General features: G+C 56.6%; 5 protein-coding genes across 8 annotated transcripts; 3 read left to right on the forward strand and 2 right to left on the reverse strand.

The window, feature by feature from the left end:
* The first annotated feature begins 1,887 nt into the window (after positions 1 to 1,887).
* On the forward strand, positions 1,888 to 13,800 carry LOC119103192 (mucin-5AC). The gene is made up of 8 exons (XM_037226637.1): positions 1,888 to 2,061; positions 8,558 to 8,634; positions 9,203 to 9,430; positions 9,683 to 11,456; positions 11,607 to 11,953; positions 12,287 to 12,401; positions 12,486 to 13,506; positions 13,793 to 13,800. Exons 1-8 carry the CDS (start codon positions 1,936 to 1,938, stop codon positions 13,798 to 13,800), a joined length of 3,696 nt encoding a protein of 1,231 aa, XP_037082532.1. The 5' UTR covers positions 1,888 to 1,935.
* Positions 13,801 to 21,795: 7,995 nt separating this feature from the next.
* Positions 21,796 to 27,719, reverse strand: LOC119103301 (endothelial differentiation-related factor 1 homolog). The gene is made up of 5 exons (XM_037226773.1): positions 27,612 to 27,719; positions 24,552 to 24,694; positions 23,474 to 23,634; positions 22,902 to 22,995; positions 21,796 to 22,380 (listed from the first exon to the last, which is right to left on the reverse strand). Exons 2-5 carry the CDS (start codon positions 24,676 to 24,678, stop codon positions 22,319 to 22,321), a joined length of 444 nt encoding a protein of 147 aa, XP_037082668.1. The 5' UTR covers positions 24,679 to 24,694; positions 27,612 to 27,719; the 3' UTR covers positions 21,796 to 22,318.
* Positions 27,720 to 27,811: 92 nt separating this feature from the next.
* LOC119103193 (GTPase-activating protein and VPS9 domain-containing protein 1) lies at positions 27,812 to 47,438 on the forward strand. The gene is made up of 23 exons (XM_037226638.1): positions 27,812 to 27,890; positions 29,433 to 29,552; positions 29,806 to 29,982; positions 30,253 to 30,429; positions 31,461 to 31,670; positions 32,259 to 32,495; positions 33,395 to 33,517; positions 34,267 to 34,353; positions 36,008 to 36,172; positions 36,582 to 36,623; positions 37,995 to 38,085; positions 38,692 to 38,817; positions 39,594 to 39,764; positions 40,137 to 40,258; positions 40,636 to 40,784; positions 41,225 to 41,280; positions 41,574 to 41,644; positions 41,681 to 41,760; positions 42,087 to 42,210; positions 43,065 to 43,244; positions 44,270 to 44,629; positions 45,173 to 45,337; positions 46,804 to 47,438. The coding sequence occupies exons 1-23, from the start codon at positions 27,846 to 27,848 to the stop codon at positions 47,260 to 47,262; spliced, it is 3,537 nt and encodes a 1,178-aa protein (XP_037082533.1). The 5' UTR covers positions 27,812 to 27,845; the 3' UTR covers positions 47,263 to 47,438.
* A 1,121-nt stretch (positions 47,439 to 48,559) lies between these two features.
* Positions 48,560 to 51,840, forward strand: LOC119102538 (Golgi SNAP receptor complex member 2). 4 transcript variants are annotated; one of them, XM_037225924.1, is made up of 5 exons: positions 48,560 to 48,624; positions 49,154 to 49,368; positions 49,925 to 50,030; positions 50,546 to 50,698; positions 51,148 to 51,840. In XM_037225924.1, the coding sequence occupies exons 2-5, from the start codon at positions 49,232 to 49,234 to the stop codon at positions 51,391 to 51,393; spliced, it is 642 nt and encodes a 213-aa protein (XP_037081819.1). In that variant the 5' UTR covers positions 48,560 to 48,624; positions 49,154 to 49,231; the 3' UTR covers positions 51,394 to 51,840. The 4 variants fall into 4 exon arrangements, with proteins under 4 accessions (XP_037081819.1, XP_037081817.1, XP_037081820.1 ...); XM_037225922.1 differs by having other exon boundaries at positions 48,591 to 48,659; XM_037225925.1 differs by lacking the exon at positions 48,560 to 48,624 and adding an exon at positions 48,676 to 48,787.
* Positions 51,841 to 53,277: 1,437 nt separating this feature from the next.
* Positions 53,278 to 54,373, reverse strand: LOC119102536 (S-formylglutathione hydrolase). Its single transcript, XM_037225920.1, has one exon. It carries the CDS (start codon positions 54,316 to 54,318, stop codon positions 53,476 to 53,478), a length of 843 nt encoding a protein of 280 aa, XP_037081815.1. The 5' UTR covers positions 54,319 to 54,373; the 3' UTR covers positions 53,278 to 53,475.
* Between the last annotated feature and the right edge of the window lie 14,138 nt (positions 54,374 to 68,511).

A 68,511-nucleotide genomic window follows, 5' to 3' on the forward strand; every position in this document is an offset into this window, starting at 1 on the left:
CTGCCAGCATCTCATCGCAGGCTGCTCTGATATCGCCGCATACGGCTAAAGAAGCGCTCTGAACCTTATTTTATCGAAATATGGAAGCCGTTTAACGTTGTGAGATGGGGTCCATATTTTCTATAAGTTTGGTCTGAGAAATGTTTTCTTTTCATACCCAGGAACGTCATATTTAACTAAGCATCAGGCTGCAACTACTCCGACCGTACTTGCCTGTCAACAAACTTCCGGAACACTTAAAACCACTGCCTAGCATTTTAGGTGGTAAAGTTTTACATGAAGGGTTTATTTTGCGGCGCCTAGCGTTCGGTCAGGAACGTGTGCCCCCGGCCAACTGCATTGATCGTCTCCCGACACGGGCCTAAACATGCTGAACTTAGTTTCCATGAGCCGGGAGACAGCCGGGGTGAGAAAAAGTCCTTTTTGAGGTTACCATGCACGTGCAGGTTTTTAAGGTTAAAGTGAAAAGCTAGCAGCTGACTTGGGCTGCTTTTAGCTCGTCGTTATCAAACGCCACAAGACCAGTTGACAATGGGATTGTACTTCTTAACTACGTTTCTCCAGTTGTCACGAAGGATTGTTGCGAGGAGTTATGCCTCTAAGCAGGTTGGAATGACGTTGGAAAAAACACTCACAACCGCTAATGAGGCTGTTAGGAGCGTAATCCTAAGATCTGGTTGACCTCAACTTGGACAAAACTGTGATCAAACGTTTTGCAGTTGTTTTCAAGATCTCAATACTTTCTAAACATAGCTTGTTGCGAGGACCATGACTAAATCACACCAGCGGGGCGGTTTCGGTTCGAAGAAAAAAGTTAACAGATATTGCAATATGCCCTGTAACGTCATGATAGTACATGACGCTCAATACCACGACGCAACCGCCCCGAGCCAGTCTTGGCTCTCTCGGTCACCTGCCAGCAGACCGCCAATAACGAATCAAATGAGCTGTCTCAGGGACGCGAATTCGTCCGTCTGCGGGCAGGGGCTAGACGCTCGCAGGGTCTGCCACACGGCGGTCACACGTGCACCGCTGTACCGGCCCAGTCACGGCTCCCGGCTCCCGGCTCCCGGCTCCCGGCTCCCGGCTCCCGGCTCCCGGCTCCCGGCTCCCGGCTCGGCCGTCTGGGGCTGCCGGCAGGGGCCCCGGCAGCGGCTCCCGGCTCGACCACCTGGGGCTGGCGACTCGGGACTCGGCAACGGCTCCCGGCTCGGCCGCTTGGGGCTGCCGGCAGGGGCCCAGGCAACGGTTGGGGTATCATCACGATGAATCTCGGCCCCAGTTGGGCCGAGAAAGTCGGGCATGAATATCGTGCTAACAAAAACGGAAGATGGGACGCGCAGTACTGGAGCCTGCACTCCTTCCGTAAGGGGTCCTTTGGTGATGGAGGACACACAGCTGATCACGCGCGATTCCAAACCAGCAACACGAACTCCGGCTGGGGTGGCACGCCAGACCAGCGGCCCCTCCATGGCGCTGTACGTTTTACCCGTGCCATCCACATGTCTACCAGCTGGGCGATCGTTTGCATGGCGCCGAACTGATCGGCAAATTCAGCATATAACAAACAAATCACCCTCACCAGTCGAGTCCAACGCTCAGCTGTCGTCCACGTCCCGGTTCATTCTGACCCCGTCATCACAGCCCTGACAAGTCACGCAAATACGCACGAGGTCCAGCCCAGGCTCGATCGGCGCTGGCCCGACGTACCCTCCCGCGCCTCCAGTCTCCAAGCCATCGCCCCCCGCTGCCGCAACGCTGCAGCCCAGCCGAGTTCGACGGGCTCGACGAGCGAGGCCGGACGGCGCCGTCGCCCGCCGCCGGCGAAAGTCGCCGCCGGCGGGCGAGTGCGGCCCCTCGCGGCCGGCGCCAGTCGCACCCCAGCGCCGTGTTAGCTCGGTTCGGCCCGCCCCGGTCCCCGCTGGAGGTAGAGATATGGCGACCGGCGCCCGCGCCCCGGCCGGACCCTCCCCGCTGATGGCGCCGCTGCTGCTGCTGCTGCTGCTGCTGCTGGCGCCGAGGGCGGCCTCAGAGAGCGACCCACTGGCGGTCGACAGGCAGGTGGGTGCAGACCAAGCTGGGGCAAGTTCGTGCAAGGTGGGGGAGAGGGGTTCAGGCGGTCCACTGGGGTTGATGCAGGGGGTACATCAGAGAGATGAAGGGGATCCAGGTGGGCGGACTGAGAGGAGAGCAATGTACGTGGATGGATTGGGAGTAGAGGGTCCAGTCACCCGAATGGACTGGAAGGAGAGGAATGCACGCGTATTGACTGAGGAGGGAGCGGCATTCGTGCCACTCCCTTCTATGAGTGTCACTCATGTGTGTCAGCTCCTCAAAGAGTCGAAGTCGCCTGGAAGGGCTGTGAGAAGGTAACCCGGCTGACCCCTCCAGGAAGGGCTGCAAGCTCGAAAAAATCGTGCTTCGTCCACTATTGTTCCGAGCTGACATTCCGTGGTAAATTTCATCTAATGTCATCCATTTCGACCTTTCATACGAGTGGCCGCTGTTTAAGGCGCACCCCGGTGGCCGGATAAATACCCTTCGCTGGGGTGGGGATCAATTTTAATTCGTTGATATTTTCCATGTTTTCCTGGCAGCGGCGAGGTCAGCCGATCATCCCGGGTGGGGATGGCCTCGGCCGCTTGCGGGCTCCTCCCCCACAAGTGTGCAACAGCATTTGTTGAGACAGTGAGTGAGCGACGGCCGAAATCGTACGCCGGCGACGGCGAAATCGGCGGAAATCGTGAATTTGTCATGGTCGCGGAGCCGTACCGTTTTGAGCAGCGGCCGAACAGAGTCGTCGGATAATGCAGGGTGGGGACTCACAGCTGATTTACTGCACTTCACGCCAGCATAATTCGACCGCGAGCTTATCTGGCATCGAATCTGAAGCACACGGAAACTTCGATAAACAGGGATGAACCCACGGAAAGTCGTCAGCCCGATCAAAATATCCGGTGATATTTTCCTCAGAAGTGTCCTTTTTTGTCATCATGTGCGTGTTCTTGGCTTCAGGTTTGTGGTGCGTTATGATTTGGACCAAAGGAACCAAATTCAAAAAGGTAAATTGTAATAGGTACGTGATGACGAAACAAAAACGTGTCGGTAATAAAATCTGTTGCCTATTTTGACAGCAATGACGGCCAGTTATGGGTTTCCCTCATATTCGTATGTTTTTGTGTGTTTTAGAACAAAATAACTTTGGACTAATAGGCGCCAGTTGACCCTCTGTCTTATAATTATAGTGTGAAAAGGACGATACAAGAAATCAAACTAAATGCTCACGACGCTAATTCGTGCAGCGAACGCAGTTGTCAATCTATAGGTAGATCCCCTGACGTGGAAGTCAGCGATACGTTAAGACTGAACCTACGGGTCGATCGCCAGAGTCCGAAAGTTGCATGGTATTTGTGTGTATTATGGAAGTAAGCGAGGAAAAGAAGTAAACATGAAGTAGGTGTTTTGTAGTTTTTACATGGGCGATGTAAATCTCGCATGATTCCGCAATGATTCTGTTGACCTATAGTTCGACGCGGTGCGTGTTGTGCTTAGAGACAAAAATCACGGAGAAATATTGCATTTCAAACCCTGAAGTTAACTAACCCACTCACCCACACTGCTGACCCATCTCATGCATCCTTTCACGATTGAACGAACTTAGTTCTGACCGTCCAGCCTTCCCCAGCTGTCGAACGCGCCTAAAGGGATGTTCAACTTTGATAGCTTTACTATTAACGTATCAAGCGGAGTGATGATATTTGATTCCGATAAATACAAACCAATGAGGTCACACAAAGGCCTATGACTGCCAAATATCACCTTATGGCATCCAACCAGCCCCCCCCCCCCTCCCCCCCCAGCACAAACACCATAAACAGTACCTACAGGAAGAGAATGTCCGTCCACGTGCCGCTCCGTTCGTATGGTTTAAATGGAGATTAGTACGTTGGGTTGTATCAGGTGTTAGTGATGCTTGGTTCAGATACGTTACTATTTTGAACAAAAAAACCAACCTTAACTATGTGAACCTTGCAAAACCTTAATGTGAACATATGTGGATCTCAAAAACACCTTAATGCGCACAAATGTGAGCCACATCCTTTCCACGAAGAATAAAATTGAAAAAGACAGAATATTTTTGGCCCCCGGCGGTCTTCGCCGCCCGTTGCCATATTGTCACTGGTATTCGTAGTTCTGATTAACCACCTTTGGCCAACGCAGGGGCATTGATTATGAGAAGCACTGTCAGAGACCCTGGCGCGCATCGGAGCAGCTCCAGTCAGAACCATCTGTGTACGACAGTATCTCAAAACAGCAACCAATCCGATCTAGCCCCGCATTTCTAAAATGACCAGGATTTAAACGAACGTTCATTTTCAAGTTTGGAAGGAAGCGGTTGCCCGTTGCATCCTCCGTGGCGACGCCATGGTCGTTCATCCATTCCATGGATGGAGGAAGTAGACTGCATGGGATCATAGATGTCAAAATGGCATGCTTAAGGATGCGGTGGGACCAGACCCCGCCCCCACCGCCCCCATGCCATGGGGACAGAGAATGTCCAGGTAATAGAACGCGTCGCTTAGACGTCAAACAAAGACTTTCAAGCATAAAATTCCTTGTCGCTGTGACACGAGAAGGACCTTTCCTCTTTACGATGCTGTCACACGTTTATTAAGGAACGGCATTTGGCGGGATTTTTTGTTTGAATTGTTGAGGTAAATTTCAAGCCTCGGTCGACCCCTTTAATCATTTAAAAATCATATGACCCCTTTGAACCCTCGTTGCGATGCTGTTATCTGTATATCACGGATTTGTTCGCCTGGTTGAACGTTTGCGTGCATTACGATGTCAGGCGTGGAGGCTTGTCGGACAAAAACAAATACGCAATGGGCAAGTTTTGAGGCAGATGCTCAGTATCAGCTTCACAAGCTATTTGCACATGAATTAAATGTAATTTGTTCCATCTCTCTGGTTTATTTTACGTGGAAAGCGTATCTTCGGGGCCTCTTTTTCAATTTGAATCAGTCACTACCCCATTGTTAACTTGCCGCGCACATTTGGGCTCTGGTACGCCGGGGGTGCAAAGTTTGTTTTGAAAGCTATTAAGACTTGGGGGGCCGGTGGCCCACCCAAAAGAACACCACTTGACACCTCTGGGGAGCGCAGTAGGGTGCGAGCCTGATAGGGAGAAATGTGCAGACGGCTGGACGCTGCAAACCGATGCGTGTCGTTGGTAGAACTGTGTGGACCGTGAATGGACGTGGCGGCCCTTGGTTTGATCATTGACCTGCATGCAGACTAAAGCTGTTGCGCGCTGGAACCACTGGAAATAAAAGCACCCAGGCGTGTGAAGACACCGCAAATAAGAGTGCCCAGGCATGTGAAGACACTGGAAATAAAAGTCTCCAGACATGTGAAGCCACGGAGGGTGTTCGGCGGACGCACGGCAGAGGAGACAGTGATGCATATGCTTGAGAGATGATCCTGTGCAGACAACATACCATTCTGAGCGGGTGAATGCTTAGGCGTATAGACGTTTATGCATGGGTGCGATTGGTGGGATGCAGACGGCCCAGGGAGACGCCGCGTTGCTGAAGAGAGGTTGGAGGAAGCGTGGCCAGCAAATGATGGAATTATTTGGGAGTGGGAGATCAAAAAAGGGAAGAGAATGCGGCATCGTAGCAACTCCCAGTTCCGCGCGGCTATTCGGTCCTCCGCTTGAAGGCAATGGGTGACGAACCCTCTTCCTGGGGGGGAGGGGTTCTCAGTGGACCGCGTGGAAATCTTGTACAGCCGAGATAACCCATGCGCTGCATTACAATGTCAGCACTGGAGCCGGTACAAACGTAGCATTTTCTAAGTCCACATTTGCCGTTTTTCTGATAGCTGTGCACATTCTGATCAGGAATGTTACGAGTGTTGATCTCATCTCTTTTTTATTTGCAGATTGTGAGGTTTTAGAGGACACCGGCAGGCCAGATCCCGTCCCTAGGGCGGGCACAACGGAGATATTTAGAGGACGACCGGCAGGCCAGATCCCGTCCCTAGGGCGGGCACAACGGAGATATTTAGAGGACACCGGCAGGCCAGATCCCGTCCCTAGGGCGGGCACAACGGAGATATTTAGAGGACACCGGCAGGCCGGATCCCGTCCCTAGGGCGGGCACAACGGAGATATTTAGAGGACGACCGGCAGGCCAGATCCCGTCCCTAGGGCGGGCACAACGGAGATATTTCACAGAACTATGGGGCCAACAGTAATAATGAAGGGAAATTCGTTTATGGCGGAGCATCCTCGTGGAACTGCGACCGTGCTTTCCGTGGGTGAAACCAAACCGACAGTATCTGTTTGGTTGCGGATGTAAGGAAAGCGTGTATCATGGAAACTGCCTTATGGACCAGCTAATAAGCTTAAATGACAGGAACGTGTCGAGATGAGCATACAACGGTCTTGCACCATAAATGGCGCCGGCAGTAGCGGCGTGATGAATGGGCACCACAATCCCGGTCTCTGCATCACGGTCTCGAGAACGAGGCATGGTAAATGTGCTTGTGGAGCTACGAGCGTTACGGCTTCAAGTGAGCGGAATGTAGAGGAGATGTTGCGTCAAGTTGCTGCAGCCAAGAGCAAAGCTGAATTTCAAATGGTTTACACGTAGCAGGATAGGACAGAGATTCCAAGTACTGTTGTATCTCAGGGACTGCTAAGCTAGCAAATCCCCCTCGAAGCAAAAAAGCGTGCCCTTGGCTTTAGATCCTATTGCGATCATGCATGGGAGGTTGATAGATTTCAGGTTCAGCTGTCTATCCACTAACTGCAGTGGATTGGCGACACCGGCCATTGATTTTTCAACGATATTTCGGGGGCACTGAAGGTTGTACGCGAGGAGTAACGGATGGAGCAGGCAGGAGCTGAGTATCCGTCGATATTTCTATTTCACATGGTCTTTGCGCCCATCCACCACTCGAATTGAGTTGAGTTTACCCCAATCGCTAGCTGGGTGGTTGTCTATGGTGTAAACAGGTGAAGATCTTGCAATTTTTCATTGGTTGGGTATCGCGGCCACCTCACGTTAATCACCGTGCTCTGATTCCGTTCCAGCCTAAACTTTAAAGACGTTGAATTAGAACCACGGTACACACACCACATTGGATACCTGTCACGCCTGTAAGCACAAATTACAGGAGCTACGCCTCAAGGCACCAAATGGCCGCGTAGCTTTCTTCAGGACTGGACAGTGGGCGGCATTGTTTGAATGCTAGTTTGAAAGAAAAGTCAGCCACATCCTGTCCTCCTCCGATTATCCGTGGCCGTAGTGAGGCTGACTGCGTTTACCGGAGAAAGTTCGGTGGCGCACCTCCGCGCGCACTGCCGACCCGCTGCTGCCGAACAGGGGACGGGGGCATTCGGCCATTATGGTGGAATATGATAGGACTGCGTTCAGAACGTACGAAGTAATTTCCTAAAACATTCAAGGCAACTGATTTCCGATACGTCATTGTTTGATAGGTTCACACAAATAGACTCAGATACACCCGATGGCCGCCGCCCAGTGGTAGCCGCCGAACCGACCTCGTGCGGCCTACGTAGACTTCAACGCCGAGCATCAGGGTCTGCGAGAATTTGTTGTATAATTCCTCTAATCGTGATTGTGATCGAATGTTGAACATTCCCCGACGAATATGAGCTGGCTGTGTTTAATTTGTGAACCCATTTCGATCTACGTTCTTGCGTTCGTCTGCGCTCATGGGGCACTCAATATCTCTGGAGAACTCATAAAACATGGCAAAACCCTCTGAGTTCTGTCGGATTGAGGAGAGACCACTGAACCATCGTAAACCATATAGCAGCGGCGGATCATTCCATGCAGTCATTTATCATCCGCCGCCTCCAGTTAACACGCGCAGGGGTGGTCGGAGAATGTCACGCGCTCGGATGAGGGGTCGATTTGACTCCTCCCTCTAAAATCCAAACGGGTTAGAGAGCTTGAGACGCAAAATTCACAAAATAAACTCACTGCTAAAGCTTGACGTCGCAGGGTTATGACCCTCAGGTCGTATATGGTTAAATAAGGTCAAACTTCAGATTGGTTCCCGAAGTACATCCTAACCTGGACATGTAACCTCCTCGAGCTAGGTACGCGAGGGCGCACCCAGCACATTACCACTCAATGTCGGACGATGAAGTCGAGTACGCCGAAAACGTGACCGCCCTAGTCGTCTATGTCTGTCTGACCAACACTCAATGTCAGATGATGAAGTCGAGCACGCCGAAAACGTGACCGCCCTAGTCGTCTATGTCCGTCTGACCGACACCCAATGTCAGATGATGAAGTCGAGTACGCTGGAAACGTGACCTCCCTAGTCGCCTATGCCCGTCTGACCGACACTCAATGTCAGATGATGAAGTCGAGTACGCCGGAAACGTGACTGCCCTAGTCGTCTAAGCCCGTCTGACCGACACTCAATGTCAGATGATGAAGTCGAGTACGCCGGAAACGTGACCGCCCTAGTCGTCTAAGCCCGTCTAACTGACACGACCCTACCTATCCTGCAGGAGTTTCAGACTCAACAAGAGGAACACCGCAGTCATATGAAGTTCGAGCGAGGAAGTGGTGTACGGAGTACAACCAGGTGAGGGAGGACGATGTCCGCAAATGTGGGGAGATGTGGATGTGTCGCAATGGCAGAGACACGTTACTTGAATTTCTGTGTTTCACTTATTGAAGGCAGTGGGCCTGTAAAGTGCTTTTTTCATCGAGCAATTAGGTCGTTAGTGTTACCACGAGCGCCTTTTCAGCGAGAAAAGTTACAGCGTCAGACACGTGAACACTTTTGTATTTAAACAAGCACTTTCGTACTATGACAGTAAAACGCCATCATGCACCATGGGGCGATTACCGTAACACACCGAACAAAACACATCAGAGTGTGCTGACCACAGACTTGCAGCTGACGTCAGCCATCACTCTCCACTGGCGTCAGCCATCACTCTCCACAGGCGTCAGCCATCACTCTCCACTGGCGTCAGCCATCACTCCCCACTGACGTCATCCATCCCTCTCCGCCGGCCAGCCACTCCCCTTTACCGACTCCAGTCACCACCTTCCACTGGCGTCAGTGGCCACCTCTCATTAATGTCAGCCACCACAATCCACTGCCGTTAGCCCCCCCTCCTGACGGCGACCGTCTCCGCCCGCAGCGCACCTGAGGCCCGGAGCGGAGGCGGCGGCGGGGAGCCGGCCGCGCCCGTGCCCAGCGACAACTATGCCACGGCAAGTCGGGGCCGTGTGGAACGTCTGCCGGCGCCGACGGCGCTGCGCCAGTTCCGCGGTAGCCCTCGGCTCAGCACTAAGCCGCCGTTCGTGGCCAGCCGGCGCACCAGCGCCAGCAGCGCCGCAGACGAGTTCCAGCCCGTCACCGGCGCGCCGCCGAGCCCGCTGCGAGCGCCGGCGCCGGCGGCGGGCTCGGCGCCGGCGCCGGCTGCGCGGCGCCGGGAGCCGTTCCGAGCGAGCGAGCGGCTACCAGCGCTGGAGGAGACGGCGGCGCCGGCGCGCCGGCCCCAGTTCGCCGGTCACGTTAGCACGTACAGGCCGGCGGTGAACGTGACGGCGCTGCTGGCGCAGGCGCGCCGCGCCGCCGCCGCCCCCGCCTGGGCCGACAACGACGAGGCGCCGGCCAGGATCGAGACCTACAAGAGCCGCGTCAACGCCATCAACGGGCTGTGGGCGCAGGAGCGCGCCACTGCGCAGCCGTCGCCCAGCGTCTCTCCCGTGCTGACACACCTGGCGGAGAGTGGCCGTGGCACCGCGCGACCCACGGCAGCCCCGCCGCGCCCGAGCGCGGGCGGAGCTACCAGAGCTGGGGTCCCCGCCGAGCCGACCCCGGCCGCCGCCGCTGCGCTGACGCCTGCTGACGAGCGGCACTACGACGCGGCCGGCGGGCGCGACCGACTGGTGTCGACCACGCGCCGGCCCGACACCCGCCGCCGACAACGCAACAGGAAGCGGCGGCCGCACAAGACCCCCAGCGGCGGCTACCTCAAGATTAGCTCAGGCGTGCCCTCGAAGACCTATGGGACGCCAACAAAGGCCTACGGGACGCCAACGAAGGCCTACGGGACACCAACGAAGAGCTACGGAGCACCTTCTCAGAGTTACGACGCTCCCTCGCATGCTTACGACGCTCCCTCGCAGGCTTCTGACGAGCCCTCGCAGACTTACGACGCCCCCTCGCCGAGTTACAACAGGCCGGCGGCTCATCCAAACGCCATACCTGCCGTCCATAAGCCGCTGGCGGCGCCGGCGACGACGCCGGCACCGGTCACGTACCCTAGCCCCACCTTCAAGCCGCAGTTGATCCCGACCTTTTCCCCCCAGACGTCCCCGGCCGGACCAGCGTACTCTACCGCCGCGCCAACCGCCGGGCAGACGTACGGAACGCCAACGACTCAGAACACAGCACCGCAAGCCGGGCAAACGTACGTAGCACCGCAAGCCGGGCAAACGTACGCAGCACCGCAAGCCGGGCAAACGTACGCAGCACCGCAGGCCGGACAAACTTACGCAGCACCGCAGGCCGGACAAACGTATGCAGCACCGCAAGCCGGGCAAACTTACACAGCACCCCAGGCCGGGCAAACTTACGCAGCACCGCAAGCCGGGCAAACGTACGCAGCACCGCAGGCCGGACAAACTTACGCAGCACCGCAGGCCGGACAAACTTATGCAGCACCGCAAGCCGGGCAAACTCACATAGCACCGCAGGCCGGGCAAACTTACGCAGCACCGCAGACCGGGCAAACTTACGCAGCACCGCAGGCCGGGCAAACGTACGCAGCGCCGCAACCCGCGAAAACTTACGTAGCACCGCAGGTTGTCAATACGTATTCACCCCAGCAGACTGGGAATAAGAACTCAGCACCACAGACTGGACAGACGTACATCGCCCCGGTTGCAGTGCAGCAGTCTTACTCAACCCCGGTCCCAGCCCAGCAGTCCTATTCAGCCCCAGCCCAGCAGTCCTACTCAACCCCGCCCCCAGCCCAGCAGTCCTATTCAGCCCCAGCCCAGCAGTCCTACTCAACCCCGGCCCCAGCCCAGCAGTCCTATTCAGCCCCAGCCCAGCAGTCCTACTCAACCCCGGCCCCAGCCCAGCAGTCTTATTCAGCCCCAGTCCAGCAACCCTACTCAACCCCTGCGCCGGCCCAGCAGTCGTACGCGTCTCCAGCGCCGGCCCAGCAGTCGTACGCGTCCCCAGCGCCGGCCCAGCAGTCGTACGCGTCCCCAGTGCCGGCCCAGCAGACGTACGCGTCCCTAGCACCGGCCGGCCAGTCTTACCTCAGCGTGACCCGCACCATCAGTCCGGCGGCGCACGGCGGCGGGCCCGACGTTACCATCTCCCACCACACTCTCCTGCCGAGCGGCGGCGGCCATGCCCCGCCCGCGCCCGCCACCTACACAGGCCGCCGGAGCGAGTCGGCACCGGCCAGCGCAGAGCCGCAGGTGGTGGCCACCGCGGCGTACGGCAGCGGGAGCGGTGTGCTCCCCGCGCCGCCCGGTACGGCGCTACCCGCCACGACGGCGGCGGCGACGCGCGCCGAGCAGCAGGCGTCGCAGCTGCAGACGGTAGTGACCAGCCCGGAGGGGCCGCAGACGACGGCCAACATCGGGCTCTGGACGCTAGAGACGACGGTGGACAGTCCGCACCACGCGGACGGTACGACGGCGCCGCCGGCCGCCGACGAGCCGCATCACCACCCGCACCACCCCGTCGGCGGGGACGGACGCGAGCCGCACCATCCGCACCATCCCGCCGCCGACGAGCCGCACCACCACCCGCACCACCCCGTCGGCAATGACAGACACGAGCACGGCAGCCACGGTGACGCCGAGGAGCACTTCGTCGTCGAGAACGAGATAGCCGACTACCAGCCGAGTTTCGAAGAGACGGAGTTGGCGCCGCGCCGCCCGGTGCCGGGGCGGGGGCGCCGGCGACGTCCTCGGGGCCAGCGCTGCTCCTGCCGGCGCCGGCACCGGAAGGCGTCCCCCGGCGGCCTCTGGCACTGGTCACAGCTGCCGTTCTCCCTGATGCCGTTCCAGTCGCTCCGCCGGTCGCAGGGAGCGGCGCGGCGCGCCCACCGGCGCCGCGTGCGCTCCGCCGACCTGTCCGCCTGGCTGCGGCGGCGCGGCCTGGTCAGCGACGAGCCCGCCAGCCGCACGTACCACGTGGGCGGCGACGGCCGCGGCGCGCGCCTGTTCGACGGTCCACTGAGCGTGCCTCTCAGCACGCACAGCCGGCCGTTCCTGCACACGCTGCGGCCGCAGGTGCTACCGCCGCCGGCGCGCAGCTTCGTGCCGCTGGAGGCGCCGACCGAACCCTCGCTGAGGGACGCCGTGCCGGTGGGAGTCAGCCAGCGGCGAGACGCGGGCCGGCTGCGGCCGGGGGCCGCTGCTGGCGCGGCCGGCGCCGCTACGGCGGACGCGACCACGACGGTTGCGGCTGGCGAGGAGGCCGCGGAGATCAGCACAGAGACGGCCCTCACCACGCCGCCCGTCACCCGCGGCGCGGTGTCAGAGACGACGGCGGTGAGCGGCACCACGCCACGAGCGCTGCACCTGTCCCTGACGCCTGGCGGCCACATACCGCGCCTGCCCCAGCCGCTGGCGCAGACGCAGGTGCCGCACGGGTTTCGGCAGTACTTCGCCTCGGGACTGTCCGCTGGCCGCAGTCGCGCCAAGACGTACTACGTGAACAGGAAGCCGACCGGTGCGGAGGAGACCGCGGACTCTGTGGAGGGGGCCACAGCTGTCCCGGCGCTCGGTGTGGAGACGTTCACCGTCTCTGGGGCTCTGTCTGTTGAAGATACGGCAGGAAGGGAATCGGGTGAAGACGAAATCACGGGGACCGGTGACGTCAATACACAGTCCCCGTTCGTGACTGCCGATTTCAGCACCGCCCCCGAGATCCCAGAGCAAGAAGTTTTCGCGGAAGTCACAACGACCAGGCCAACCACGCAGCCTGTGACACATAAACCCGAAGAAACCACGACCGAGCACCGCCTGCCGATCCCGACGGGGCCGACCACTGTCAACGAGTATGTGGCCACTCTGCAGCCGTATCGCATCACCACCGACCAGCCGCGGAAGCATACTATCACCACTGACCAGCCGCGGAAGCTGAGCATCACCACCGACCAGCTGCGGAAGCACACCATCACCACTGACCTGCCGCGGAAGCACACCATCACCACTGACCAACCGCGGAAGCACACCATCACCACTGACCAGCCGCGGAAGCACACCATCACCACTGACCAGCCGCAGAAGCTGAGCATCACCGCCGACCCGCTGCGGAAGCACACTATTACTACTGACCAGCCGCGGAAGCACACCACCCAGCTCGAGTCCCGGTTCGCCCCCGCCGCGCGCACCAAGCCCACATCGGCGCCACACCCCAAGCGGACTAAGAAGCCGCTTCTCAGCCGGCGCCGGCCTGTCATCCCCGACGGCGGCCGCCGCGAGCAGGCGGTGCCGCGGCCGGCGGTGGCCGGTCACCAGCAGGCGGCGGCCGGTCACCAGCAGGCGGCGGCCGGTCATCAGCACGTGGCGGCCGGTCACCAGCAGGCGGCGGCCGGTCACCAGCAGGCGGCGGCCGGTCATCAGCAGGCGGCGGCCGGCCATCAGCAGGCGGTGCCGCGGCCGGCGGCGGCCGGTCACCAGCAGGCGGCGCCGGCCGCCGGAAATGCCGACTTCCGGCCGGCACCCTGGTTCCGCGGTCTGGCCGACATCAGCACGTTAGGCGAACGCGTCATCACGCAGGTGGCGGCGCCCCAGCTGCTGGCCGGCGGTCGGCGCTCGTGAGGGCCCGGGCGGCGGCAGGGGCGCTGGCCAGGCCGGCAAGGCTGCCCGCGGCCGACGACGCGCGGTGCGGCTCACTCGGGCGACGCGTCCTCCGGAGCGCGGCACGCATATGCCACGAGGCGGCACGACGGGCGCCGCTGACGTCATGCCGTGCTAGCCGCGCCGCGCCGCGCTGTCGCCGTTGCCTGCGGCCGGCCGGCGGGCGCGTTTGACTGAGGTAATCGCGGAAGGGATCGGCGGCGGCGTGCTGCTCTTCTGGAAAATGATGCCGCGTGACGTCATGCGGGCAGCGCCGACGGGAAAAAGCACCGCGTTGCGCGTGGACCGATATCGCTCACGAGCGCGCCTCTGCCGTGACACAACGACTGGGCAAGTCCCAGGAACATGAGGTGAAAGTGTATGAATATGAGCGAGAATGTGTTTTGTACGGGTCACCGAGGTCCATCGTCGGGCTCACATCGTCTGCATGAGTGCGTTCGGCTCGAGAAGGATGACTGTTGTCGCGCAGCTAGCGACAAATTCTAGAAGTGTCCTTTATTGCCGCAGTACATTTAAATCTAAGGTGCTGAGAGAATGTATTGTCGTTGATTCCAGTGACGTGTATTTTGTGTGCCCGCGCCAGTGACTGCCGAAGTTCGGGCGGATGGTGCGCGATGGCAGAGAATGCGCCTTGTCGCAAAGCTTTTCAACAATTGTGCCGCGGAGATATGCATGCTCCAGTAAGATTGCAACCATTGTAATGAGCCATTGTTCCGCTCTGAAATACAAAAAACGGCCTTCCGCATCGTTTTAGTCCGAACTCTCCACCCCTGCTGGCCCACCTATAGCCCACATAGGCCCTCGAGAACGTAAGATAAGCCCTCGATAAGATGCGATTATCACGACAGAACAATGCAGCGTCATGCTTCTGAAGACATCTTCCCCTTTTCCACGCGCCATCACAGTATGATCCAGCAGCGCCGCCGCGGGTCGGAGAGTCATGGAGGGGGGGGGGGGGGGGGGGCGCCGGGGGCAGCCGGGCGGCGCGCCGCCGGAACCAGTTACAGCGTCACCCTGGCTGCGCGGGCGGCGAAAGTGGCGCGGCCGCGTCGGCACGGATGGCCAGCAGAGGTGATCACGATGGCCCGCAGCCCGCACCACTGCTGGCACCGTCACGCGGCGCCGGCCGAGGTTGTCGGCACATCCGGAAGGTCGCCACTGCCCGACAGGCATTACGGACATGGTGGGCCACACTGGGTCACAGCGCTCAACAGCTCCATCAACCTGCCACTCGGCCAAACTCCGACAAAATCAATAGCTCTGGCAGCGAGCAACATTGTGTTTCAACAAGTCCGGACGCGAACAGACGAGAGCATCGCGCACGCCATTTTCTGTAACTGTCTCAAACCACTTGTCTTATATCCCCATTCATCTGAAACACAACTTTTGGGCGCCAAACGCCAAAGAAAGAAAAAATGAAACGATGCCAAACGCAGAGAGAAAGTAAAACTGCTGCCTAACGGTGACCCAGTTCATAATCATTTCACCAATATGGCTGCAAGGAATGTTGACGAGCAGGAAGGGGATATGTACATATATCATACGCATAGATCCCTTTTCAGCACTCGTGGGCGGAAATTGTCTCAGCTGGCGGAAACCGACCGGAAGGCCGAGACATGTTTGGACTGCATCATTCCCAACTGACCTGTACGCTGACAGGTGAAAGTCCGAGAGAGTTCTGTCTGATGAGAAGGAGAAGAAGTACGGTTTCGATGCGTTGGGCTTGAGACCGTGAATATGAAACTATGATGCCAGAGAGGACAGGGTGGTCTCCATGCGTTGGATGAGGGAATTGAGGTTGCGTTTGGCATGGAATATACGGATCTGGGCGTCGTCAACGTGCTGGGTCACATGAGCGTCTCGTGCGTGCAGGTCGAGGTCTTTGGCAAATATTTTAACTAAAAGAGGGCCGAGAGGTGATCTCTTAAAGACTCCCATAGTATTGGAACCATAGTATTGGAACCGTAGCATTGGCTTAGACTTCTTGTCACCAGAAGGAGAGGAGATGCAGACTAGCTGAGAAGGACCAAAAAGATAGGTGAACCCATCCGAGTCCATGTCATAGAGCTGGAGATTGAAAAGTAGTTTAGAATGAGGAATAACGTCGAAATATTTACTGAGACCCAAGAAGCATAGGAGTGAAAGATGGCCACGTTCCATGTTGGAAAAGATGTGATTGTTTACGGTGAGCAGAGCAGCCTCTGTGGAACGGCATGTTCGGAAACCATGTTGGGAGGAGGACAGAAAATGACTGCCGACATGTAGGGGAACACCTTGTGCTGCACCACACGCTCGACAAGCTTGGCTACGATAGGCACGTCAGAACTGGCATGGTTTTGGAAACCAGGGTTGGCTCTCCGGATTTGAAAAATAGGATGGGCCATGGAGTGCCTCTAGGAATAGGAAAATCACAGGTGGTCAGGCAGGTGTTGACAATATGGAGAAGGATGTGGCCGATGATGCCAAAACAGGGGAGCAGGACACGAATACATTAGGGCCACACGCTCTAGAACGCATCATGGGGAATATGGCCTCATGCAGCCCGCCAAGGGTCACACCAGTCATCCGGAAATCTCAATCACCCACTCTGGGCACCCACTCTGGGCACCCACTCTGGGCACCCAGTCTGGGCACCCACAAGCACCCACTCTGGGCAGGCGGCATGGGGCGTCAGGTGGCTGCCCGAGAACGACCAGGCTGACTGTAACACGGGGGCCGACATTGATAAAGTAGGCATTCATCTCATCCGGGGTGGAGGCAGGAAGATTGTGTGTACTGTTCCTCTTCCCGCTAACATCGGACGGATAACGCGGCACAGGGCACTGCTCCTCTGCTCATGCGGCCTCTCCTCGGCTTCCGCCCGGCAGTCACGCCTGATCGCCGACCTCACCACCCGGTCCAAGGCGCGGAAAGCCGGCGATCTCCCCTCACAATCTCAGACACGCCCCCCGCCCCGCGTGCCATGAGGTCAAGGACCACCGGGGGGACAGCTGGTGCGCCTGGGCTCCCCACTGACATAAGCTCGGTCGGGGCGTGTTTGTCAGTGATTGGTAGAACACAGTCAAGCAGGCGGGACCACATATCAGCGACTAATGGGATGCTCAAAACACCAGACCAGTCGGCGTAGTACAAATGACGAAGCAAATAAACATGAAAAATGTTTGTCAACGGTCGAGGGAGGATTTGGTTAGCCCTGACACGGTATTTTGGCAAAAGTAAGAGCGCGCGAACAAAATGGCGAGGGATGAGAGCGCATTTAATAGCTCCAATATGCTAAACGACGGCATCTGACTTACAAATGACCGCGTCTAAAAGTGGCCTAGAAGAAAGGTGGAGTCTCCAACAAACTGGTGGAGATGAAACGATCGGAACATCTCCTTCACCCGGTCCTTCAACCAGTGCCACTGGATCGGGTGTTCCCCCTGCGACGGGCGACCACGTGAGGCCAGCCTGGCGAGGCTCTGGCAGCTAAATAATCTCAGGTGCACCGGGACTGACGTCATGCTGGCGTCATCTTGGTCATAGACGTAGGAACGTTTCTAAAGTGAGGGGGGGTCAAGCTCAGGGTTATTGCAGGCACGTTTTCTGGAAAGCGAGCCCGATGACCGGCGGGGGGAAGGGATGGAGGTTGTTATCGCTCTTTATTCAAATGTAACGGCTGCTCTGCTAGATATGCATCTAGAGCTGTTTGGCACTGGTGTACAATCCTGCCTATTCGGCTCATCTGTCATTTAGCAAATCAGGCTATCCAGCTTCCCTATATTATGCGTCCATTTTAACATTGTCTTTCCTGGGGAGGCGAAATTCCACGAGCGGGTGGGCATTTTAGGTCATTAAGGAAGCATCTGCCTCCACAGTGTAGATGCCAAAATACGGTCTGGATATAGGCTGATGAGAATTTTGAAAGTGGATCAATGACTCACAGTGCGACAGATTATTCATGTTCCTTCATTTCGCTGGCTGCTTTTCAAGAGACAGGACTTGTCGCAGCATTTTAGGGGGAAACAAATTCGGCGATTGAAACTGCTAGCAACAATGTGACAAAAGTCATAAAACTGGAGATTCTCTGTTAAGAATCAAGCCACATAATGACGCCCATCTGTCATATGTTCCTTACCTAGGCCCTGCTCCCGTTCGCTGTCGGTGGCCACTGCCCTGGCCCGGATGTCTCCCGCATGACTGAATGCGATCTGATCGTATGGCTACTTTGTTGCATACTTCTGGACCAGCGTTACTACTACATGGTGTATGAAACACGTGTTGGACACCTGCAATAGTATCTTTTTCCGAACTATCTTCCCTCACACCACACCATCGCAGAAAAATAGCCTCCGGGAATTTGTCTGCCGTAGGGATGAATTAGCCCAACGGACACTTCATTGCCCATCATGTGTCATGTCATGTCATTAGGGCTTTACGACGCACCCAGCTGCTGAGGCTATATGGCGTCGCCTACCTCTCACCCTGGCAGGGAGGGCGGGAACCGCGGGGAATCGAACCTCGTACCTCTGGTTTCCCAGACGCGCAGCGGTTAACGCATTGTCCATCATGCAGCGTATACGACTTGATCTGTTTTTGTGTGTAGGCAGGGGCGTAGCCAGACCCTTGCCAAAGGGGAACACAAGTTTGACAAAAGCCCATCTAGTGGTGATCCCCCCAGAATCCCCGGATATAGCTGCCTTGTTGACGGTTGTCTTCGCTTTATTGCTATTTTTACCTTGTAACCAGAACAGAAACCAGGAGCTACCGTGAGCTCAATTCTGTTTGTATTTTGAGGTCAATAACCTGCAGAAATCAGGCGTTAAACGACTCCATGCAATAAATCGCCGGCGCTCTTAATTTACAATGGTTCGTTGAATCTTTCTAAATCGATAGAATTCAGAAGCTTTGTCAAAATTTTTTAGATGGGTACTCAAGACATTGAGGACATCGCGAAGGGAGATTGTAGATCAATGCGTTTGATCCAAATCTGAAGATGAAGAGTTGATTGCGGATCAGGTGGTCAACAATGTGTACTAACATGGTCAAGCCATGCTTGCCAGAGAATGTTCACCATTCAGTCAGAATCGATTAGTGACACAATCTAGGTAGCGTGTTTTTTAACATGCGCGCTCGCAAATCTTACCAACAAAAACTTCGACACCGGGCGTTGCAGTCTCCATAGTCCGCTCCGCGGACTATGGGGAGTCTCCAGTAGTTAATATTTAGCCGTGTCCCACCGGTGGACGAAAATAATGACGCTTCTGAAATGGTTACCTTTAAACACTTAAATCGACTAGTAATACAAGTTATGTGACGTAATTTTGAGCATGCGCACTCGAAAATTTTAGAAACGCAAGTCTCGACCCCAGGCGTTGCCGTTTCCGTATTTCTATTTTTCGTGTTTTCGCAGCTATTTGTCTATCCAGAAGACAGATTAACACAGCGTCCGCCGTCTGGTAACACTTGCAGTGGCTGAAGCGGTTCGGTTTTACGGAAGCTGTAGCCCATGCCGTCCTTGTCCTTGCTCTCGAGGTTTCGGGCGGGCATGTCCAACCCTTTCAATGTGATTTGTTTCACTAATCCATGCTGAAAAATAAATGTTCTCAGGCAAACATGGCATGACCTTGCTGATTTTTTAAAATTCATTTCAACCTACCCTATTCAACAATAGTGAGACCCCGGCACTACTCAACAATAATAAGACCCCTTATTTCCTTCCGGGACAGGGGCCTCTTGAGTAGAACACCAGGGAAACATTACCGTTCCCGGTCAAGGGCCGAAGGGCCATTCCGTCCCATCGCGAAGTGTCTTCTGGCTATCATTCTAGCGGCACGAGGCGGGATCTCCTGGTCGATCCGGGGGGCATTAACAGGGTATATCATATCACATTGTTCCCATCCCTGACACGGGACGCCTTCTGACCCGCACAGTTAGCCCAGGATCAGCACAGGAACCCTCATTGACGCAACAGCATCCCTGATCACCGCAGGTAGTCCGATAATTGTCACATAGATTCCAGTTCCGTGTTTTCCTGTGTTCTTCAGATATTTAGTTTTCCCTGACTAGATTATAAACGAAATGGGGTTCCTTGTGTTAACATGGTTAGCACATGTTCGTCTTAAAACGCTCAAGATCCTGTCAGAGATGATTACTGATAACAAAACTACGTAATATGGTGTTGAACATGCATGCTCGCAAGATATAGCAATAATAGCCTCGACGTCCGGCGTTGCAGTCTCCACGCCGTGCGGCCCGGGTCTTGCGGCTGTAATACTAAGCAATGGCAAATGAGCAAACGAAAAAGATGACGCACCTTAAGATAGATAGCTGGTAAACCATGTAAATCGGCATGCATGTTTAATGCAGTGCAAAAGTAAGCCAAATGTAACCTTAATCTGAAAAATGTGGTGGGGGACAGTTAACATTGCTGCCCCCCCCCCCCCACCTTGAAAAGTGGGGCGCCATGGCCTCCTTGCCCCCCCCCCCTCCCCTGTCCCTACGCCCATGATCACGGCGCTCCCCGTCGGGCGAGCAGCCACGCTAAACTGAACAACGGCCAATTGTTGCTTTTAGCGAAGATAGATTACTTCGCTGTTAAGTTAACTTGGAATACAAACAGAATTGGTTTTCACAGCTCACTCAATTAGCATTGCACTATTACAGGGTTTGGCTCCAGGTCCGCACCATGCGTTCTGTTTGGAAAGTTCATGCGTTGGTTGCACGTATCTGCGCGAAAGGCGTACTGAGACCAAACGTGGGGCCAGAGAGGCATATTGAGACCAAGCACAGGACCAGAGGTGCACTGAGACCAAGCGTGGGGCCAGAAAGGTGTACTGAGACCAAGTGTGGGGTCAGAGAGGTGCGCTGAGACCAAGCATGGGGCCAGAGAGGTGTACTGAGACCAAGTGTGGGGTCAGAGAGGTGTACTGAGACCAAGCGTGGGACCAGAGAAGAGAGGGGAGGAGCTAGTGGGATGTTTCGCTGCACTGTGTTAAAAATGGGCGTGTTTCCGCATATGGGTTCTACAGCATTTCCTCGCACCTTCCTATTTCGCAATTTGCGTGGGGCTGAGTGGAGGGCGAGTGGTAAGGATTGAGATCATAATATGCAGTGACTCGCTCTCGCTCTGCCTCTGCCCCTGCCCCTGCCCCTGCCCCTGCCCTGCCTCTGCCTCTGCCTCTGCCTCCTCTGCCTCTGCCTCTGCCTCTGCCTCTGCCTCTGCCTCTGCCTCTGCCTCTGCCTCTGCCTCTGCCTATGCTCATCTGCCCTCTGCCTCTGCCTCTGCCTCTGCCTCTGCCTCTGCCTCTGCCTCTGCCTCTGCCTCTGCCTCTGCCTCTCCTCTGCCTCTGCTCGCCTCTGCCTCTGCCTCTGCCTCTGCCTCTGCCTCTGCCCTCTGCCTCTGCCTCTGCCTCTGCCCTCTGCCTCTGCCTCTGCCTCTGCCTCTGCCTCTGGCCTCTGCCTCTGCCTCTGCCTCTGCCTCTGCCTCTGGCACGCTGCTCTGCCTCTGCCTCTGCCTCTGCCTCTGCCTCTGCCTCTGCCTCTGACCTGCCTCTGCCTCTGCCTCTGCCTTCTGCCTCTGCCTCTGCCTCTGCCTCTGCCTCTGCCTCTGCCTCTGCCTCTGCCTCTGCCTCTGCCTCTTGCCTCTGCCTCTGCCTCTGCCTCTGCTCTGCTCTGCCTCTGCCTCTGCCTCTGCCTCTGCCTCTGCCTCTGCCTCTGCTCTGCCTCTGCCTCTGCCTCTCTCTCTCTCTCTCTCTCTCCTCTCATTCTCTCTCTCTCTCTCTCTCTCTCTCTCTCTCTCTCTCTCTCTCTCTCTCTCTCTATCTCTCTCTCTCGAGGGTGCGCAGCAGCAGGGCTGTCAAGGTGCAACCCCCTGGCACAGACCGCCGCACAAAAGCCACAGCACCAAACAACACCAAGTCACTCAAGTTATATTCGGGTCATACCGAAAACGTAGTCCAAATATAGTCATTGATATACCGAAAACGCAGAACAGATCGGACGGAGCCAGATTCTCCTGCACACGTTCCGACCAACGAACCAAACACACGCAACGCTAAACAGCCAAAGTCTCCCGTCAGACGGCCGGCACGGCTAGCGCAGCAGCCAAACAGCACACCGCGAGAGGAAATTTTGGACCAGCGGGCTGACGTACGGCGCGGCCCCGGCCTGGCGCAGGGCCGGCGTGGCGTCACCCGACGCACTCGCCGGCGGCAGCGGCTCCCGGGGCGCACGGCGCTCCCCAAATCCCAGGCCGTAAGGCGAACGAAGCGGCGGCGACGGCGGCGGCGGCGGCGCGTCCCGCTGGGTGGGGCGCGCCGCCGTCGCCGCGGGCTGGCCGGGAAAACCAGCACCGAAGGGGCGTGTCAGCACCGGCGGCGGCCGGATCCGGGGGCGACTCCTCGCCGGAGGCCCACAGGGCGCAGCGAGGAGCAGGACTACTTCTTCTTGGGGCCGCCGAACAGCGGCTGACCCTTGTCCTTGCCACGCAGCTTCATACCTGCCGCCGGAGACGCCTTGGTGAGTGACGGACGGGCGACTCGAACCAGGTGCTGTACGTCTCCCCGAGACCTGGACCCGCCCGGAGAGCGGGGCCCCTCCACCCCCCACCTGGATCCCAGATGCCACGCAACCACACCACAGGCGAGACAGAGCGCCTCTGCTTTCTGACGATTTTTTGTGGTTGAAAGGAAAAGGATAAGGACCAAACCCAGAACCAATCATCTGTCGCCAGGCGCCCGGGGTACGTGCAGAGAAGGCGCAGCCGCCGGCCTCTGCCCTGGAGTGACGGGACAGACAGACGGAGCTCGACAGCCACAGTAGCACGGTGAGGGCGACTGCGCCGTGCTGCTGCTGCTGCCAGCGGCAGTTTCCATAGAGGCTGTGTCTGCACGTCTGCCTGTCCTACAACAGCTACACACCGCGACGTGGCAGGCGGAGGACACGGTGCGCCGGGACATCAGCACACTTCGCCAGGGCGATGGCTGCCTCGCGGAGCGGCGCCATATCAGGGACACTCACCGATCACCTTCTCCACCTTTCCGAGGACGACATTGTTGGGAATAGCTTTGCCTTGTTCATACTCCTGAATGATCTGCGGCTTTTCGTTGATTTTCTGAAACGTGTTGGAAGGATTTGTCACTGAGTTTTTAATCTCTTTTTTTTAAACACACCGGCCTGGTAAATAGCCTGTAAATAACATTTCTCATGGGTTCGAGCCATCTTACAACTGAGATCACCGAGATGACTCTGCACCAACTTGCCGGAACCAGGCCGACTGCTAAGGCCACAGCGGGGCCGATTACAGTTTACGGTGCGCACCTTGGCCCTACGTCAACCCTTGCCGCTTGCTACGTACCCGCTGCGCTGAGCGAGAATCCCCTGGCTGCGCTTTTAACACATAGTTCCGAGATCTGAACATGATATACAGCCACACCTGAGCGTAACGACACGCTGTTCCGACAACGCAAAAACCCACTACACAGCCTGAATAAACTTTCGGGGCACCTCCAATCCATGAAGAAAATCCATCCGGGAAACAGCACACGTCATGCGTCGCGGAAACGTCACACCTTACGGCGCCGGAAACTCACGGTGGCCAGCTCCTTCTGGGAGAGGTTTTTGGCCTGCCGGCCCTGCTGGATCAGCTTGCCAACGTCCAGCGACACCTTACTATGCTTCAGCTCGTCGTGCTCCTGGTCCAGCTTGGCTGTGTTCTTCGTCACAACATGCTGTTTGTTCGTGCCGGCGTTATCTGCGTCCAGAGATGCGCACACTGTCGTACACTCGTGCTGGGTCACACTGTCGTACACTCGTGCTGGGTCATACTGCCGTACACTTACACTAAGTCACACTGTCGTATGCTTACACCAGGTCACACTGCCGTATGCTCACGTTAGGTCACACTGTCGTAAGCTTGCGCTAGGTCACACTGCCGTATGCTCACGCTACGTGTACTGACAAAGAGTAAGTCTGTTTGGTTAACACGACTGGCGACGCTCTGAGCTCGTGGGTGGAACGATCCACCAGTCATCTGACGTTCTCTGCAAGCGTGAGCGGATGGCTGCAAGCGCGGAGGGAAAACGAAAGCGGCATGCAACTGGTGAAGACGCCGATGATCAATGATGTGAGGCTAAAGTGACGCGTCACTCACACCATGATCACACAACAGCCTTGATCACTCGCGCACCAAAATGAATCGTCACTGCTAGCCTCGAATGCTGACAGCTGTTTCGTAGCTGTACGATACGACATTTGTTGTGAGTGTACGTGGGCGCGTGGGCGTATAACTGTTGTCGGTTTCTGTCACAAACACCCTTGACAGTTTGCTGGTGGGGGGGAGGTCCGAGAGTCCGCCTGAGAAGGCAACCATCATTCACGTATAGCGCATACAGGATGACTTTAATGATTACCTACTTACATTCGCCAAGGTAAGATTATAATTACGTCCTAAAAACTATCGCAGAAATGACCAACAAAGCTAAACATACAAAAAAAAAACACCTGCACGTGCCACATCTTGGGAAAGGGAGATGCCAACATTCTACCTGAATGCTTTGTGGGCCGGTCATGTGCTGGGTCCAACAGAAAATAACACCCCCGGTCCCGACCCGACGGACTCTGAGCAGAACAATCACGGCCTTTTGGGGCGCTGCTTCAACCGCAGCTTACATTTCTGCTGCGTTTCCACGGCCATGCCGGACCGGATGGCCTGGTTCACAGCTCCCTCCGACTTCATCTGAGCTGCCTTGGGCGCCTTCTTCCGAAGCACCACCACCTTGTCCCAGTCGTCAGACATGGTGGCGGAAGATGTGCTGCAAATAGACAGTGGCCGGGTGACGCCATCGCACCGCGGACCGCACGCTGCTGTGCGCGCGGTGGTGACAGCGTTGTTGTTGATGTTGTGTTGTGTTGACACTGTTGTTGAGAATGTTTGGCACATAGTCCTTCATAATGCACATCCACATCTCAAGCCCAGCTGTTTCTGGTGGTGTTGAGTCTCAAACCCCTTACTGCGTAATTTATGCATCGACGATCTATGCACCACGCCACAGAGAGCAAGAAAGCGCAAAGCCTGTATCATGGGTGCAGCTTCTCTGAACTCTCAGACTTCCAGCATTCTGGGACAACTGGCATCTCTTTTAAAAAAAGATCTGCCTCAGCAGCAGCAGGGATGCTGTACCTGCAGCTGTCTGTATTCTCATTGGTGCCCATGATCTGACTTCAGCAATGGTCTGTCATGGCACCCAGCTGCCTCTGCAGATGACTCTTATACTGTGAAGTCCACAGATTCTCAACATCACCAGCCATGCCTCAGCTGTATTGGGATGGCATAACCACAAATGGTTTGCACTCAGGCTGCCCCTGGCTGGGGTATCTGTTGGTCCACAATATTTTTGTCTACATTTAAGGCAATTTTTTCAATGAATGGATTTCTGGGATCAGAGTGCATTATACACATTGCTTGATCCTGGCACCAACCATCCCATTGTGCAATTCCAGATCAACTACAGAATGTGGTGACACGAGTTTAATGTGCTGCAATGCCCGGCAGTCAGTTTGTCTTCCCTTTGATGTTACCTGACCATCAAGCTATTTCCCAATTGTTTTATCTCTCCTGAAATGACTAAAATGCAAATGAAACTTGCTAATGATTGTCTGGCCCTTAGACCATTCCTTCAGAATGCCTTAGCCAGGAGGCCCATCTGCCTCTTTCTGGCTGCACTGTTCTGCTGATAGTATCTGTGTGATGCTGCAGACCCACAATGTCTTTCAAGACATTGTTTGGATGGCAGAATGGTGGTTACTGCTGGTTTCCTTAACTGATGTATTAATTAGCTTCAGTCCTTGCCATTTGTATATTAGGGAATGGTAGCGCACCCTCTGAAAACAGGGCACTAGATCCATGCACCGGACTGTTGGACGGTTGAATAACTGCTAAACACATAGCTACATCAAAAGAAAAAATGTCATTACACCTGTGAAAACATTTGCATGATTGATACAAACTGCATGACACATTTCTTCAGTATATTATCAAGATTCCTTTAACCAAAACTGATGCATCTATGTACAATTAAATACTTCAGTGTCTCCTCTGATAGGGCATGGCATGGCAGACAGAACAAATGAAAAATGGTCAATTACAACATGGTAATTGAAAGAGGAAAAGTGGTGCTTGAAATATAGCTGACATAGCTGGCAAACTAGCAAGCCATATGAGCAAAAATGTAGCTAGCAAGCTATGCTAGCAAAAAGATGGCCAGCAAAATACACCAGCAGAAACAAAGGTAGCAAGCTATAAGCAGAAACAAGGGTAGCAAGCCATGCTAGCAAAACATAGCTAGCAAACTATGCCAGTTGGTATGCATGGGACCAGGGTTGTGCTTCAGTTAGGGTCAGACAGAACTGAGCTTTCCAAAAAGGCAGGCTCTTTTCATTGCATAATAAACATCCCAAATTCATGGTAGGCTGTGCTGAGCAAGCAAACTGGTCATGCCTTCCAGCTTAACAGGTGAGGACAACCAGCTGCAAAACCTTTGCAAGCCTGATGCAGATTTTGCTCCCTGCTGTTGATGATCTGATACTTCACCAGAATGCTGCATAATTATCACAGAGCATCATAACTGGCACAAAAAGCTGGCCTTACCTATGGAATTTGTTCTTGGAATTCAACCTGACAATATTTTCTTGGATTCTACCTAACAATGAGGCTCCAGAGTCCAGACCCATCAGCCTACAGCCTCTGGATGCTGGGTATGAAATGCTAGATTTAGGTTAAACTCAATCTTTATCAAGACATAATGCAAATAAAGTGGACAATACCTAGACAGCATATTTGATGATAATTTGGGCTAATGATAATACTGATATAGGTGAGCTAATGATAATACTCATATGGTATCCATTGCAGATAATATGTTTGACTTATATTTAGATCTCATTTAGATATACAGATAACATATTTGACCCACATCTACATTATATTTTGGTGCATCACATGCAATGAACAACTGCTTTTTAACCAATTAGCAACTGTCTTCATCTTCCTTGCTATCTGACCTTTATGCAGCATAGTATCCTGACAGTTTCATGTGAAACATTGCCAGCAATGGACACCACATAATGCATTTCAAAATTGATATAATTTTTTGCTGTTTTTAATTGCTTTTGGTAGGTTTTCAATGAAAAACTCAAAACATTTATTTTGACAGAGCAGCATGATATTTTTTCAACAGGTTTTAAACCACTTAATAGTTCAACATTTTCTACCATTTAATGATTCAAGTAAGTGAATCAGGAAGTGCACCACCAAGCACAACCTGACAAAGTACTTTATAGAGTGCATACCTCAGTAATAAATCAATACACAACATAAATCATACATACACAAAAGTCTAATCAACATGACATATGCTCCTGGAAGATAAAAATGAGCAGGCATGAAGTCAACAGGAAAGGGAAGGTATGATGCAGATGTCATGAATGAGTGACCACTCACTATCCATAAAAGACAGCAGTGAACAGCTGCAGCACAAAAAAAGATCAACATCATGGGAATAGGTAAAATCAAAACATTGACATGTAGCAGGTAGACCTTGGGAATACCAGTCAACCGTCACCTCGATTTGGTCAAGAGACCAATACTATGCATATGACTACTAGCGTCATTGCTACGTGACATTTCCACTTCACCCAAGCTCCAACTTAAAGCCCACACATCAACCTCACCTTTTAAAAGTTGAGTTAAATAAATGCCGCCACAATCCCTCGCTAAGCACCCAGCGACCCCTATCCAACTGCCTGCGTCAAGTGATTGACGTCAAGGGCATATTATGTTGCGCGTGGTGTTGACATGAATGGTAAGTGGCGCACCTGTTACATTCCTGACTCAGAACCGTCAGTGCTCTTTTTTCTTTGCTTCTGGTGCCTTGCCTTCAAGGAGACCTTGGGAAAGAGGCGCGGATGAGACGTGCGGGATCGGTCCGGCGACTTTCCGCTCCTGATTCCGTAAGGAAAGACCCCCCCCGCGCGTGAGTGGTATGGCCCGTGGGCGTTGGGGTGCGGTGGCGCTATTTGGCATGATCATTTCTCGATCAACTGTTAAGAGCTAACTGAAATCAAACTTTTATGTGAGTTTAATTGAAATATAATGCATGATAGATGAAATAAGGCATCGTACTTTCGGCATGGCAGGTGCAAGCACGATAAAATGCTACGTCTCCCTGGATTAAACACGCCTGATGTCATGTTTGCTGTTTAATTATGTTTATGCCATGTGTGCCTTCTTAATTTTGCATTTGATGTGCTGCTTATTAGGCCGCTATGGTTTGCACATGATGAACTAATAGCTCCAAGTTGTATGACATGGTTTATTCTTGTCCAAGAAAGGGTAAAATTCAGTGTTTTTATGTTTGAGATGTTTTGGGCATTCTCTGGACCTATGAAAAAGCTTTCTGTATTCTGGGACTTCAAACAAAAGAGAACATTAGCACCAGTGATAGCACTGGCATGGTTAGATGACAATTTCCTGCATGATCCTGATTGTGGTGTGGATGTATGCACTGATGTGGCAAGCAGCTCCCTACACATACTGACACTGCTCATAATCCACCAGCAGCCATCCAGCACCAACAGCAGAATATTGCTCTAAGCATGTGGTTTGCATCAGCATTTATGTTACCATTGCAGATACTTGATGAACCAAATGCACTTTATTTTGGTATTGACTTTGAACAGGTGTGGAACTATTGCTCTCAGATCTTTAAGGCTGACATGCATTACCACCTGAATCTGCATTCTGCAATGTTGTCCTTGAGTGTGAGGGTTGGGGGCATGTATAGGAGCATATCATGACATTTCTGTTTCTTGCTTGTGTTATCCATTGACCGAAGTTTTTATGCTAAAGGCTGCCAGGTTTAGTGTGCCAGTAGCTTGTTGTTGACATTCAGCATTAATGTTTGACTATAATTTGAAGTTCCCATATTTCACAATGTTTTTAGTGAATAATTCACATTCTAGTGATGCAAAGGCCGTATTTTGATATAAGAGCACAATATGTCCTGGAAAAACAGGAGTTTAAAGCCTGTATTGCTCACTTTAGTTGCATGATATAAAGCATTTAATTATTTGTCATAAATTATACTGGCATGGCACAGATGCTGTTTTGTGCCAACCTGTGTAGTGCATGCACACTGTAATTTGGGACTGTTTTTACTGATAAGGTGGGGTCATATCCCACAGCCCTTTCCATTGTCTTGGATTAGTACATTAAAAGGCATGGTTTTGCAGTGAATTTTTGTCTTTGAGCATGTTCCCTATGTTCCTGGCATTGAAATTAATTGATCAAATTATGCTTTGGTTTTACTTTTGCAATATTGCTACAATATATTCTTGCTATATAAATATAAAATGTGGAAGATAGGTTGGCTTGTACATATACATGGATCTTAATATGTTAACACTAACTTGTCTCATGCAAAGTCTTAGTGTATGAAAGCTTAAGAATGAATAGCTTATGTTGCAAATGAACTGATTCAATTCTTATTTCAGTATAGTGACAGTAAGATGGCAACTCCCTACATGGAGTTGTTAGAACTGTCCCAATGTCTGAGAAAAGAAAAACTGTTTGTGGAGTCAGAAAAGGCACAGATACAAGACTTGAACAAAAAGGTGGGTAATGTTGGTAAGACTTCAACCTGAATGTTTTCTCATTGCAACCAAGATGTGTTGTGTACAGCAAAGATAATTAGTGGTAAAAAAGGTTGTTTGTCATCTTTGATCTTTGGCTTCAAAGGTTCAGGCATACATCTCTTTTAACTACACTTTTTGATGGCATTTTGCCATGTCATTTACCATCTTCCTATGGTTGGTATGGTTGCATCCTTCTACATTGTGTTTTTTCTGTACATGACATTGTCAACAGGTGATGAAAGCTGTAGAGGACCTGTACCACTTGTCATGGATCACCCGCCAGCAACAGATCAACCTGGAGGGACTGATCTTGTCCCGGGCTGGCATCACGCCAGCAGTCTGCTGCCGACGTGACTCGCACCTGCAGTCGGCACAGTTTGTGGACAGCTACAGACAGCTGGGGCCCATTGTAAGTTGTCTGCTGAGGCCACTGTCCGCCTCACATGTCTTATCCTGTGTGGGGGCTGATGGAGATAAATGTTTCATGCAGCTATTTTGCTTACTTATAAATTACATGTTTTAGTGCCCATCTTAATGGGTTGGAATGAAAGCCTTGCACATGTAGTGATGGGCTTTTTTGAGACAAAACCAGGGCATGAATGCCTTGTATATGGAGAATGACAGTACCAGCTGGGGAGGCTAGCCCGCAGCGTCTGACTGGGCTGCTGCCGCGCCTCAGGACCCTTTCTACTCGGAACTGCTGCAGCAGCTGCGCAGCAACCCTGCGCTGGTGGCGCGCCTGCTGCTGTTCGGCGAGCGCTCCGACCCTGCCCAGGTCACCACGCTCGTCGACACCATCTACTCGGGTGTCTACGGCAACTGTATCCTGCAGGAGGACCAGCTGAGCGTGCTGCAGGTACGCCGCCGCTGGTGTCCGACTGCCGGGCCGCAGCCGGGCACTCTTCCGGCCGAACTGGCGCCGTGTGATCGGAGGCGGGTCAGACTGTGGAGTGGGGCTAGCTCATGGGGAGTGGGAGTGGAGCCCTGGCTCATCAGGCTTCTGTCCTGGATTGGTTTGAGACAACACCCGCGAGATGAACGTCCATAACATGGCGAGGAAAGACGGGCCATCTGGACAACAACGCCCTCTGGTGCTCTGCTGGGTTTGGGCATTCACTGTTGGTTTGTGCTGCGGGCTTCCGGTATCGGGTCAAAACGTGGGTCATGAAACGTCTTACAACGGGAGGAAGGGAGTGAAGGGGGAGGAGGAGTTGAGGCCAACTTTCCAAAAAGTACCTGCTGTATATATGTGGCCATGTATGTGCACACACAAAGTTTTTGACGCTTCGGCTCCTTTCGGGCAGGTTGGCCCCACATTGTAGGAGCATAACATGAGTGCTAGGGTCCCCAAAGCGATCCGAAGCCCCACCTATGTGCTGTGGCGAGTTTCACAAAGCAGGGAAGAGTTAACACATGTTTGTTCTGGGTGTGATTGCAACATCTGACAATGCGCTGGACTTCAGCACGAGCACCGCCGAATAGCCTGAGGGCGCCTTTGATCGCGATGATGATTAGCCCGCGAATTTGTCTACCGCGTTGTCATCCCGACCATCATTTTCCTTGTGCCAGATGCCCTGTCCTGGTGTCTGGCGAACTCTCCGATAATCGTGCCTGCTGTGGGCGGGTGACAGGTGGCGGCGCGGACCCGGCCGCGGCGCGCCACCCCATGCGTGCCAGCGCACACCAAGGTGGCTGACGGCGTCTCCGTGACAGGTGCTGCTGATGTGACTGACGGCGCTGCCGTGACAGGTGCTGCTTATGTGGCTGACGGTGTCTCCCCGACAGGTGCTGTTGATGTTGGCGTCTCCGTGGCAGGTGCTGCTGATGTGGCTGACGGCGTCTTCCCGTCAGGTGCTGCTGATATGACTGACGGCGTTTCCGTGACAGGTGCTGCGGCAGCTGATGGTGACGCAGGTGGTGTGCGCCGAGGCACCGCAGCGGCTGCTACGGCGCGGCTCGTGCGTCTTCAGCCGCGTCTACAAGGCCTTCTGCGAGGGGCTGTTCGCCGCCAAGCTGTTCCTCACCGCCGCTCTTCATCAGCCCGTCATGCAGCTGCTCATGGACGACGAGTGGTTCCTGGACATCGACCCCAACAAGGCAAGTGCGGCGCCGGCAGGAAATGTGTGCTGGGTGCTGAGAAATACCGCCTGAGCCGTCAACCTTGTCGGAACCGGTTAGGACACGCGACATGTATGCGAACGGCTCCCACCGTCGTGGCTCCGCCTGACTCGACTCCCCGTGAGAAGCCCATCTGACCGGTGCAGGGAGGGGCAGAAGCCCGTCTCCCGCCCCTCGTGCCGGCGCAGCCTCCGAGGACCCCCGCCCCCGGCCCGCCGTGGCCCAGTCTCTGCCCCGGTCAGGTGGACGAGGGCCTGTCGGCCGAGGAGCCCCCGGCCCGCCGTGACCCAGTCTTTGCCCCGGTCAGGTAGACGAGGGCCTGTCGGCCGAGGAGCCCCCGGCCCGCCATGATCCAGCCTCCGCCCCGGTCAGGTAGACGAGGGTCTGTCGGCCGAGGAGCCCCCGGTCCGCCGTGACCCAGTCTCTGCCCCGGTCAGGTGGACGAGGGCCTGTCGGCCGAGGAGCCCCCGGTCCGCCGTGACCCAGTCTCTGCCCCGGTCAGGTAGACGAGGGCCTGTCGGCCGAGGAGCCCCCGGTCCGCCGTGACCCAGTCTCTGCCCCGGTCAGGTGGACGAGGGCCTGTCGGCCGAGGAACGGACGGCACGGCTGGGTCGGCCGGCGGTGGGCGGCGCCGACGGCCGCGCGCGCTACCACGCGGCCGTGGCTGACCGGCTGGCGCGGTTGACCGAGCGCTTCGTCACGCACATCGCCGACAACGCCGCCTGCTTCCCGCCCAGCCTGTCGTGGGTGGTGCGCACCCTGTACCACCTGCTGGTCAGGGAGGACCGCTGCAGCGCCGACCAGGTGAGCGGGCGGGGCGGGGCGGGGCGAGGCGGGGTGGGATGGGGCGGGACGGCACGGCACGGCACGGCACGGCACGGCACGGCACGGCACGGCACGGCACGGCACGGCACGGAACGGAACGGAACGGGACGAGCGGAAGGAGTCTGCTGGACGGACACCGGTGCCGGGCTGTAGTCATGATGCGGTACTGCGGCACGGCGTCAGTACTAGGCCGAGTTCATAGTTTACCTCGCAGACTTGCGATCCCCAGGAAGACGCGTGCGTTACAAGCTGGTATCACTCGGAATATGAACGATAGAACGTGGACGCTATTGTACATCACAGACTGGCAGCACACGGAAGGTAGTGTGCATTTAAATTGTCAGTCTGCAAAGCCGCCTAAGCCGCCAGTGTCAGGAGCACCATGTATTGAAAGCGGATAGGATGCCAGGTGGCATTGTGCACTGCAGCTGGAAAACACACGTGAACCAATGTGAATTATGTAGACTCATACACATGAATGGGTATCGCTGTGTATTTCGGAAGATATAGCGGTGTTCCTTCTAGACTGGCAGCGCAGGCAGCAGTGGTTACAGTCTGGCGTTGCAGGGGTTCCAGTGTTCATTGCAAACTGGCTGCACGGGTGACAGTGCGTTCTATAGAGTGATGACGTATGGATGACACCGCTCACGTGCAGTTCAGACCGGCAGCCTAGGTGGCCGTGACTGGCCAGCCCACCCCTGGCTACCTTTCATACTGCGCCGGGGCACAGCATGCATAATGGGAGCCAGTCCGCCGGATTTACGACTGGCACGCGTGAACAGCTCGCGGCGTGCGCCCCCTGTGCCCCCGCCGTCGCTCCCCGGCTGGCAGCGCCCCCTGCTGACGCTGGCGCCGCGGTGACGGCCGTCCGCTCGCAGGTGAACGCCATCTGCGTAGACCTGCTGTTCGCGTTCTTCATCTGTCCAGCGGTGGTGGACCCCGTGCAGTACGGCATCCTGGAGGCCCCCGTCAGCCCGGCGGCGCGGCATAACCTGATCCAGGTCAGCTGTGGTCAGGGGCGTAGGACGGGTCGGCCGGAGCTGCGGTCAAGGGTGCGGGACGGGTCAGCCGGAGCTGCGGCCAGGGGTGCAGGACGGGTCAGCCGGAGCCGCGCTCAGGGGTGCGGGACGGGTCAGCCGGAGCTGCGGCCAGGGCTACGGGACGGGTCAGCCGGAGCTGCGGTCAGGGGTGCGGGACGAGTCGGCCGGAGCTGCGGCCAGGGGTGCAGGACGGGTCAGCCGGAGCTGCGGTCAGGGGTGCAGGACGGGTCGGCCGGAGTTGCGGTCAGGGGTGCGGGACGGGTTAGCCGGAGCTGCGGCCAGGGGTGCAGGACGGGTCGGCCGGAGTTGCGGCCAGGGGTGCAGGACGGGTCGGCCGGAGTTGCGGCCAGGGGTGCGGGACGGGCGAGCCGGGGCTGTAGTCAAGGAAGGTCAGCATCCGTGCATGGCGTGCCCAGGTAGTGGTGCAAATACGCCACATAACGTGGGTCCCAATTTGCCACCGATATGACCGTTCTGCTGTGTCCATGCAATTCAGACTTAGCTGTGCTTCGGGCTGCGGAAGCTGCCGGCTGTGCCGCCACCCCTCGCTGCTTGTCCACGGCTCGCGCCGGGTGTGGAGCACGTGTCCTGACCGGCGTGTCGTCAGTGGAGCATCGCCGATGCGTGCAAGGTCATGGCAGCGTACCGCGGCGACCGCCACCCCCAGCGGTGCCCTGTGCGTGACCGCGCCCCCGCTGGCTGGCCCGCAGGTGGGCCAGATCCTGCAGGTGCTGGCCATGAACCAGTGGGAGGAGGTGGACCCCCGCCTGCGCCCCTTCTACGACAGGTTCGACAAGGTGAGCACCACGGCACGCGCGCTCCGCCAGCGTGTGCTGCAAACCCTCCCTCAGGCCTTGGGCCCGACGATAAATAGGATGCGGGGTCCAGCGACAGCTGCGGTCACTGTGCACCAATTCAGCGTTGGGGTAAAAATTTCAGTTGCTTTCATTATTGCAGAGCAATGGAACCCCCCGTGGAGGCATGTCTTCACATCAGTCTGCAGTCCGCCGCAGTGTCGTGTCATGCCATCGAACTCGATGCCGTGTTCAGCACGGTGGGCGCGGCATACCGCCGAGCCAAGGGCTGTATCGATTAAAACCGCTTATAACTGGTATTTGCTGGATTGAACCCTCCTCTGGGTCTTCAGCGTGAGGGATCTCGAGATGTTTCAAATGTTGGATAAGGAAGTGATGTGATTAGTGGCGTTTATTTCAATATCAGGTTGGTTGATATATATATATATATATATATATATATATATATATATATATATATATATATATATATACAATGTAGGTTGATGAATAGGTTGATGGTGTTCCTGAACAGGGGCGAAGTACGTAGCTTTCGGCAGTTTAAGGGGAATGATGTCATAGTGAAGAATTTGATGTCGGCAGAGCGCGTTTGGGTGGCCTACGGGTAATGTCCACGTGCGTGTATGAAAGCATCCGAGTTATGCACATTGGGTTAGGATGTTATCTTTGACTTTGTCGGTAGGTAGAGGCTCTAATATTGCGAGTGTAATTTTAGGTCTTACGCAAACTTGGGACAGCCGTTGACCGGGGAACCCGCAACAGTTGTTTTAACCTTTTGTTCGTCATTCTTCCTCCTCAGAACTTAGACACTTGCGAATGTCTAGACTTTGAGTTACCCCAAGTATCACATTTGTTGGGTGTACTGCAGTATTCTCACTGGAAGGAAGCTGTTTTGGTTTCGTATGTCCACCCAGTTAGAAAAGCAATTTGCTAGTTGCGCGAAATGTATAGTACATTTTTGGTGCGTTTATCCCATATATATTCGAGGGGGATATTTACAAAGTCATGAACGCAAAAATAAGGTTAGCTGTTAAAACCACTTTTGTAACAAGAGTATTGATTATGCAATAGTTTAGCTGCTCGCCTGGGAAGCCAGAGGCGTGGGAAGCCAGAGGCGGGCTTTTATCCCCGCGGTGCCCGCCTTTTCAGGCTAGGGTGAGAGGTCCTTATCTAATCAAAACTTCAGCCAGTATCAGACGTTCCAGATGGCTTTAGTCATATACTGTTATTCAATGACTTAACTCACCAACCCTGGCCACCTGGCCGTCCCGCGATGCCACGAGCCGCCCCTCCCCCTTCCCCTCCCGTCATGTGTTCCCCTGCTGACGTCACCTATCCTCCCCTGCTAACTTGGCGCGTTCCTCTGCTGACGCCATGCATTCTCATGCTGACGTCACATGTTCCCCTGCTGACGTCACCTATTCTCCCCTGCTAACTTCGCGTGTTCCTCTGCTGACGTCACGTGTTCTCCTGTTGACGTCACATGTTCCCCTGCTGACGTCACCTATCCTCCCCTGCTAACCTGGCGTGTTCCTCTGCTGACGTCACGTGTTCTCTTGCTGACGTCACCTTTCCTCTCCTGCTGACGTCGGCTGTCTGCCGTCTGACGCGGTGCCGTCTCCGCCGCCGTCCGCAGGGCAGCGTCTCGTCACTGTTGGGCTGCATTCTGACTGGCGGGCCGCAGGAGGGCCCGCCCGCGGAGCAGGAAACGCGGCCGGCCGGACCGCTCCAGCACGAGAGCCGGCTGGTCGGGCTCAGCCGGTCGGCCGTGCTGATCACCCGGGACCACCTAGACCCCCTGGTGAGGCGGCGCCGGCGTCCTGAGTGGAGGGAGGGGACCCTCCGGCACTTGGGGGAGGTTCGCACCGCGTCCGTCGGACGGGCGGAAGGCGTTTGACGTGTGGGGCGCCTGGGGAGCCACCGTATCTAGTGAGCCGGGCACCGTCCTCCGAGTCCGCCCGGAGAAGCCTGTGGTACCTATCGTCTGGCGCGCTGGGTGGCGGCCTACCCTCTCTGAGGAGCTGGTGACCCTGCCGCTCTGCAGGGGGCGGGCTGCCCCCGGTGAGTCACGCTCAGATCACGCGGTATCCCGCCCTCTCATTTGCTGAGTCGGTAGCCACCACGGAGGCGTGGCGAGTGCGTTGGCCGCGTGAACCGGTCGCTACCTATCGCTGGCGAGGCGAACCTCTGACGCTGGGCCTTGCTGCCAGGTGGGCCTGCTGCGCCAGATGGCCGCCGAGACCTCGGAGCCGGCCGAGCAGCGGCTGCTGGAGGGGCTGACGGCGCACCTGCCGGCGCCGGAGCCGCCGCCGCCGACGCCGCCGGTCGTCGCCTCGCCGAGCCCCGGCCTGTCGCCACACGGCCAGCACGGCAGCCGCCGCAGCCGCATACTGGACAAAGGTGGGCCGTGCGCTGCTGACCGGTCAGAGGGGAGGACGTGTGACAGGGGGGGGGGGGGGGGGGGCGTGAGGTCAGCCGGCAACGCCGTCTCGGGTTCAGCTCGTGCTGTTGTACGCTGCGCGGCTATCCATTTTAAAGGCAGACTGTTACGTTGCCGCGTTGTCTGACATTGGCGTTAAGTCAGCCGTGCTGCAGACTTTTTTCATTGTTGACGCCGAGCACGTGCGAATTCACCCTCATCCCCCACATGCTCCTCTCGAAATGGTTAACTCTGATCTGACCGTAGCTGCCCTTCGGCGTATGCGGCGGTGACTGAGACGCCGCGCCGCCGCGGCTTGACGCGCCGCGCTTCTCCGGCAGTGCACACGAGCGTACAGCGGCGCGGCCGGAGCACCGGCGCCGGCCCGGAGGCGCCGCTGGCCGAGGAGCGGCCGCTCGAGGTGCTGGTGGTGTCGCTCAACACGCCCGGCGTCTGCCCGGGCATGGTCGGCGAGCTAAAGGTCAGCTGCCGACGGACGCCGCTCAGCCGGCCCCCGCGTCCCGTCCGCCGTGCTGGCGCTGGTACTGGTGCTGGTGTGTGCGGTTGCTTGGGGGGGGGGGGGGGGGCGTTCATCACATTGTAAAATGTGATGAGGCGGCATCACGACAACCCGGCACGGTCCATGTCCCGCCATACGGCTGCCCGGCACGGACCATGTCCCGCCATACGGCTGCCTGGCACGGTCCATGTCCCGCCATACGGCTGCCTGGCACGGTCCATGTCCCGCCAGACGGCTGCCTGGCACGGTCCATGTCCCGCCATACGGCTGCCTGGCACGGTCCATGTCCCGCCAGACGGCTGCCTGGCACGGTCCATGTCCCGCCATACGGCTGCCTGGCACGGTCCATGTCCCGCCAGACGGCTGCCTGGCACGGTCCATGTCCCGCCATACGGCTGCCTGGCACGGTCCATGTCCCGCCAGGCGGCTGCCCGACACGGTCCATGTCCCGCCAGATGGCTGCCCGACACGGTCCATGTCCCGCCGTCGTCAGCCGGATGACCACCGCGTCGTGTACCCCTGTCCCTTGCGACCGTTGTCCGTACCTGTGCTGGTGCCACCTGTTCCGTGACCTTGCCGTGACCCTGCGGTGACCCGCCGCCCGTCGGACAGGTGCTGCGCGCCGGCGGCGAGGAGCGGCCGGGCCGGACGCTGCTGGAGCTGGACGGGCCGGCGCCGGCCGAGCCGGACGAGGCCGCCAGCCAGGTGTCCAGCTCGGGGCCCGAGCCGGCCGGCAAGCGCACGCGAGCGAGCCTCAGCCACGACGGCTCCATCGGTGAGGCGACGCGCGGAGGGGTAGAGGGGGGAGGAGGCGCTCGCACCGGGCACGGGTGACTAGACACATCCTGGCACCAGTCAGCAGTGGCAATCAGTCGAGATGTACTCATCTGGAGGTCACTGGCCTGTGGTGGCGTTGGGGGGCTCGGTGCGCCAGGAGTGCGGGCGAGATGACTGGCCGGGTGTGGGTCATGAACTTGGCATATTAGAGTGTACTCTAGGTTTTGCCGAGCTTCTGTCTGTCCGTAGGCTGAACGAAAGAGAGTGTGAGCCCGTCTTGACTGACGAGGAACATCGAAATGACAGGGAGAATAACGGTCGGAGTGGAGGTTGTCTTGTGCAGGATTCTCTGGCCGCCTCGGACGTGGTATGTCGCGGCGTCAGCGTCTAACACATCGGGAGGGATCTCAGAGCAGCGTCTGACTCCTCGGGGTGATCTCAGAGAAGCGTCTGGCACCCGGGGGTTGATCGCAGAGCAGCGTCTGACACCCCGGGGGTTGATCTCATGGTAGCGTCTGACACCCCTGGGTGATCTCAGAGCAGCGTCTGACACCCCGGGGGCTGATCTCAGAGCAGCGTCTGACACCCCGGGGGCTGATCTCAGAGGCGGCCAGCAACGTCAGCGACAGCGACGACTCGAGTCTGGAGGACGCCGAGCAGTACAAGGACGACAACCTCAGCGACATGGTCTCGGCCAACGTGTCCGGACGGGAGACGCCCAACGTGTCCGGTGAGTGGTGCGGCTGGCAGGCGGGGTGGCGGGACGTGCCGGCGGCGCGTCTGGCAGTCGCCCGGCCGGCCGGTGCTGTCACGGCCGGCGGGTGCGGGGTCATGGCGTGTGCGGTGCCGGTGCCGGCTCTCTGGACGGCTTGGATCAGGGGCTGGTTTGCTGTTGGCGTCCGGAGCTACGGACAGCAAATGGGGCGGCCTCCAACGGCGCCTGCAGCCCAAGGCGCAGGACTTGCCGGCGGGCAGATCTTTTCGGCCGTTTCTGCTGTCGCGTTTTTGGTCAAGAGCGTTTCAGTCTTCCTGAGACGCCTGAGACGGAGCCGGGGGGGGGGGGGGGGGGGGGGGTGAGAACGTCCGGTTTCATCGTGAGAAACCGAATGTATCTCAACTGAGCTGTCTTCATGGAGGTTGCATGCCGACGTAAATTCTTGAGCGCGCATCCGATCCCAGCCTTGCACACCATCCGGGACTTGGATTTCAGATGCAGCCGGCCAGCACTATCTAGGATCTTGAAAATGTATAGCACTACCAGTCATTTGACCCCGCATCTACCGTCATGTCTGCCGACAACTGCTGGCTATCCAACCATGCACCAGCGCGCCTGCGGTGGCTTTGAGCCCCGACTCAACCGTACCAGACAGCTGGGTGCTGCAAAGTAAAGCAGCGCGACTGAGCCTGCGCCCCAGCGCCATCGCCGCCGATGCCTGGCCGCCTTCGCCGGTGTTACCTGCGCCAGCGCGCCGTGCGCCGCCCGCTGACCCCCTTATGGCGCGGCAGGCCGCAACACGCCGTCGTCTCAGGTGACGGACGAGGCGGACACGCTGCCGAGCGGCGGCGAGCGGCCGGGCGGCGGCCGCGCCGCTCCGCACCCGCCGCCCGCCGCCAAGCCGCCGGCCACCGTCATCGAGGACAAGTTCGGCAAGTTCAACATCAAGCCGCTCAACGAAGGTACGGGCGGCTGGGGTGGCCGGCGGCCGCGCAGGGCTGACGTGGCCGGCGGATTCACAGAGCTGGGGTGGCACAAGAGCAGAGCTCGCCTCTCGGCTCGCTGGATGGATTCTGGAGGTGTATCGGGTGCGCCGTGCAGTAGGTCGCCGGTGGCCTCGTGCCCAGCCCGCGTGGCTGGCGCTGTCGGCCAGCGTGTATGGCTCCGCCGTCCGGGAAGGTCGGGTCCACTCCGCGCGGTCGACCGGCGCTGTCGGCCAGCGTGTATGGCTACGCCGTCCGGGAAGGTCGGGCCCACTCCGCGCGGCCGGCTGTCGCTCGAGGCCGGCATCGGTCGGGCGTGACGGCGGCCGCTGACCGGGGTCCGGCCGCCAGGCGACGAGACGGTGTCGATGGTGTCTGACACGTGGAGCACGGACGTGCTGGCCAGCGACACGGAGACGGTGGAGCAGGCGGACGCGCCGCTCACCTCGCGCCAGCTGCTCGAGCTCTGCACGGTGAGAGTCGTCTCGGCGGGCGCGCAGTGGGCGTCACTGGTCGCGTGCCGCTTGTTTGGCCTATTGAAGTGAGGTGTACCCGCGTCCGGGCTGCTCAAGGCGTCTGTTGTGCGTCGACTGTCTCCCTCTGAGTTGAACAGGGCTCTTAAACGGTGATTCCGGATAACCGATGTTCGTGGGTTTTTTCGCTCCAATGACCTTTAGTCCTGTTTTTTAGACCTCGATATTCCGTTTTTGACATTTAAGACGCCGTGCTGCTGTTTCCCAGCACGCTAGTGCTTCTGAACGCTAGCGCAGCCTGACCTGACCCCAGGCAGTGTGTTTGGGACCCACGTCGCTGTGTGCGCCTGATGTGGTGACGGTCGCCTGTCGGCCAGGGCGGCGTCGGCCTGGAGCCCAGCGAGACGGCCTCGGAGGCCTGGAGCACCGACGTGCTGGCCTCAGACTCGGAGCGGGACCGGCTGGCCGAGGTGGACGCCGACGACTCGGCCAGCGTGGCGCGCTCCGACGACACAGCGCGCTCGGAGTGCGCCGCCGCACCGCCCGCCGCCGGCGCGCCGGAGTCGCCGCCGCTCAAGGCGTCCGTCAGCGCGCCGGCGTTCCCGGCGGCCGGCGGCGGCGGCGGCGCGGCGCGGCCCGAGCGCGGCCGCCAGATGTCGGGCGAGTCGGTCTCGTCCGACTTCAGCTCGGCGTCAGGCCTGCAGCGCGAGCGCGGCCGCACGACGGCGGCGGCTGCGCGGCCGACCCCGGCGCCGGCCGCGCAGCCGCCGCCGCCGCCGCCGGCCAGCCCGCCGACCGCGTCGAAGGCGCCGCAGTCGGCTGGCTCGTTGAGCAGCAGCGGCAGCGGCTGCGACCTGGCCGAGCCGAGCTCGGGCGCTGTGACGGCCGAGCCGGCCGGCCCCGAGCCGCCCGCCCTCCCGACGGCGACCGGTGAGAGGCCGCGGCGCCCCCGCCCACCGCCGGCAGACGCCCCGGGGCAAGGTGTCTTGATGAGATGTCAGTGCTAGAGGACGAAGTTGGAGGTCAGGATCTTGCTTCCGTCTCAGGAAGAAACACTCCTGGTTTGTCTCCGAGGAATAAGATTATTACTACTGTCGTTTCTATGATTTGATACCATCCTGATGTCTCGTTGGTCGTGGCTTCTGTCCCAGTTGATGTTTACCGACCGCGGTTGCCATGCGTCGTTCTTCAAGAGGCCACCTAACCTGCCTGTCTGGTCGCCTGCCGAGAGACCGTTGACGCTGGCGCCGCGCCAGCCGTGCGGCGGCCCGGCGTGTCGGCGCCGCCGCCTCGCCTTGACGCGTCCGTGCGGCAGGCTCGGAGCCGGCGCTGCGGCCGGCCGCCGCCACCGGCGCCATTCCCAAGTCGATCAGCTTCGACAAGACGGCCGAGCGCGGCGACCGGCGTGCCGCCGACGAGCAGGCGCGCCGCGGCTTCTTCAAGAACCTCAAGCTGCCGTTCAAGAGCCGACGCAAGGGCTCGCGCGAGCTCGTCTCCGACAGGTGGGTGGCGCCGCTCGGGCCGCTCGGTGTTGTACAGAGGCGGCCGGTGCCCCCGTGTCGTGGGGAAGTGGCCTGTCTTATCTGTCTCCCGTTGACGACGGGCCGAGCCGTTGGGGACGACAGTAGCGTGCTGCGCCGGAAAGTCTGACCGGCTGCGCGCGATGTGCGCTGCCTGAGCCGAGCGTTATAGCCGCGTCAGGAAGTCCTTGACCTGCTGCGCGCGGCGTGCGCTGCCCGAGTCGAGCCTTCTCGCCGTGTCAGGAAGTCCTTGACCGGCTGCGCGCGGCGTGCGCTGCCCGAGTCGAGCGTTCTCGCCGTGTCGGCAGGCTGGAGCGCGGCTCCGGGGACGGCCGTGAGGTCCTCGGCGACCGGAAGGGGGCGGAGTCGGCCGAGACGTCCGACGACATCCTGGCCAAGTACCGACGCAAGACGCCGGACGCGGCCGCCCAGGTGGCTTAGGACGGGCGGACGGGATGGCGGGCTGAGGGCGGCTAGACGGGGTCATGGGTTGGGGGGCGGGTGGACGGGGTGGTGGGCTGAGGGCGGCTGGACGGGGCGGCGGGCTGAGGACGGCGGACGGGGTGGTGGGCTGGGGACGGCTGGATGGGGTGGCGGGCTGTGGACGGGCGGACGGAGTGGTGGGCTGAGGACGGGTGGACGGGGGTGATGGGCTGAGGGCAGGTGGATGGGGTGGCGGGCTGAGGACGGCGGACGGGGTGGTGGACTGAGTGCCGGTGGACGGGGTGGTGGGCTGAGGATGGGTGGACGGGGTGGTGGGCTGAGGGCGGGTGGATGGGGTCATGGGTTGAGGGCCGCTAGACGGGGTGGTTGGCTGAGGGCGGTGGACGGGGTGGTGGTCTGAGGACGGACGGACGGGTTGGTGGGTTGAGGGCGGCCGGACGGGGTGGCGGGCTCCATGCGGGTCGCGTGGCTGGCGTAGCAGGCTAATTGTCGCCGCACAGGCGCCAGCCAGGCCGGTTTTGGGGGAGACGTCGCGGTGACTGCGCGGGCCCCGTCCTTCTAGAGGCCATCGCCGGTCATCAGCAGTACGCAGCGACTCCCTGGCGTCGTTGACAATGGTTCTTCCTCGTCCGTGCCTTTTAAACCCAGGATACGTGATTTGTCAGTCTTATAGCCAGACTCACCACGTACGTGATGTTGATAGCTTGCCGCCTTGTTACCCTATCGTGCACCGCCTATGTGCAAGGACACCGACTCTGCCTGGCTGTTGAGCCAGCTGGCAGCGGCGACCCGCTGCTCCCACCTGCCGTGCGCGTGACCCTGTGCCGGTCGGTCGTCATCAGACACGCTCGGGCGCGACGCTGGTCGATGGAGCGACCGAGGACGAGGCAGCCGCCGACCTGGTCCGCCTCACGATCGACCCCAACAACGTGGAGGCGTCGTACGCCTTCTCCGATGCCAAGCGCAAACTGCGCCGCGTTCTGTCCGCCGCCAACGTGCAGACCTTTCCCTGGAGGCCTCAGGTGAGCGGGGACACTTCTTTAGCGGCCTGAGGTGAGCGGAGACGCTCCCCTGGCGGCCTCAGGTGAGCGGGGACACTCCTTTAGCGGCCTCAGGTGAGCGGGGACGCTCCCTTGTTGGCCGCAGGTGAGCGGGGACACTCCTTTAGCGGCCTCAGGTGAGCGGGGACGCTCCTCTGGCGGCCTCAGGTGAGCGGGGACGCTCCTTTAGCGGCCTCAGGTGAGCGGGGACACTCCCCTGGCGTCCTCAGGTGAGCGGGGACACTCCTTTAGCGGCCTCAGGTGAGCGGGGACGCTCCTCTGGCGGCCTCAGGTGAGCGGGGACGCTCCTTTAGCGGCCTCAGGTGAGCGGGAGACGCTCCCCTGGCGGTCTCAGGTGAGCGGGAGACGCTCCCCTGACGGTGACAAGTGAGCCAGAGACGCTCCCCTGGCGGCCTCAGGTGAGCGGGAGACGCTCCCCTGGCGGCCTCAGGTGAGCGGGAGACGCTCCCCTGGCGGCCTCAGGTGAGCGGGAGACGCTCCCCTGACGGTGACAAGTGAGCCAGAGACGCTCCCCTGGCGGCCTCAGGTGAGCGGGAGACGCTCCCCTGGCGGCCTCAGGTGAGCGGGAGACGCTCCCCTGGCGGCCTCAGGTGAGCGGGAGACGCTCCCCTGGCGGTGACAGGTGAGCCAGAGACGCTCCTCTGGTGGCCTCAGGTGAGCGGGAGACTCTCCCCTGGCGGCCGCGCATAAGCCGTAGGCATGCGACATAGTCGCTGGCGTGTTCTGCCGGTCGAATTTTTGTGCTCCTGCCATGTCAGACACTGGGCACTCATCTGGCCGATTTCTCCGACGGAAAGGGCGCGGCGTGACATATGTTGCGGCAGTATGCCCCCGACCGGTCTGGCGAACGCAAGGTGAGTTCAAGGTTATCTCGTGGCCATGTTCACAGTAACGGTACGTGTTTTTTGGTGATAGCAGGAGCATCAGCGCCCTGGGTCGGCGCCGCCGTTCTCCCGCTGCCACTGACGCCTCCGCTCCGCCGCCAGCCGGGCCGGGACGAGTCAGGCGCGCTGCTGTCCTTCCTGCGACTCCAGCTGTCCGAGTACATCAGCCTGCAGGACCACGCGCTGATGGCGCAGCTGCACGAGACCGTGCGCTGCGTGTCGCTGTTCGACGCCGCCGGCCAGCTGGCGCTGCTGCGCTCGCTGCGAGAAGACTACAGCGGCCGCGCGCCCTACATCGCCTACCTGGTCCGCTGTCGCGACGGCCTGCTGGACACGCTGGCGCACGTGCAGCTGACGGTGCGCCACGTGCGCCGCGACCAGACGGTCTGCACGCGCGCACTCGTCGACAAGTGCGTGCTGCTTTTCCTCGAGCGGCACAAACAGACTGTGCACCGGTTCCAGGTGAGCGGCCGTCGTGGGCGGCGGAGAGGGGAGGATGGTGGCCGTCAGAGGGGACGGTCGACGCGGGCAGCTGGCGCGTACTCGTCGGTGTCGGCGGTGAATGGGGGCTCAGTTGTGTTCTGGAACGGCTGGAAGTTGGAGAGCCGCTTCTTGGCCTCCCTGGTGTTAGCTGGTCTGTGTTTATCGCTGACAGTCCTGGGCAAGACAACTGTAGACCCTGACTCAACGGATAGGTATTCACAGGAGGATATTGAAAATGCGCGTCCTGCAAGGCTGCTAGAATCGGCATTTTTCAGTACGAACATTAAGGAGCGCCAACATTAAAGGGAGTTGACGCGGCCCCAACCACCCTTTTCATACTGCATCTCGTTGTCATCAGTGCAGTGGGCCGGCGCGCTCTGCCCCGTGCCACTGCATGAGCAAACACAGGAGCAAGCCCGGGGAGGCAAACCCAGGGGCCGAACCCAGGGGTCAACTGGCGCCGGTATTGCGTGTGAGGGCTGCGCTCGCCCAGGCTGACGGCGGCGCCCCACTCCCGCCCAGGCGAGCTTCCAGCAGGCGGCCGCCTCTGACGAGAAGACAGACCTGGTGGCGCGCTTCCTGGCGCACCTGGGCGACGAGCTGCTGCGGGACCCCGACTGGCAGGCGGCCGACGACCACCAGCTGCACCTGGCCCGCGAAGCCATCGAACAAATGGTCATGGCGCAGGTGAGAGGCCGGTGAACACGCGCCCACGGTTTAGGTGAGAGGCCGGTGAACATGCGCCCACGGTTCAGGTGAGAGGCCGGTGAACACGCGCATACGGTTCAGGTGAGAGGCCGGTGAACACGCGCCCACGGTTCAGGTGAGAGGCCGGTGAACACGCGCCCACGGTGCAGGTGAGAGGCCGGTGAACACGCGCACACGGTGCAGGTGAGAGGCCGGTGAACACGCGCCCACGGTTTAGGTGAGAGGCCGGTGAACATGCGCCCACGGTTCAGGTGAGAGGCCGGTGAACACGCGCCCACGGTGCAGGTGAGAGGCCGGTGAACACGCGCCCACGGTTCAGGTGAGAGGCCGGTGAACACGCGCCCACGGTTCAGGTGAGAGGCCGGTGAACACGCGCCCACGGTTCAGGTGAGAGGCCGGTGAACACGCGCGCACGGTGCTGGTGAGAGGCCGGTGAACACGCAGGTGAGTATGTGGCCATGGCGCAGGTGAGAAGCCGATGAACACGCAGGTGAGGGGCCGGTGGACTTGCGCCCACGGTGCAGGTGAGAGGCCGGTGAGCACGTGGTCACGGCGCAGGTGGGGTGCGCGAATTGGCCAGATCTTGGGTCAGGTCGCAGCTTACATAAATCCGGCTGCGACCGTAGAATCGATGCCGTTATTCACCATACGCTTTCCCTATGCCTGTGAGGCGGCAGAATGGCTCTCCCGAGTCGTCCGGTTGCAGTCCCAGAACCGAGGGATTTCGTCTGGCAACTCGTGGCCAAACTTTGTCTTGCAACCTTCTAAAAGCAAGTTCAGTTGTTTTCCCAACCATCTGCCCGACCGTCCTAGGCACCCGCGACGTGCTTATTCATCTTCCGCTGTGCGGTAGGTCGTGAAAACAGTCATGTGTGCACCATGTGACATTTTGCCCTTTTTATCACTAACACGTTGGTTCATCTTGCCGGCGTCAGTGTAGGGAAAGTTAAAACTCATTGCAGACTAGCGCACAACTTTGACATTTCTGTAAAAACCACAGTGTATGGATGACGTGTCTTGCAAGCTGCTGGAAAAAGATGATTGCAGTTTGCTGTGCAGAAGGTGCAATGCAAGGCACGATGGGGGCTGAACAGTTCCGTTTTACCGTGCAAACTATTTCGAACGCGAGTTATAGTTCATTGACAGGTTATTAACCGGTGATATAGGAAGCTGCCTGCGATACGCCCAACGATTCCGAGCGTGCCTCTGAATAGAGGATGTTTTTGCATCACCCACTTGCCAGCGAGGCGTCCGTCTCGTATGCCGTGAATGAGCGCCTCTATCGGCGACGTGTAAGCTGTGGGAATGTGTGTTTCATGCGGCGAATGTATCGCTTGAATCGTCCTACGGGCATTTCGCCGTGACGTCACTTTCTGGTGCACTCGATGATCTGCTGTACCTGATAATCTGTCTCACCTGGACATCGTTGACCTCGCTCGTCGCAGATCTACACGCTGGCGCTGTACCCAAACGGGGAGGCGGACGTCAGCCGCGACCAGGTGCTGACGGGCCACATGCGGCGGCTGGCGCTGGTCGTCACGCCGGGCCACCCGGACCTTAAGATACCCAGCGTCTATCACTACGAACACCCGTGGCCGAGTGCGCAGGCCGAGATCACCGCCCTCAACGCCTACAAGACGGCGCGCGACAAGGTGGCCTGCGTGACACGCTGCTGCGCCACCATCATGAACTTGCTGCACATCGCCAACGAGCGCTCGGTGCCGGCCGCCGACGACCTGATCCCGGTGCTGGTGTTCGTGCTGATCAAGGCGTGCCCCAGCTCGCTGCTCTCCACCATCCAGTACGTCAACAGCTTTTACGGCGACCGGCTGGTGGGCGAGGACCAGTACTGGTGGACGCAGTTCTGTTCGGCCGCCGAGTTTATCAAGACCATGGACTACTGAGCGGCGGCGGCGGTCGGCGGGGCGCCGCACCCGGCGGGTTGTTGACGCCATCCGCAGGCCCGGTGTCCCCTGCCCCTCCCCCGTGGACGGAGCCGTCCACCCCTCCTGACGTCGTCCCGTGGCCGGGAGCGACCGTCACCGTCCGTTGTGCCGCGCTGAGCTGAAGCTTGAGGCCACTGTAGTGACATCCGGTGCCATCGCGCTGCGGAGCTGACGTCACGCGTACGTTCTGCGCGCTGATTGGCCGGATGTGACGTCACGGGCCGGCGCGCTTGACGCCGTTTGGTCCGCGGCTGGTGTGGCGCCGGCCCTGCCTTGCGTGTTGGCGGCTGTGCGCGGTCCGCCCGGCCGTGTTGGACCGGGTACAAATGCGCCTCGCACAGTTGGGGCGTGCTTGCCACTGGAGGGCGACGTTGCGCGGCCGGTGGGGTGGCGCGTGCTCCCGGGACGCGGTCGAGCACGGGAGGCGGAGAGACGAACGGTGGTTGTGCAAGCGGCCCGAGGCTAAAGTATGTGCATTGTTGGTCGGGAGGGCTGGAGCTCGCGTCTAACGCGCTGTTGGCTGGAGCATATCGGGCTTTTCGCTCTGGTACATTCTCGTGTACGGTTTGTATGCTATAATAAAACATAACAACCGTAAGAGGAGCTTCTGTCGCTGACCAAGTAACGACAAAGCTGTCGGGCCCCGATATGGGGCTTCACGTGATGAACACGTGAAAGATCCAACACTGCACGCGGCACATCCCGTTGCAATGGATTTACAGAATCTAAAAAAGGCATTGCCTGTAGCCGCTGGGCCTTGCATGAGGTACTGGGCCGCTGCAGGCACGCAGACGTTGGCACGTAATTTTGTAGCTACGAATGCCTGCCGAAGAACAAGCCCATGGGTTTCGTCACATGCGCCACGGAGCGGGTGCTTGAGCTGCTACTGTCAGAAAAGTCACCAGTTCGACAAGGGAGGGACGACCTGTTAAATAACCGAGTGGCATTGCTCACTTGGGTGTCTGGCTGGTATGACCCAGTCCTGGTCAGATTGCAGTGCTCGGTACGACTCGATGGCATAAATACGCGGTTACTGTGGCGCCGGGTGTATTACATTCGTCTGAAAAGAGTCAGAAATACGATCCTCCTAAGAGCACACTGGCCATCCGCGTCGGCTAGAGCCGAAATCGTAAATCCACTTTTGGTAAATTGAGATGCGCGCTGGAAGAGCACACATGCAATGCAACAGACGACACTTGTAAATTAATGGCCCAAACGCTTAATACTATTGTCAGTGCTGCGTTATATTTGTACTCTACACGTAGCAGTAGGCCTTCGCTTTGCCTGCTGTTCACTTCAAGTTCAAGCGACTGAGTGCAGGTTGGTGTGCTGTTGATCGGCGGTCCGCGTACAAAGTACGAAGGGTCCAAGGCCGAAGGGTCCGCAGGAGTCGCAGTCGTGCTGAGGGTGTTCAAGGGTTTGCTCCCACTCAGAATAAACTGAGGGTCCGCAAGAGTTGCAGTCGTGCTGAGGGTGTTCAATGGTTTGCTCTCACTCAGAATAAACTGAGGGTCCGCAAGAGTTGCAGTCGTGCTGAGGGTGTTCAAGGGTTTGCTCCCACTCAGAGTAAACTAGAATGTAATTGGGTGTTATCAGATATGCATTGTTGTGATGGGCCTCCGTGAAAGTGAAGGTAACTTTTGTGCTTTATCAAGCTCATTAACGCGATGCATGTTTGCTTCTACTTTACCATATGGTAGTTGGTGTGGCGGTATCAGTGTCTAACTATGTAGTTTGTGTGGGGCCTTTGTACAGCCCCTTGGGCCTTTGATGCTTCTAATGGTCTTTGACTTCAGTGTAGTGCTGTACTCATTACCTTTTCATTGATGTTGAATGTCTTTTGTTGCAGAAACTTCCAGAAGTTTTGTCTTGTCTTGTCTTATGTTCTGTTAAGCCTGGCTAGTCATCAGACAGCTCCAGAAGAAGGATGGAGGCACTTTACCACCAGACAAATGGTCTGGTTCATCAGATGCAAGATGGGTTTGCATTGTTAGAAAGAGCATCAGCTTCCGAAGCAGAAGGACAAGAGAGAGAATTTAATCTGGCCATTGAGAACATCATTAGGTATGGATGTGACTGTTTTCATTTCTTGGAGATGAGGTTTATGTATGTGCATGATAATGGCACATGCAGTGGAAAGTATTGACAGTCATTGTCTGGACTCAGAAAAGTTTGTAGCTTGCATTGGCCTGGTTGTATGAATTGTCAACCACAGCTTGTCATACTGGTCTTGAACTGGTCATGCAAGACAGGCTTTTCTGGTTCAATGGATATTTTGATTTTGCCTGTGGCAAAATTAAGACAAGGTTCAAGTGTTTGGATGTATACAGTGCTATTTGCTTGCTGCAGGCTGGACTGAGCATGCATGGCACATAAACAGCTGACCTTCCATGCCATTCAGGCCCAAGAATGATTTTACTGAAGGACTTAAGTCTATCATACATCCTCTTAAGTTTAGAACTACTGGGTGCTGATTTCTGGTTTCACAGCTTTAGAATATTTAATTTAAATTGGTTCGCTGATGACAAATGTTTCTAATAGCAAATAGAAAATCAAAAGAAGACCTGCTGTCCAAAGATGTTGCACTGGCACTTGATTGCAGAGGCACCTTATCTTTCAGCAATTGTAAGCGACTGGACATTTTGGCTGACAAGGAGCCAGTGCAGAGGCGAAACAGTGCCAAACAACGTGTAAACCAGTTGAAGTATGATGTCCAGCATCTTCAGGTATGTGTTTCTCATAAATTGTAGTGGATGATACAGCTTTACCATGCATGACATGAACATTCATGTTTTTCTGTTCTGTGTTTTGTAGGTTATGGATTAAACAATTTTGGGTCTTCAGTTTGATGCAAGGGCTTGGTTACATTATCTGAAGTGTAATTTCATTGTCATCTGAAATAAACAAGCCTTAAAACACAGTTGACACACCCTTAAAACTCAGTTACTAGTTAACCTCCAAACATTCTAACTTTTAACTATGCCACTTCACTGTGTTTATGAGGTGGTCAGAATAAAAAATAACTGATGTGGCAACTGAAAGAGGTTAAGCAGTACAATTGTTATTTTCTTTCATCTGTTGGTTGGTGGTCAAGTTTCCCCAAACTGTTTTTCTCCATCACTACATCTCAAAATCTCCGGCCTTGCATTCTGTTGCGCACTCCATCCTGATCCTTGTCCTCACCAGCGCCACGGTTGCGGGCGGCTGACTGGGAAACTTAAGTTCGTTTCTCGCCCGCCAGTCAGCGCTGCGGGCGCTGCAGCAGCGCCGTATGGCGCGGGACCGCGAGCGGTTGGAGCGTGAGCAGCTGCTATCGCAGCGCTTCACCACCAACGACCAGAGCGACACGAGTATCGCCATCGACGCGGCACTCCAGATGAACGACCGGCTCCAGGTGGGCGGCTGGCACGCGCCCGGCACTCCTGTCCCCCCACCTTGCCTACAGGGCAGTGTGAAACAGGGCGCCGAATGCGCAATAGCGCTGCTAAAAGCAGCCGTAACTGTGCCGACTCACACTAGCTGCATATGGAGGCGATGTGTGCCTTCAGTACCACAAGGTGAAGGAAAGAGAGGGTTGCAGGTATGTGGCAGTTTATGGAACTGTAGGGATGATTTCCTATGAGGTTGGTCATTTTCACTGAAAGTTGTCGACCTGTGCGCATGCATGTGCGCATCGTAATAGTCCCGTTTGTGCGATTCAAATTATAAATAGTCAGTCGCCACACACTGTGTTCGTTTCGTAATTATTGTCGGTAGTTGTCCGAATAGCCTGTAATGTGCTGGGCAGCGCGCACCTCGACCCAGCGGTGTGTCCCTAACCGGCGGTGTGTCCCGCGCCGGCAGAACTCACACCGCGGCTTGGACGATCTGCTGAACATCGGCAACTCGGCGCTGTCGAACCTGCGGGACCAGCGGGGCGTGCTGAAGGGCGCCCGCCGCCGCATGCTTGACCTGGCTAACACGCTCGGCATGTCCAACACAGTGATGCGGCTCATAGAACGGCGCGCCTACCAGGACAAGTTCGTGCTGTTTGGTGGCATGCTCGCCACGCTCGTAGTCATGTATGTCACCTGGCGCTACCTGACCTGACGTGGCCGCGTGTGGTGCCGCCGGACCTGACGCCACTGGCCCGTGACCCCGGTGACCCCGGTGATCCCCTCAGAGGTGCGCTGTTGCGGTGTGCTGAGGTCACGTGACGTCGCTGGAGCGGGCCGATCCATGCTAGCCTTGACGTGGAGATGGTGGTGGTGGCGTAGGCCTGTGGTCTGCGCCGGAGCAGATGGCGCGCGCGTGGCGTGCTACTGCGAGCGTCGTGTAACCCCGGCCAGGGGGATGCATTCCGTGTCGGCGGCGAGTTTCGGAGGTGTATCGCAGTGTGCTCTGACATGTCTGCCGGATCCTTCTCTCCTCAGAGTCCCTCTGATGTGGCTGTCGGGTCCCGCGTCCGCCACGCGATGACCGTCCGTTGTGTCGTGTGCCGACGGCTTACACTGTGTCGTTGGGACTGGCTGTGCGGAATATACGCAGTAATTTGAGTGTGGGGTGCGTTTTGTCCCGGAGCAGTCACTCAAGCACGCCACTAGGTCCATCAGATGGCCAGGTCTGTAACACGGGTAACGCCCCGCTTCGAAAGAGGCCCGCGTGTTTATAATGTACGTTGTTTATGATTCGTAAGCCCGCTGGCGCATGTCATGGCAAACGCTCCCCACTCCTTGTCAGATTATTATGGTACAACGGGGTTGGTAGCGAAGTCTGAGACTTCCCTAACCAGAACATTGAGCAGGGAGGTGGCGTTGCAGGAATTAGATCGCCATCAAACATATTGTGGCGTGTCTTGCGGGGGCTGGGAGGCAACTCGGGCGGAAGAGGACACCAACCAGGTGCATTAAGACGAGGACCCTGTCGGGCACTTTAAACATCGGCTGTTGTGTGGGCCGCCAGTTCCTTTTACGCTAGGATAGAAACGAAGGCTGCGTCCGTGCACTTAAGCATAGTATTTCGTCAATCAAGCGACCAAAACATTGTCGCGTTGCTCCGATCTTTAAGCCCCTTTCATTCCATTCTGGTCTCCGAGCCCGTGGGGGGGGGGGGGGTCGTACCTGAGCAGCGTGCCCAGCACCGGCCGCTCGAGTCCGGTGTGCCCGTGCGCCATCATCGGGGCCGGTGCTCCGGTGGGGCAGCCTTCGGCGGACAGCCGCCCGGCGGTGTACTTCCTTGGCTATTGGATGCCCACGCCCGGCTTGAGTACGCGCACGTCGCTGCTGGCTGACATGGGCAGCACCTGGCACCGCTGCCATGAACAATGGCTAGCACTGCTGGCATGGGCAGCGGCCGGCACCGCTTACATGGGCAGCAGTCGGCAACATTGACATGGACAGCAGCTGGCACTGCTGACACAGCAGGGAAAATAAATGGACACTAAATGGCAGCAAATGGTCATACACAGAGACCCATCAGGCATAAGCAGGTGCCTCTAAAGTCATCCAAAACACTTCCCTGGCCAGAGACAGTCACAATTCATTCATGTTTCACTGCTGTGACTGGAGATTGGGGCACACTTCAAACAGATGGTGCTCAGTAGCCAAAGCGGCTTAGCCTTTGATAAGGGTGACTTGATCTAGTGTGTACACTTCATTCAGAAAATAAGCTGGTAAGGCAATGCCCAGCAGTGATCATGTATTAGCATGTTCATTGCTGCTTCCTGATCAGAAAATAAATGCTGTAATGCATGATAATTTTTGGTTTGTGCACATATATCAGTGATATTGGGGACATGTTTAAAAAAAAAACACATGGATGAAATCAATAACCTCCAAAAGACAATGGAAAACCAAATATTGTACATCATGCAGGATACCATCTTTGAACCTGGCTGCCTGTTGTTCAATAACTTGGTTGCTACAGGCAGTTGCAGACCAGAAAGTTGAGATATTTCATTGCTCTCTCATTGTAGCCATTGCTCGGATCATAAAATTGGTATTCCACCCAGTTTATTAGAAGCATCAGAATACAATTCCTCCTGCTGTGTGATGTGCCACATCACAGTTAGTATATCAACAACCCCCAGGTACAGCGCCCCAAACACATTCCCTCTGACAAGCACTGGCTAACATAGCTCAAAAGCCCTTAGGGCATGAAACAGCAATGTGACATGGTTGTTTTCATGGCACCTCACTGCAGAGCCTTTGCATGCTCTGCAATATGATCTCCAATGAAGGATCCAATGAAGTAATAGCTGTGGTCATAGCCTGGCTGCAGGCGGTACACAACCGGCACTTTGGCCTTGGCGCATGCGGCTACCAGATTGTCGGGCAAGAGCTGCCCATCCTTCAGGAATCCATCTTCTGAGCCCTGATCAATCAGGATCTCCAGTGGCGGTCCAGCATAGTCTTTCACCAGCTCAGTTGCATCATAATCGTGCCAGAGCTTTCTGTCCTCTCCCAGGTATCCACCAAATGCCTTCTGCCCCCATGGACACTGGCTGGGATTGCAGATGGGAGAGAAGGCTGACACAAACGAGTACATGCCAGGGTTCTTCAGGGCGCAAATCAACGCTCCATGCCCACCCATACTGTGACCCATGACGCTCTGCTTCCCATTTGTTGGGAAGTTTTCATTGACGAGCTGCCGCAGTTCCTTGGTGACATATGAGAACATGCGATAATTCTCCTTCCATTTTCCTTCAGTTGCGTCAACATAAAATCCTGCGCCTGTTCCGAAGTCCCAAGACTCATCTTCGCCTTCAATGTTGCATCCCCGTGGACTTGTATCAGGAGCCACCAAAATAACACCCTTCTCTGCAGCATATCTCTGAGCACCTGCCTTAGTAACAAAATTCTGCTCTGTGCAAGTCAGGCCAGAGAGCCAGTAAATTACAGGACATTTCCCGACCTCACTCTGCGCCGGCAAAAACACGCCAACGTTCATTTCACACTTCAGCTCCGCGCTCTTGTGGGAGAACACCTTCTGCCATCCTCCAAATATCTTGTTGGCCGTCTTTTGAGTGAGCGCCATGCCTCTTACCTTCTTCAAAGTGGCCTACCCTGCACGGGGACGGCAATCTACTCTCCCACACTCTGCCGGCAAATGTGTAAAATACCGCCCGTTGCCACGCCGCTCCCACTGATTCCCACCAAGGACGCGGGACAAACGCCTGGCAAGTTGCGACTAAATGTCAGTAATTTCTTAGCATCATTTTGAGAGCGTATGTAGCGCATTGACCTTTATAGGTCAATGATGTAGCGATGTTGGTCGGACTAGAAAAGTATATTGGTATTACCAAACGTCTTCGGAGGGGGTTTTTTTGTCCCTTTTCTATTGCTTGCATTATCGATGTGGTGAGTTGAAAGAAAAGGAAAATGTGCCCATCTGTTGACCTTGAAACAAGCCCTTGGAAAACCCAACGATAATTTGTTTTTGGAAAATCTTCTTTTCGTCACCGTGGCGCCCCTATGCTGCGATTTCTTCGATTGCACTGTTTTTGTAATCTTCTCCCTATACTCTTTTATTCTGTTTCGTAATGAAGCAAACCGGACCCACTAGTAAGAGCACAGCGCAAATGCCGTGTTCATTTGTCATAGCTCATTAAAGTCACAACTTGCATTGGCATGCTGTACGCGTCACACCCTGTGAGCAGCTTGTCAAAAAAGAACATTTTCAAATATTAAAAATCAAACTCGCTGGGCTCAACGTGCTTTCTAAATACCCCAACTTGCGTAAGCTGCTCAGTGCATTAGTGCATTGACCTATACAAGTCTTTTTAAGGTCAATGCATTAGCGAGGAACATTATTCACATAGATAAGACAGTAGTATTAGCCTTATTCGTTGGAAAAACCAGGAGAATGGAGATATAGCTAGGTTGATACTTCGGCAGCAAGCCTTTATCGAAACAACAACAGTGACTTATGCTATGAGTGACCTCTGCTATTGTTTCGATGACGGCATGTTGCCGAAATATCAACCTAACTATATCTCCATTCTCCTGAAAAAGTAGCGACTTCATCATCATCAGAATCTTTTGACACCAAATTATCCACAACGGAAAAGTAAAAAACACTACCTGGTTTAGAATGATCCCTCACAAAACATCTCCTTGTCGTTCAAAATCTCCTAAATTTGGCTATGTTGGGCTTGGACACGACAGCTGCATTCATTGGCCTCCTCTTAACTCGAGCCCACCCCCTCTGCGGTTGATAGTTAAAGATTTATAGCCAAAAAACCGCTTGACCAAAATGCACCACTAAAGATACGTTTGTATCCCTTCTGATGCATTTTGGTGCATTGAACTTATCATTAAGTTATCTTTAGAGGACCACAGAGCACCCCAGACTAGTCAGCTGATCGGTACATCATGTTTCAGGGAGGCATTTATTTTGAGGGTCAAAGCCCACGCGCTTGAAGTGTCGTGGACCGTTAATATACTGCCATAAAAACTAAATTCCACAAAAGTAGATTTGGCAAAACTTTTTAGCTTTAGATTTGAACCAAATGGTTTCTGACACGAGACCCCCAAGCCACCGAATAAAAGCAAAAAATCCCCAAAACTTTGGTTTTTGAACTGTTTTTTGAGCTCACTATCAATGCTTTCTTGTCAATTAAGCCTCATTCGACGTAGTGTGTTCTACCGCGTCTTTTTTCGGACTAAATTTGGATCCTACGGCAAGCTGGAGATCAAAATTTTGAACCAATTTGTTCCCAATTCGGTACATTTTCCGGCATGGTCCTGCCAACACGCCACAAATCAGTGATATTCTTATACCGTTTTAGAGACTACACTGAGTTTTCGGAAAACAATGCGCTCGCGCCCGAACGTTCCAGGCTCACACGGAGAACATTCGAGATGAGTGTGAAAGTTGACTGAACGCCCTCCGACAGACACCTCGCTGGCCATGCGTGTGGTGTGGACCTAAAAACGCCTGCCATGCTCTGTGTAGATCACGTCGCGTGAATACTTGCCCTAATCTGTTAACAAATTCAAAACCGTGGTGACCATTCGACCAGCCCGTCTCTGCCAAATCGCAGGTCTCTTTCACACAACTCCAGTTGTCTCCCGCCGTGCTGACACGACTTACACGCGCTAGCAGGCCGGTGTTGTTTCTTGCTGCTTTGGTGCTATTATAAAATTAAGTGTACTAAGCCACGCAGCAGGCACCGCTCTCGAAGCCAGCAGACCGCACTCACGAAGACAGCGGAGGTCATGTCCCCTGGCTGACGCTGTCAGACAGACCCGAGGAGCTTTTGATATATCATGCACGTATTACCCGGAACCCTCTACTAGGTTGTCTGGCTTTACGCTTATCTCTTAATAAGGTAAGGTACAATTACCTCCCATTATGTCTCCCACCCAACCTTTTGGAAGAGAGTGGCCAAAATCAGGGGGAATCCTTTCGTTGGCGAATTATTGGGGTAAGCGTCGTTAAATTTACCTCTTCGGCCCATTCCCCTTAACCCATTTCGCGAAACTACGCCGCTGGTGTGATGTGCAAAGGCATAGCATGCACAGTTAGTTGCACAGGGCGTTATGAATAAGGTAGCCTAATCTCCAGATCAGCACGCCCCATGCTTGGTTAAGGAGGCCCCTGTTCTGGTTTAGGAAGCACCCTCTGTGTTCAGGAGGCCCATTTCTGGGACAGGATGCCTACTTCATGCATCAGACGGTCGCGGTTCGGATGAGGTTGACTGGTTTTGTGATAGCCCCTTAGCAAGATTTGGAGGCCATCTCGTGAATTGGAAGCGTCCTTTCCTTGATCAGGAGGCCTCTCTTTGCATCAGGAGGACATTTTCAGGGACAGAAGGCCCTGTATCATGGCAGCAAGACCGTTGGCTGGATAATCAGGAAGTCCCTTTCTGGATTTGTGAACTGTCGATACGCATTTATTTGATACGACACAAGTGAGAATTCGGTACGGAGACATGCACTCGGTGCTCCTTCCCCCTGAATACGACACCACTCAGGAGGCCTCCAGTGAGAAGGCCCCATTTTGTTCAGGAGGCCCCTGGAGAACCTTGCCCCCTCCCAGCCTTAAGTCCATGGCGCCGCCCACCCCCTTCCTAACTTAAAGTTTGTGGTGCCGCCCACCCCCTTCCTAACTTAAAGTCCGTGGCGCCGCCCGCCCCCTTCCTAACTTTAAGTCCGGGGCGCCGCCCCTGGCCATGGACAAATCCATCGTTTGTTGCCCGACTTTGACCGCACTTTCGTGTTTGAACGCTGTGTCCACTTTAACTCCTAACTAATTCCCGATCATTTACAATGGTCGTCGAGTTCGCTTCCCTGTGACATCATTACAAGACATTGCCATAGATGATTGCCATAAGTCGGACAGGCTTTGCTTGTCGGCATCAGCTTTCATAAAAAAGGGACTGAAACAGCGTGGGATTTCGCATGCAACTGATTCGATTCTTGTGTAGCTTACAGATCAGAAGCGAGGCCATGCACCGCATCTCAATGCTCCTATGACGTCAACAAAGCCACCCGTGAATCAGGAAGAAATAATCACGTGATACGTCGATGTACGGTACGCGAGCATGCATCAACCGATACAAGCTTCCTATCAATCGCAACCTCTGTGCATGGAGGCAGGAGACCAGGGTTCCATCAGAGAACGTTCGCAGTGCGGAACGGAATTTTCAGGCCGCCTTTGAAGTCCGCTCGCTCACCCAGAGCCGGACATCATATCACTCGGAACCGGGCCGTTCTGGATCATTAGTAAACCGCCGACATGGATGAGCTACGGCCGCGCGGTTCTGGTTACACGGACGAGCGCGGGTCTAAATATCGAAGCCCTGGAGCACCAATTAGGCTCAAGATAGCCATGTGAGCGATGAGCGAATGCGTGTTGTACAATTACCCGTGTGGGCGGGCGTGGGCGTGTCCCTGACCGCCATCTCCCGACCGATCAGTTCCTTGGCGTGTCGGGAAGGGCGTGTGTCGGAGACATCTGTCGGGGCCGCCCGCTGGCGGCATTAGAAAGCTGTGGGTTCGGCTGGCTGGTCTCCCGCTCTCATGGCCGGAGACCCACCGCGCGGTCCCATGGCCGGAGACCCACCGCGCGGTCCCATGGCCGCAGACCCACCATGCGGTCCCATGGCCGCAGACCCACCGCGCGGTCCCATGGCCGCAGACCAACCGCGCGGTCTCATGGCCGCAGCCCCGCCGCGCGGTCCCACGGCAGCCGCGGACCCACTGTCCGACCAAATGGCGGGTGGACCCACCGTTCAGTCACATGACTGCGGACCCGCCGAGCGGTTCCTGGTGACTGGACCCGCCGTTAGTTCCCATGACGGCCTGCTCCATCCGTCGGTCTCATGATCGGGCGGATTGTACTCTGAAGGTAGGTCGGCCCTGGATTCGGTGGCATAATGGCTCCGTTCTGGTGACAGGCGAGCTCTGTTCCGATGAAAGACGAGCGGACTCTCGCTCAAATGGAGCCGGCTTCCAGTCAGATGGCGGGTGGACCCGACGGCGCCCGGACTCGCCGTCCGATGGCAGACGGGCTTCTGACGTGGTACCGAGCGCCGCCCGTCGCCGCCGCGGCCCCGCCGTCACGGCGGTAACGCGATGATGGGCGGCGCTGGGCCGGCCGCCCGTTGGCGGCATCAGCACATTATCGATTCCCGGCGCCGCGGCGAGCGTGGGAACGGACCCGTCGGCCGAGCCGGCCGCCGCCGCGTCACGCGCGCCGCCCGCCGCCGCCGCCGCCGCCGTTGGTCGGGCCGAGGCGAGCGGGTACGCTCGGGGTACGTTCCGGTACGCTCGGATACGCTCCGGTACACCAGGGGTACGTCCAGTGTACGTCTGGTCAAGTTCAGAATTTTGATTTTGGAACTGGCGGTGGTGAAATTGAACAAATTTCAAAGCTGGGAACAGCAGCTGAGAAAGAAAAATAGGTGTACGCTGGCATTTTACGAACGCAGTAGTATGCATGGGCGAAGACCTGTTTGCTTTCTAGATCCACCCATTGCACTGTAAGTAGACCCAAATTGCATCGACCATCACGTGAACACGCACCAGCCACAGGAATATTTCGCGGAAATTGCCTCAATAACGCGGGGCACCGACCCACGCTCCAGCAATTCCAATACGTACACAACCCCATACCCCCTCCCCCGTGAAAAAAGTCATTTCGCATGCCCAGACATACAAATATGAAAATATCTATCATCCATAACTAAGGCTTTAGGAGCACCCCACCGACAACACGGATTTGATTAAACCAACGCGAATTTCCGTATTTCGGGACCGCCTTTTTTTGCCCTTCCATTGTGACGTCGGGATGGGGCGATTTTCTGTCGCATTAATGTTTAACGTCACACGCACGGTAACAGCGCTTTGCTAACAAATTTGTGCACTACCGAATGTCAGGCGGTAACAAATCTGGCATTAGTTGCAGGTATTGAGAAGCAGTCTCCCACCATTTAGCATCGATGTCGGCACGCCGTGAAAATGTACAAGGCACGGGCCCCTCGGCTCGGCAATGGGAGAGGCAGGGATGGTAAAAAATTATTTTGTGACGCCGACCAAATTTCTGCGAGCAAAAGTTGTCGCTAGCAGCTTAACGCGATACTAGATGACAAGAAATGTCAATGACATGCATGCCAACAGCGTAATCAGAAAAAGGCGTGTCACCGGAAGCCTTTGTCACCGCAGCCTGCGATATCATGCACACAACCGGAACGTTCATTTATACTGCATCATTCAACTAATGGTAGGATATCTGTCGATGCGAAGAATGCAGGCACACCGTCCCTACATCACGGGATAGTTCAACCATAAAAGCAGTCCTCCTCCACCCTCGGGACTCACCGTGTCCTCACGTTAAAGCTCGATCCACGGCTGACTGCTATCCTCGGCCGGGAAACTAAAAAAAAAAAACGGCGCAGGACCTCAACAACCAGGGCAGCTGAGAACGTGATAAAAGTCTTGCCGGTGGCAGGCAGCGCTGAGGGATGACGTAAAACGGGCCTCCTCGAGGCCATGTCTCCTTACGGAAACCACGTTTGAGTTCGGGTCCGACCCCAATCATCGTCATATTCTCCACCATATCCTAGGCATGCTCCAAGCCTAGCGCGGCGTGTGTTGCCTGGTGGGCGCCTTTCGATGCGCCACAGCATTTAGTTGTACAGATTTAAATGGGTTGCTAGGCTGCCTGGAAGGTAGTAAACAATATATTGGGGTTCGCGTTGGGCTCAGATCAAGGTGAAGGCGACTTCGCAAAAGTTCAGCAATGTGAAGTGGGGCTGTGCCGGAAGACAGATGTATCGGAGCCGCGGAAAAGGGGACTACAGAAATGTTTGAGGAATAAAAATGTCGCTTGTTTCAGATTATTGTCATGCCAAGCAAAGCACGCAAAAAACAAAAGTAAACAACACTCGTACCCGGCTGCAGCCCACCTTTAGAAGACCGTTACATGCTTTGACGAACCGAAGGTACCAGAAATTCCGTGTTCAGACTCAATGATTTCCCGCCGTTTGAGCGATGGAATGGCGCGTATTTTCTCCAACACGACATAAACCAGCTATCGGCCATCCTAGCGTTTCTATTACCCTTTGTATACAGAAGCTCCTGCAAATAAACCGAGGGTCACGTGGATGTAAAGGGCTTTGAGCTCCTAATGGGGTCCTCAGCAGACCTTCGGCTCTGAGAACTCAGAGATTGTCTCAGCAGGCAGAGGGCTCTTGAGTGGCGCGAGGGCGGTCCCTCATTAGCCTGACAAGCCCCTAAGCACTTGTCACCCTAAAACAGGTGTCCAAAGAGTTATTTCATTAAAGACATGCTTTAACGACAAAACGGGCCGCTGAGTGGCCAGTGAGCTGCCAGCAACCAAACGAACATTTCGGTGGCCAGAGGGGCCCACAAGCGATCAAAAGTTCCCTTTCATGACGAGGGGGTCTCGGTGACCAGTTAAGCTCCTAAGCTGTCAGAGAGATCCCACCCACAAGAGGCTTGTCAGTAGCCAGACGGGCCCCTCCCGGTGCGCATTCTCACCGCCACACTAAAACGGTCCAGGAGGGCCTGCGTAGTTCCGACGGTGTTCTAAGTACTAAAGGGACTTTTAAGTGACAGAAGGGACCTAACTAACGACTTGAGTGCACACAGTGGCCAACTGAGGCTCACGTATCTGTAACAGGGGCCTCTGGGTGGCCAAAAGGGTCCTAGTGAGTAGTAGGAGGATGGGCTGCACTCATTCAGCACAGACGCTTTTTTAAGCTCCACGCAGCAACAACAGCAAGGCGCACACCTCCACAAAACCCCAGGTTTTGCGTATTTTGGCGTCAGGGAAAATGGACACTCTACCCTCACCCCCATCCCCATACCCCGCAGGATCGATAGCCATGACCTTAGTCGTGGCAAGGTGGCTCTGACGGCCATTGCAGTGGGGACACTTGAGCAGCCAGAAAGAAATGTCAGTGACTGGAAAATTGTTTGGGGGCCAAAATAGTCCTTGAATGGATAAGCAGGCCTATAAAGAGTGAGGTTCCTGAGCGGCAAGAGGGGCACTGAGCTGGCAGGCAGTCCTGGGCACTGACTGAACTCCTGAGTGTACATGAGTGCCTCTGACCGGTCAGGGAGTCCATCGAGCAGCGAGAAGGGCTCGATGGACTCCCTGATGATGGAAGGCTGATGATGATGGCTCCTGGATGATGGAAGAAATCTCCCAGGGGCCAAAAGGGTCCCGAGCAGTTAAGAGGAACCCAAGTGTCCAGAGAGCATTAAAGACGGCTAAATGACTCCGGCGACGGAGCCGTCAATAGCCAGAGGAGTGCTAAGGTGATTAAGACGACCCTGCGCAAGCCGCTCAGGTCAGGCTAGGTTAGCTAAGTCAGCCGTCATTAAAAACAGGTTTGCTAGTCCAGACCTTTTTCAGAATGTTCTACTGTTTAGTTCGGAACACTGAGAGTCGGCTGGTAAAATCAGCGAATCGGACGACGGGCCGGGCTAAAGGAAATATACTGATTTGTCGCCGATCTGCTACCGAAGCGAGAGACCAAGTAGAAATCTTAGGATATTTTTGTTGCCGGCTTGTAATGGAGCCTAAGAAAAATGTCATGCGGCCATCTTTCTTAGGCTTAGGGTACGGTAAATGTTGTTTGCGGAAAGGCTTGTTGGTTCCGTGGGGTGGAATATATTACCATTGAAGCCCATGCGAGGTTATGGAATGTGTGCTGTAATGCTTTTTCGTGGCCGCCACCAAAACCGTCGGTCAAAGGCATTTTTGGCACCAAGCGTCGCATGAAAATAAACATTTTTGTCGCTGACCTTATCCACTAAGTCGGCGAGTTTTACACCCCTGGGGAGAGGATCTGAAAGGGAGTTTATCCTTCAAGTTGCCTTGCCTCTGGGTCTTGTACCTAAATAACGTATCCCACAAAGTTGATAATATGTCATGACATCATAAATGACGCCAAATATACGCTCCAGTGAAAAAGCAAGGCGCCGCATTCATGGGCCGTTCTTTGCTGTATTGTTGCTCGCGCCGGATGAGCAGCTTGGCCGGTGTCCCACACCAAAAGGGCTCCCACCGCGCCTCGGCTTATTTCGGGCGATATGTTACGGCTGAGCCTGCGCGCCGGCGACAACCGTGGAATGGACTCGAGCCTAATGACGATCCGATGGGATCTCTGGGGCTCTGTCCGTGGGCTGGCCGGCTTCCAGCCAACGGGAAGTCGGATGGAGGTGCTATCAGCTGGAACGGCGGCGCGAGCGCACTGTGAAAGCCCGGCTGAAACGCGACGCGGCGGAGTTCCTCGCCCCCTGGGGCTGACAGCACAAACAATATACGACCTCTGCATGCTCACTTCAGGGGCGCAGGTGATGAATCGTCAAATCATGAAAATGAATCTCATGGTAATGAGGAATCGGACCAAATGAACACTCAACAGAATATGACGTGCACTGCAATTGGCATGCCATGTGGTGCTCTGCACATAAAAAGTGCAGAGCGCCGAAACGCAGCATCGTTCTCAAATGTAGCCCAAACCTGTTCGGACGACTACACAGCTCGGAGTGCAGGTGTGCTGAGGATGGCAGTTATGTGTCCGTTTGGGTTTACGTTGAGAGAAGGGATTATGTTCTTTTAAGAGATAAGGTGAACCAAAAGGGCTCGAACAACCTGTTGGCAGCCTTTAGGACAAGAACAACATTTTGATGTCTATAACCGGCTTAATATATTTGGCCTTATAATCCCCATGAGAATGCAGGCACCAAAAATGTGTGCAAACTCCTCCAGTGCAATTGGCCACCTGTGCAATAAGAACCAGGCACACCGTGCAGTAACGCTATATGGATACAGTGAGCCACCCTCGTCGGCTGACGGCAAGACGAAACTTTGCAATGAGACTGAAGCCTTATGATCGTATGGATGGGATGAAGAAAGACAGCAGAACGGTCAGTACAGGCCGCGAGACTGAAGCCTGGAGATCGCACGGATGGGGTGAAGAAAGATAGCAGAACGGTCAGCAGAAAGCGCTCCCACCGCTCCTACCTAAATGGCCACAAAATGATGTGATTAAGCTCAATTTCATTGAACTTGAGTGTAAGTGCTGCCAAGTTAGTCCAATGGATCACCATTTCATTCGCTGATTGCCTCAAACATCGCAAACACCTTCATCTAACACCTCTAGCCTGAAAACTGACGGTGAAGTAGGTCAAGCATTACCATACGCCCCGCGTCCCGCTGTGCCGTGTATGACGTTCCGTTGCGGTGGAATGTGTCGCTCAGTGGTTCAGATCCGTGTCGATCGGGGGCGACGATCAGGGTGGCGGGCGTCCCCTCTGGGATCGGCACACCCCTGACCTCAGCGCGCCGCCGCGGGGCCTCGGCGACCGGGCGCGGCCACCCGCCGCGCGCCACGACGGCGACCACGCGTGCCCCGCACCAGTCGCCGTCCGCTAATGGCGCAGCTGCTGATGAGGTACGTGACGGCCGCGCCGCACCGTCTTCAAGGCTGGCGGCGTGCCCGTCTGGAGCCGCAGCCGCCGGAGGGCCGGCGGAGCGGCGCGGCGAGCTCGCGGGCTCGAGACCCGACCTGACGCCCGCCAGGTTCGGCGCAGGGGCCGCGACTCCGAGGCTCGCGTGGAAAACGGCGCCAGCGCCGGGTCATTACGTACGATTGGTTTTGTCCCCCCTGTCCGCCTCCCCTCACCGGCTGAACGTCGTCCGATCGGCCGCCGACACAGCGCCGGACGATGCATAAAACATCAGCCGCCGCATACATCAGAGGAACTCACACCTCGCTCGGCGGCGCCGGCACTGTCGGTCGCGGCGGCAGCGCGCAATTCTCCCAGGACGCCGGCCCGGATCCAAACAACCGTCCCGGGCCGCTCTAACGCACACATAAAGGATATGTCCGCGGTTATCAACAGGTCTCCATCTCGCGCGACCTCAAGAAACCTTCCCAGGAATGCTCCATTGAAATCCCACTGGCAGAAAAACAAAATTGCGGCCCGCCAAACAGCGAGGCTTATCAGATAGTAACTTTCTCAGGACAGTTTTAACGGCCACCGCTTTGTGCGCTCTCCTCGCGCTCTCCCTCCTCCCTCTCCGTTCTCACACCCAGCCGCCGCGCGGCGGCCCCTGAATTCAAATCCGCTCGCTGCCGTAACTGCGTGGGAATCCGCAGCGCGGCGCTGGCGTCGTTTTCCCACGCTGGCGATGTTGACACGCTGAGCCGTCTGCCCTGGCGGCCGGCGCGGCGGCGACGCGCCGCCAGTAGCGCGGCGAGCTTGAAGGAGGGTGGACGCGCGGACGGTGCGCTCTCACAGTCACACCGCAGGCCACCGTCGAGGGCGTGTCTGCCGAGCGTCGTTGATCGTGTGCAACTGCGGCTGATGCGCCAGCCGCGTGCGCGGACATCATGACGGATATCTACTGGCAGTACCCCGACTCGCCGGCCTCGTGCTGCTCGTCCGCCACCTCGTCCGTCTCCGAGATGAGCGTCTCGCCGGCGCCCTCCCCACGCCAGTCCGACACCAGCGAGCCGGCGCCGGCGCCGACGCCCGAGCCGGAGCCGGAGCCAGAGCCGGAGCAGGAGCAGGGGCAGGGGCAGGAGCGGAAGCCGATCGGGTCGCAGACCTCCGCCGGCTGGCCGACAGAGCGGCTGGACAACGCCAAACCGCGCTGCCCGCTGTCAACTGGCGTGCACTACCCGCCCAACCCGTACCGGCGCGCCGACCCGTACCGGGCGCCGGCGCGCAGCCGGCGACGGCGGCCGGCGCCGGCCGCTAGCCTCGACGCCGCCGATCAGCGGCGATTCCAGCGCGCCGTCGGCGCCGGCGACTGCGCGGCCGTGCGTCAGATGCTGTCGGCCGGCGCGCGCGTCGGTCTTGACAGCATGGACGCTGACGGCTGGACGGCGCTGCACCGGGCTGTGCGTCGCGGCCAGCTGGAGCTCGTGCAGCTGCTGGTCGGCCACGGCGCCGATTTTCGGCTGGCGGACCGGGACGGCTTCAGCCCGCTGCACATGGCCTCGTGGGGCGGCCACAGTCATGTGGTGTTGTACCTGCTCGGCCTGCAGCGGTGACCCGAGCGCAGGCCGAGTCCGCTCTGTGTGCAATGAGACGGCGCCGGCTGGGGCTCCGGTTGCTGTCGGCTAGCGCGGCTCCTAGTCGGCCGCCGCCGCGACAGGTCCGGCCGAGGCTCCCGCACCCTCCGCGCAGCTGTTCCGCTATGTGCCAGTATAGTTAGGAAACTTATCTCCGCAGACGGGTCCAGTAGGCTGCAGGAACCCCTCCAAGATGGCGGCGTGGCTGTGGTGTCGCGACAAACGCGGAGGACGCGCGCGGCGCGCTGGCAGCGCCGCGCAGCCCCATTCCAGTCTGCGGCCGACTCGGCGTCGCGAGCGCGAGTCGTCGAGTTTTGTTCTGGTGCCATGTGGTGTTGTCTCCTTCGTGTCGCTGTGCGACGGTGCCGCGCGCGGTGGGGCGAGTCCAGCGGGGTGTTCTGGACGCGGTAACTAGGTCGCCCCGCGCCTGCCGTCTTTACGTCTACCTCGTTTTTATTATTTTCTTCTCAGGAAGACGCCAAGCGTACCCAAGTATTATTCTTGTGCTTGCTTATTTGCGTATATATGAATACATGTTTGCACGTTCAGTCTCGGTGTTTTGAAAGCTGTGACGCGAGATCGTAGTTTGATATCCCATCTGTTGTAACGCATTTGACCCAGTCTTGAACTGACGGGTCAACGGCGACGATGCGCTGGCGCAGCCGCGTACGGCACCGACGCCTCTCCACGCCGTAGCTGCCCGTATTCGCGCGTGGTGTTGCTGCTGAGCTCTTGCGTAAAGTAACGGGATGGTTCGAAACGTACCAGGTACCAGGTACCAGGTACGTACCAGGTCTCGTTCGCCTCAGCATGACGTCATGACCTGGCACGCGCTAGATGTGATCAATGGTAAAGGATGCTGGCGTTTCGTGGCGTGGAACAGCCGCCATCGCCGGCATGTGTTGACGGCACCCGCCATGGTTGTATCGGGGTGCTAAAAGCGATTTTCGATTTCGTGTAGTAGCGCATACTGAGGCTCAAGAAGACATCGACAATTTGGGCGGCGGGAAGTAATGCTTTACGCAGTTTTTTTGTCTGTTTGCAGCAGCCGCAATCGGTTTTGCTACGCACCGCAGTTGTCAATCTGTGAAAAGGTTTTATGCTATGCTTAGCACCACGTAGGTCGCAAAATAGCTTGTGCATGGGTGGATTAAACGTCGTACAAAAAAACCGCAAAGCAACGCTCTGCACACGGCGTCCGTCTGGCGCGTCTAGCCTTTTGGAGAACCTCCCATGATAAGTCCTATATGAAAATAGACAGTGAAAATAGCTTATCCCCCCGCCCCCGAAACAACACTTCCCAGCCCCGCGGAGAGCAAACTCTTGAAATGTCTGTACGGGTTTGTATCACGGATTTAAGGCATACCGCGGTCCCGTTGGTCGGGAACATCTGGCGGAGCACGCCCGGTCGTGCTCCGCCCGGGCCTGCCCGCCCTACACGCGGAGGCTCTGCCTAACAGCTGTCTCCCATATATGCCCAGACGTGCCGACTGGCGCTGCGGCGACGAATGTAACGCGCCTGCCCGTTAAGTCAACGGCTGGAAACCACACATGCTTTGCGGGCTGACTCACTGGCTGCTATCATCACCAATGATTTGTGATGAAGTCCGCTTTTGCGTTTTGATGAAGTCCACTTCAGAGGAATTCACTCGCAGTTCGACTCGCTGCGCATAGCGCTGATTCCGACGCCGACTCCAAGCAGCACAGCAGAGCGCCGAGTCGGCTCCGGCTCCGGCCCAAGCAATTTTGAAATCGATTTCGATTGATTGGATTTTGGTGATGGTGCTTGGAGCCTTGATGACGGGTCAGGTAGGCTGGCTGTTTTGATATCGACGTCACCGTGTTCTATTTTATATATTCTTACACTGTCACTAACTCACATGTTTACATTTAAGTCAACTCATTGGTGACTCGGTCGGCAAACTCTGGCTCTGAGCCGTATCAGGAAATTCAAAGCAACCGATTTCAACGTAGCCACCGAAGATCTGGTTGATTCCGTGGTCGATTCCAGCTCCATCAGGAGTCATCCACCAGCCGTGTCCACGCTGCCGCTTCAGTGCTCGGGACCGGACACTGGCAACCGGGACGATACCAATAAAATGCGTAGCGGTAGGTCATGTGTGTAAACTGAACCCTTGTCCAAGAACGAAGTGAGTGAAAATACACTAGGTAGCAGGAACGCGGTGAACTTGCCTGAACTTGAATCCCGCTGTGGTCACAGTCGCCGCCTCGCACGGCTCGTGGCGTTGATACCCTCCACTCAGGGCTCGTGGCGTTGGTACCCTACACTCAGGCCTCGTAGCATTGATACCTCCACTCAGGGCTCGTGGCACTGATGCCCTCCACTCAAGACTCGTGACGTTGATACCTTACACCCAAGACTCGTGGCGTTGATACCCTTCACCCCAGACTCGTGGCGGTGACACCCTCCATCCAAGTGGCCCAAAGTATAGTGGGAATATGCGCCATCGTGGGGATTCAATCCAGGTTATAGCGGTTTTTCCTTGCATCCCATTAAAAATGAGGTAAAGAAATAGCCTTTCTTTTTCCCCATTTTGATCTTCCAATATCTGCCCAAAAATTGTCATGCTATGCTTCAGACACCGTAGGTTTAATTTTAAGCCTCCCCCTCCCCACGTGGAAGGGCTATCGCCCCCCCCCCCCCC

This window comes from Pollicipes pollicipes, unplaced genomic scaffold, assembly GCF_011947565.3.
Source record: "Pollicipes pollicipes isolate AB1234 unplaced genomic scaffold, Ppol_2.1 Scaffold_5724;HRSCAF=6776_pilon_pilon_pilon, whole genome shotgun sequence".
Lineage (NCBI taxonomy): Eukaryota > Metazoa > Arthropoda > Thecostraca > Pollicipedomorpha > Pollicipedidae > Pollicipes > Pollicipes pollicipes.

What these genes read in the sequence shown, in the direction of transcription:
- LOC119103301 (XM_037226773.1), bottom strand. Translation starts at nt 24,678, where the DNA reads ATGTCTGACGACTGGGACAAGGTGGTGGTGCTTCGGAAGAAGGCGCCC. An exon ending in CGTGGAAACGCAGCAGAAAT is followed by an intron (nt 23,635 to 24,551) that starts GTAAGCTGCGGT and finishes CTCTGGACGCAG; the next exon opens with ATAACGCCGGCACGAACAAA. An exon ending in CCCAGAAGGAGCTGGCCACC is followed by an intron (nt 22,996 to 23,473) that starts GTGAGTTTCCGG and finishes AACACGTTTCAG; the next exon opens with AAAATCAACGAAAAGCCGCA.
- LOC119102538 (XM_037225924.1), top strand. Translation starts at nt 49,232, where the DNA reads ATGGAGGCACTTTACCACCAGACAAATGGTCTGGTTCATCAGATGCAA. An exon ending in GCCATTGAGAACATCATTAG is followed by an intron (nt 49,369 to 49,924) that starts GTATGGATGTGA and finishes CTTATCTTTCAG; the next exon opens with CAATTGTAAGCGACTGGACA. An exon ending in ATGATGTCCAGCATCTTCAG is followed by an intron (nt 50,031 to 50,545) that starts GTATGTGTTTCT and finishes CTCGCCCGCCAG; the next exon opens with TCAGCGCTGCGGGCGCTGCA.
- LOC119103193 (XM_037226638.1), top strand. Translation starts at nt 27,846, where the DNA reads ATGAGACGTGCGGGATCGGTCCGGCGACTTTCCGCTCCTGATTCC. An exon ending in TACAAGACTTGAACAAAAAG is followed by an intron (nt 29,553 to 29,805) that starts GTGGGTAATGTT and finishes CATTGTCAACAG; the next exon opens with GTGATGAAAGCTGTAGAGGA. An exon ending in GCTAGAGGACGAAGTTGGAG is followed by an intron (nt 41,281 to 41,573) that starts GTCAGGATCTTG and finishes TCCGTGCGGCAG; the next exon opens with GCTCGGAGCCGGCGCTGCGG.
- LOC119102536 (XM_037225920.1), bottom strand. Translation starts at nt 54,318, where the DNA reads ATGGCGCTCACTCAAAAGACGGCCAACAAGATATTTGGAGGATGGCAG.
- LOC119103192 (XM_037226637.1), top strand. Translation starts at nt 1,936, where the DNA reads ATGGCGACCGGCGCCCGCGCCCCGGCCGGACCCTCCCCGCTGATGGCG. An exon ending in GGTGTACGGAGTACAACCAG is followed by an intron (nt 8,635 to 9,202) that starts GTGAGGGAGGAC and finishes CTCCGCCCGCAG; the next exon opens with CGCACCTGAGGCCCGGAGCG. An exon ending in CGCTGAGGGACGCCGTGCCG is followed by an intron (nt 12,402 to 12,485) that starts GTGGGAGTCAGC and finishes ACGGCGGACGCG; the next exon opens with ACCACGACGGTTGCGGCTGG.